The sequence below is a fragment of the Urocampus carinirostris genome, chromosome 14, assembly GCF_059441175.1.
Source record: "Urocampus carinirostris isolate Australia breed hairy pipefish chromosome 14, RoL_Ucar_1.0, whole genome shotgun sequence".
Lineage (NCBI taxonomy): Eukaryota > Metazoa > Chordata > Actinopteri > Syngnathiformes > Syngnathidae > Urocampus > Urocampus carinirostris.
The window spans coordinates 24,989,101-25,050,540 of NC_142362.1; the positions used below are offsets into that span (position 1 = coordinate 24,989,101).

Here is a 61,440-nt window from a genome sequence, read left to right on the forward strand (position 1 = left end):
GCCCATACTGAGTCACCGATAATGCATTAGGGGGAATAAAATATTTCCTATTTTTCTCATGCATATATAAATTTCGTTGTCACAGCATATTCCATGTTGTAACAATGACAATAAAGGCATATTCTATTCTATTCTATTCTATGTAAATAGAAGGAGACCAAGGGGGAGGCCAGAATTGACGTGGATGGATGGTGTTATGAGTGCACTGCAGGAAAGAGGTCTAAATATAGTGGAAGCTAGATCTATTGATGATATGAATGAGTGAAAAGGTGTTGTGAAAGAGTAGTGGGATGTTTGGACGTGTTCTAAGGGATGGGCAGGACACCTGTATGATACAGCAGGGGTAAACCAGTGAAAGTTGTCAGGCCCTGCCGTTGAACAGAAGGGTGTGTTGTGTTACCCTGACCCGAGTGACATGGCCGCTTTCTTGTGTCCAGTTTCATCTGGGGGGACGAAAGCATGACCAACTTGGTTGCCGAGGTGTTAAACTTGTTTGGGCATTTGGGTTGGCCATGGTCAAATTATTATTATTATTTTCCTTTTTTCTTTTCTTTTTTTGTGACTGTGTTTGTCTTGCTGTCGGTCACCCCTCTTGAGGAATATGACCAGGATAAATAGGTAGTTATAGAAAGATGCATTGCAGACATTAATGAGTGTGGAGTATTTATTGTGTTAATTTATACATACAAATTAATTGACAATTTCATAAAATAGATTATCAAACTAACACAATTTGAAGTTGTGTGTTACAGTTTATCCCCTTGTAAGAACTGAGTTGATAATGTAAGGAAGGCATGTGAAACTTGTACTTTGTTTTCAGGTGGGCCGGATCATTAAAGAAAAAAAAATACTTAGCTTCGTTTTTCAGTACTGTGCGTTATCATCCAGCCTACATTTGTAGCCTGTACTACATATTATTATCCAAACACAACACATCAATTCACAAACAATGGGGAAAAAATGATTGTACAGTAATATTTTGCATTAATTGTGTTAACAATTTGTTTATTTTAAACAGTTGGGTAAATGCAGTTTTATGTCTGAACCAACTCACCACATAAATCACAAACATAAACAAACTCAAGTGTGAGCCATGAATAAAATATACTTGTCTCAATTGTCACACTGCTTTTAAATAGATATCTAAATATAAGAGTTTTAGCAGTGAACAGGCAATAACATCAGATCAGACTACTCGTCTGGGCCAACTGAACCTGAGAAAATACTGCATTATATTGTCCATCCATCCATCAGGTGCACCGCTTATCCTCAGTAGGGTCGCGGGGGTGCTGGAACCCATCCCAGCCATATCCGGGCAGGGGACACCCTGAACTGGTTGCCAGCCAGTCAGTGGGCACACAAGGACGGACAATTCGCTCGCTCATTCACACCTAGGGACAATTTTGACCGGCCAATTAACCTGACATGCATGTTTTTGGAATGTGGGAGGAAACCGGAGTGCCCGGAGGAAACCCACGCAAGCACAGAGACAACATGCAAACTCCACACAGGAAGGTTGGTAGCTGGATTTGAACCCATGACCTCAGAACTGTGTCGCACACGTGCTAACCACCGCTCCGCCGTGCTGCCAGCATTATATTGTCTTTGACATGAAATCAGAAGACGTCAGTTCTTTTGCACCTTTACTGCCCTCTAGTGGCGGGAACAAGCATTTGGTTTGTCTTTAATGAATAAATAAAAAAATCATAACTACAGTGGAACCTCGGTTTTCGAACGCCTCTCAGTCCGAGCAAATCGGTTCTCGACCAAAAATTTCGAGAAATTCTTGCTTCGGTGTTCGGTCAAATAATCGGAGTTCGAACGCCGGTACGCCAGGGTGCGATGCTGAGCTGCGTACGGGTGTAGATCGTGTAGATTGCCCCCACCTCTCGTGAAGAACTGTTATCACATGCGGACGTGTTTCGTTTTGCTTTCGCTTTTAATATAGGTGTACGAAGTGTTTAAGGAAACCTAATTATGCCTCAGAAGAAGGTCGGTGCAAGCAGCAAAGTTGCTACTGGTGAAAAAAGAAGAGTAGTGCGTACAACTATTGCATTTAAGAAAGAAATAATAGCAAAATTTGAAGGTGTGCGAGTTTCCGATCTTGCTATACATACAGCATGGCTTCTGCTGAGGACCACAAAGGTAAGAAATCCAATTAATAATTCTTTTCTTTACCCCTTGTTTATTTTTACACGTTCATGTTAGCGTAATCTTTCGTACGGAAGATTACGATAACGCGAACGTACGATTAGCCTGGGTTAGCTTTGTTTACGTAAAACATTCAGGGTGATGTAACGGAGCCCCATTTCCAATAAAGCGCTAGCCACTTGTTGTGGAGACCCGGGTGCTAAATGACTTGTAAACGACCAGATTTTTTTATTTTTACACGTTCATGTTAGCGTAATCTTTCGTACGGAAGATTATGCTAACGCAAACGTACGATTAGCCTGGGTTAGCTTCATGTTTACGTTCATGGTAAACATTCGGGGTGTTGGAACGGATTAAAAATGATTTACATTACTTTTAATGGGAAAAACTATTTCGGTGATTGAACAAATCGGTTTTCCAACAGGGTTCTGGAACGGATTATGGTCGAGAACCGTGGTTCCACTGTACTGTACTGATAGAAATTTGATTTTTTTGACATATTCAGAAATTTAAGGCGGGCAGGATAAAATGGTCCAACTAAAGGGATCCGGCTTGTGGGCCATATTTTTTTTTAAGTCCTATTTAAGGAAAATTGCAATCGGCTGAGGTATGACAGACACTTAAATTTAATCACTGATATTGTCTCATCTCATCTCATCAGCTGCACCGCTTATCCTCAGTAGGGTTGCGGGGGTGCTGGAGCCCATCCCAGCAATCATCGGGCAGTGGGCAGGGGACACCCTGAACTGGTTGCCAGCCAATCGCAGGGCACACGGGGACGGACAACTCACTCGCTCATTCACACCTAGGGACAATTTGGACCGGCCAATTCACCTGAAATGCATGTTTTTGGAATGTGGGAGGAAACCGGAGTGCCCGGAGGAAACCCACGCAAGCACGGGGAGAACATACAAACTCCGCACAGTAAAGCCTGGAGCTGGATTTGAACCCACTTAGGAGGTTCCCACGACCTCAGAACTGTGCCGCACACGCGCTAACCACTGCTGTGCTGATATTGTCGTTTTTGTTAAATATTTATGAAGTATAAATTGCTAGACTACCAGTGAACTTTAATTCCATGTTCATACTAAAAAAATGACAAAATACACAATACGATTAAAAGTCTTTGCTTATTTTTTACAAAACTTAACAAACACTAACAATTCTTGTCCTTGGTCGAATGTTTCGCGGGCGGCCATTTTGCTTCCTACCCATAATGCGCCGCGGCATCGAAAACAACATTTCGCCATTTCAGGCTCAGGGGGGCTGAGCTTCACTCCGGCGAGTGCATTAGTAGGTCAAGTGAAGCACTTGTTTGGTCTTAAACGCCGTTTTGCTCTTTAGATTACTCGTGGGGAAAGTATACGAAGGATGTTTGAGGTTTTCCTGGCCCGAGTGATCTTTTCCCGTGTCTGCCCAGGCTGAGGTGTAATCTCGGTTGTCGGATTTTCCCGCTAGGAAGCTAGCTGATCATAAACAAGGTGGGTACGCGATTCGGAAACCTGGCTTCAAAACATTAATTAGAAATTTAGATAAAAATAGTATTAGAAATACGTTAAATCTTAACAGTGAACTACACCAAATTATTTAAACTCGTATCCTTTATTACATAACTAGGATATCTTACATACGTTTGCTATAGTGTTGCTATTACGCTAGCAAACTCGTTAGCCCATGTAATTGTCGGGTTAACTCAACTTCTGATCCTTGAACGCATGATCTATTCAAACTCTGCATAAAGTTTTTACTATGACATATTCATAGATTTTGAACAGTACTGTGTTCATGAAGTTGGAGTATTTTATTATCCGTAAGGTTTATTTTTTACCTTTTCTGGTAACACGCCACCTAGCGTCATTTACCGTAAATTACGCCAGTTAAAATGTCTACGTTGGTAAATTTAGTGTAGCACTTGTGTAATTTCAAATTTTTAAATTCTAATTACTCGTTTCAGTCATTTTTAATGCTGCCACAAACGGTTTGAAATTTATGTATCTGTTGATTGTGTTTGTTGATTAACCAAATAAACATCAATGTTTTTGTTATAATTTATGTTAAAGATTGGCTATTTTCTCAGTAACATAAAATGCCAAGTTAGCACGGCAGCACAGTGGTTAGCGCTTGTGCAGCACAGTTCGTGGTCATGGGATCAAACCTTCCTGTGTGAATTGGCTGGTCCAAATTGTCCCTAGGTATGAATGAGCTAGTGTGATGTCTGTCTTCGTGTGCACTGCGACTAGCTGGCAACCAGTTCAGGGTGTCCCCTGCCCACTGCCCAAAGATTGCTGAGATGGGCTCCAGCACCCCCGCAACCCTACCGAGTTAAGCGGTATAGCTAATGGGTGGATGGATAGGTAAAATGCCTAGTATGCTAGAATATAACAACTGATATATATAACAAAATAAAACCATTATGGGAAACATACATTACTGGTTATATCGGAACAAACTTTGATCTATATTTTCCTAAGTAAATGGAAATCACTGAAACCAAGCCTAAACACATTTCCTAAAAAGAGATAGAAGTTAGGGCTGCACGATTTTGGGGAAAAAACCTTATTGCGAATTTTCAGACTGGTTTGCAATTTCAATACGATTTTTGAGTTTCAAAGAAAGATATATTGTGTGCTTGTTTTTTGTTGTCCTCGGGTCAAAATGACCCGCCACTGTTTTTAAAAATCTCATTTAATCATATTATATTTAACTTTAAATGGTGAGAGAACGAAAACATTGTTTTTATTCAAATTTTGATGTTAACTATATAAAAAGTACATAAATTGTCCTTAAAATGAAGACAACACTAGTGTTAATCATATTAAAATCTCTTAAACTTAAGAAAACAGTGCCTTCTTCTGGGGAGCCTTGTTATGGTTGCCGTATGCTCACGAGGCTCAAACAGCAGAGTTTCGTAAATACACAATCACACCACGTCTTATCTCGATATTGTTTAGATTTCGGTTAATCAAGCAGCCCTAAAAGGAATTGTGGAAAAAAAACATTTCTTAAATCTATGGTTTTACTGTTATACAGAAATAGGTATTTTTCTTTAATTAAATACATTTAGATTCTGCAAATCCTCAGTATAGCAAGCTAAAATATTGAGGGTTTAGGGGGGGGTTCAATTTTATTGGTTGTATGAACACCAGCTCGGTGTTTGGGTAGGCCGCCCGCCTCACAACTGGATGGTAGCTTGTTCTTGCCTTAGCTGGGTCATACCTAAGACTTACAACATTGATACCCATTACCTCCCTGCTTGGTGCTTGGCATTAGAGGTTCGATTTGGGGTTTTGCTCGCCTAACGACTCACAAGTGTTGCCACGCATTGGTTGCATAGAACCATCGTTGCATCATTTACCATTCACAGTTGCATGTGTGTGTATGGGATCCGACCTCTGATTAATCAGGGTTAAGGCTAGGCGAAATAGGAAGAATTGGTATTGAACAATTAATTCATTTCAAGAAATATACAGTAAGACCTCGGTTACCGCAGTTAATGGGGACCAAAACCACCTGCGATAAGTGAAAATCCGCAAAGTAGTGTTGCGCCTTCAAAAAATATATATATTATTATTATTATTTTTTTTAATTATTATTTTTAGACCTGGGTAATGGGGGACCAAAACCACCCGCAAAAAAGTGAAAATCTGCGAAGTAGCGACGCCCCTTCAAAAAAAGCAAACCAAAAAAAAATTAAACCATTACAGACCGCGAAGCTCTCAAACCGCGAAGTAGCGAGGTCCCACTGTATATGTATATATATATATATATATATATATATATATCTCATCTCATCAGCTGCACCGCTTATCCTCAGTAGGGTCGCGGGGATGCTGGAGCCCATCCCAGCAATCATCAGGCAGTGGGCAGGGGACACCCTGGACTGGTTGCCAGCCAATCGCAGGGCACACGGGGACAGACAACTCATTCGCTCATTCACACCTAGGGACAATTTGGACCGGCCAATTCACCTGAAATGCATGTTTTTGGAATGTGGGAGGAAACCGGAGTGCCCGGAGGAAACCCACGCAAGCACGGGGAGAACATACAAACTCCGCACAGGAAGTCTGGAGATGGATTTGAACCCACGACAGGTTCCCATGACATGATCTGTGCCGCACAAGCGCTAACCACTTCGCCGCCGTGCTGCCCGCATATATATATGTATATGTATGTATATATATGTTTAGTTAAATGTTATTGTAATTATTTTCCATTGATAATCAAATACAAGGCTGCAGTGAGTTCAAAATCAACAACGTTGATAAACAATTGACAATAGTATAATTAACTACTTCTCGATTAGTTGTTGCAACTTTACTCTGTGTACAAATGTATACAGCAAGGGGTTGAAAACCAGCCATTTGGCTGTTTTTAAGAATTGAACCGTTGTGTTTGGACTGGTTATGCTGCTAGTTTTGTATGGCAAGAAAAGAAGAAAAAAATTAAATACAACAAAGAAATGCGGCAGGCATGAATGATTGCAAGATTCCTGGCAAAATCACTTGAGTCTCTGCACATCACATTAATGAAGCTATTTACTTGCCAACCTCCTGTAAACGGGGACAAATTACTGTTCACCACCGGCAATGTTATTGTGGCTAGTGAAAAAAACCCAACAGTTTAACAAAAATAATTCTGGCAAAAAGAAATAACCAGTACACCCGAGTTGCCACAAAATATCCACACAGGCTTATTTATACAAGGAACGCTTTAAGTGTACATCTGTCTTTTTGCCTTCAATGATGAAATTTTCAGCGGACATCACGCAGCAAAATAATTTACGATGAACCATAACAGGCTGTTTAATTCCTATTTGGCAAACAATTGTGAAGAGAAACATGGTGTTAAAACTACTAAATGCCAATGACACGTTTTTTTAAGAAATCATTTGGTTTGAATTTCACTCCAAAAATACAACTGTACCCACAATACAAACTGCCACATGCATCACTGCAGACACGTCACACCTGCAGACATTGTGTAGAACTTTCCTACCGACAGAAAATCTGGAAAATATTACCTGAGCGTTTTAAAACTTTTGAGGTTCTGGATCCTGCCATATCACATTCAGTTGGCTGTGCTTTACTACAATGACACTCTTTTTCTGATCCAACTCTATCTGCTTTAGGATGACATTAGATACATTTCCAAATAGAGTTGAATATGTTTTTACTGACTTGCCAACCGTTTTTATTTTAGGAGAATTTATACCAATAAATAAACACTGTTGTCAATTTTAATAAAACGATTTCTGCAACAGAACAAGATGTTTATGTTTTTTAAAAAAAAGAACAAGTTAAGCCTGTTTCACAACCTTATGGAGCTGCAGTTCTATACTCCTTCATACATTTTTGTATATGTCATGCTGCCATTTTTTGTATTGTCTGCCTGTCCGCTGCTGTTTATTCTGGATGCCCTCTGTGATTAGTTGAATGAAAAGTAGTACATCCATGTTCTCTTCCATTTGTTATTGTAAACTTTTAACATGACTCAGTTCATTTGAATGATAATGCGGTTTTGTTAATATATTTGCTGTTGTGTTAAATGTGCTTGCTACTTCTCAGGATGAAGCGGATAAAAGGCACCAAGGGTGAGGGCAATGGCTCTCCCAGTAACAGTCCCCCTGAAGCTCGCAAGAAAGCTCGAAAACAGCCATGTTGGACATCTGAGGCGGCCTGCTCGCTGGACACCGACTGGGCTCGTCTGCCCCAGGAGCTTTTGCTGCACATTTTTCAGTATCTCCCGCTGCTTGACCGGGCCTTTGCCTCACAAGTGTGTCGCGAGTGGAACCAAGCATTCCACATGCCTGAGCTGTGGCGCTGCTTTGAGTTTGAGCTCAACCAGCCAGCCAGTTCTTACCTGAAAGCAACTCACCCGGACCTCATCAAGCAGATTATCAAGAGGCACTCCAACCACTTGCAGTATGTCAGCTTCAAGGTGTGAGCAGCACAGGGCATAGGTTGAAATGTATAAAAGGCCTTTTAAAAGGCAGATCCGGATTGTAACACCCTTTTTATGTGGCGTTTGCCAGGTGGACAGCAGCACCGAGTCTGCTGAGGCGGCCTGTGACATTCTTTCACAGTTAGTAAATTGCTCACTCAAGACTTTGGGGCTCATCTCAACAGCCAGGCCCAGTTTCATGGAAGTCCCAAAGGTAATTACCACCGTCTGTTGTTTAAAGGGACATTATAGTTAGCTTTGCAGAAGCCAGACTGCCGTATAGCTGGCTTGAAAAATGAATCCCAATTTAACAATGCTAATTGGAAAGGGGGACAAAAAACAGAGTAAAATATATTCACACTTTTTTCAAAGATTAGTGCCTTCCAAAATCTGACTGTAATTTGCATCAACTATTAAGAAAAATGGAGAAAATAACATTTGCATAACAATTTGGAGTGCAGCGTTTCTTTCAGATGGCTGTGATTAATATAATTTGCTTTTCCTTGCACCGCTGTACTTGGCTCTCACATTTCTCTTTTGCTTTAAAACTCATTTCAAATCAAATGTTATCTGGAAACATTAAACTAATGAAGATTCAGGAAGAAATGAATTTGTGAGGTTTTTAAAAATAACAACTCAGATCTTTTTTTTTTTTTACAAGACGTGGCGCCTCTCTTTTTTCTCTTGTTTAGTCTCACTTCATCTCAGCACTGACTGTGGTGTTCGTGAACTCCAAGTCACTCTCATCACTAAAGATCGACGACACGCCAGTAGACGACCCATCACTAAAGGTGCTGGTGGCCAACAACAGTGACACACTCAAGCTACTCAAGATGAGCAGCTGCCCTCATGTCTCGCCGGCAGGTAGGACATCCATTAAAAAGAGTCGGAAATCCCATCTGTAAAACGGACCGTTCCGAGTTATTTAATTTAATAAACTCCCCTTACATTGTTTACTGCTGATTGTTATTTTCTTTTTGCTTTTTTACTTCAAGTGTAGGATAAATCTGTTGCTGGAGAGGTGCATTAAATATTACAAGGTCCTATAACACAACTAGCTGTCCTTCTTTATTCACCTGACTCTTTAGAAAACTTAAACGTTGTCAACAAAATACTTATTTTTAAAGTAACGGAAATTGTTGCTTTCCCTGGTAACTAGTTACTTTTACTATAGAGTAACTGTTTCTAACTCAGTTACTTTTTGGAAGAAGTAGTGAGTAACTATAACTAATTACTTTTTTATAGTGACTTGCCCAACACTGGTAGTAACATAATAATATTATGACGTTATCATTTTAGAAATGGATACCAAACTGGGTACACTTTCCGCTGATCAATGACAAAAAGGAGCTCTCACCTTGAAAAGGGTTGCAGAGCCCGGTTTTATTAAAAAAAGTACCGTTAAACCTCCCGTATTGCTCCTGTTATGTGTTATATGAATAATGTTGGTAAAAATATCGACACATTTTTCATCTAAAGAGGCATACATGTATCTAGACGTAACCGCAGTGTTTTAAAACACATCTGCTATCGAATAAATGTGGATTTTTAAAATAAAGCTTTTTCGGAATATATTACTTTAGTGGTGCGTTATTACAAACTGTCACTTTATAAATATTTTTTGACTCCCTAACAGTTGATATGTTGCAGTTTATACACTAGTGCCGATGTTGCTCAAGTGTTGCTTTACAAAATGCAAGTTGGGAAAACTAGAGCAATATTAAATGCCACTCTTTCGGTTGGCTCAAGATTTAGTGCAGTAGTATCGTTGAAAGTTGTGATTTCAAATGTTATTCTTGAATCATTTCCTATTTTGAGTGATTGAAACATTGTTGCTTTTCAGGGATCCTGTGCGTGGCGGATCAGTGCCATGGTCTGCGGGAGCTGGCATTGAATTACCACCTTCTGAGCGACGAGCTCTTGCTGGCCTTGTCCTCTGAGAAGCACGTGCACCTCGAGCACCTGCGCATCGACGTGGTAAGCGAGAACCCGGGCCAGCACTTCCACAGCATCAAGAAGAGCAGCTGGGACGCCATGGTGCGACACTCGCCCAAGTTCAACCTGGTCATGTACTTCTTCTTGGACGAGGACGAGTTCGGGCCCTTCTTTAACGACGAGATCCCCGTCACGCACCTTTACTTTGGCCGCTCCGTCAGCAAGGAGGTGCTTGGACGTGTTGGACTGCACTGCCCGCGCTTAGTGGAACTGGTGGTGTGCGCCAACGGCCTGCGCCCGCTGGACGAGGAACTGATCCGCATCGCCAAGCACTGCACGCAACTGTCAGCCATCGGCTTGGGAGAGTGCGAGGTGACCTGCAGCGCCTTCGTGGAGTTTGTCAAGATGTGCGGACGCCGTCTATCGCAGCTCTCCATCATGGAGGAGGTGCTCATCCCCGACCACAAATACTCCCTGGATGAAATCCATTGGGAGGTTTCTCAGCACCTGGGCCGGGTTTGGTTCCCGGACATGATGCCCACCTGGTAGAAAGGATGGCTATTACAATGGAATACCACGTCACTTAAGTCAATAATCCCCAAACTTTTCTGTACCACGGACTGGTTTAATGCCTGACAACATACTCACGGCCTGGCCCAATTAATAACATTAGCGATAATATTGATAATAAAAAGATGCCTAAATCCACTGTGTAATCGCTAAACCACTAGGGGTATAGCTGTAGACGTAAAATTGGGCTTGAAAAAATCCAGCTCATCCCGACCTCGACCATTTAAATTTATTTGCAGGACCAAGCCCAAAGCAAACCCAAATTTACATAATTTATTTGCGAGGATTCCAGAGGAGGAGAGGTGATTAATGAAAACTAATTAATGCCTGTCTTTTGTAATCAACGTTAAACAAGATTGCATTCACATTTACATTTTTTATATATCTCTGTCTGCCGAGGTCACATTAACAGACAATTTTCCATCATTGACGGATTTTTTAAAAGTTGGCGGGAAAATTCAAAAGCCGGACATCATTTTGACAGGTGGGCCATAAACCACAGCTGCAGTAAATCTTTAAGAGTCTAGGACAGTACTTTAAGAGGCAGAGACAGAGAAGAACAATGATCATAGACAGAGACAGGAAGGAGTACTTTGAATAGATATTGCATGAGTATAGTACATGATGTGATTTTTTTTTTTTTCTGCCCACCCCGGTCTCTTGGCAAAAACTACTCACGGCCTCAGAACGCCTCAACGCACTGTGATGTCAGCGTAGTGTGACAAGACACTAACTTTATCACTGGAGTTCTTGCACGTATGGCCCACACTACTAATTCTAAAAATATGTGAAAAAATAATTGACTAGATTCCAACCTGAATGTAATGATTGACATTTTCGGTCCTACCTGGCGCAAAATTCAAGTCTGTCTTAAGACTTTACCTCTGTCTACATGAAATAGGAAAATACATTTAGTTTTATCTCCTAATCACACTGTTATTGGTCACGTTAAAAAAAGGCCAATGCAAAAAGCACGACAAGTGAAAAAAAACATGGTCTATCTGTGGATAAATCAGACTTGGGGACATCAAATAATTACATTGTAAATTTTATTTTGGTATTGTGTTCATAGTTTACCCCCACATATTCAACAACGTGGTACAGTGAGTAAAAGCGTTATGAAGACTTTTCACATGTTCTCTACATCCCTAGTGGACTAGTGATTAATACAACATTCTCATCGCTGCAATTTGGGTTCGATTGCCGTTTCATCCAATGTTATGCAAATGTCAGCGATAGTTCTTTACTGATTAGTCATTGCTCAAATATAGTAAGATAGTACCGTAAAACTTAGAGTTTAACATGTACCCAAACTTTGATTTAATAATGGCATTACAAAAGCACATTATGCATGGAAGACATGGGGAATAAACAAGAATGAAAGCAATATTTTAAATAAATTTGGTAACGTTCCATGGCCACAGTGGTTCTAGACCTCTGACCGAAGTCAGGACCCAATGTTGGCCATGACCAGGATAAACCTGCTATGCTTCGGCCAACCGCAAAGCTGTTTTTCTTTTTGTTTTTTTGCGCCACATGTCCTAAGGGTGGCTGACAAGGCGGCTATCAGCGCACAATTGCACTAAAATGGCATCAAGGTAAAAGGGGCTTTAAAACTGATGAGCAGAAAATACCCGGAACAAATGCAATCAAAATAGCCTGGTTGGAGAGGGAAGAATGTCTTTGTATATATTCTTGTGTATTTGTCAAGTGAAGGTGTACAGCGTCCATCCACAGTAGAGTTGGTTTTCTTTCTCGTCCCCATCGTTTTTGTTAATAATTTGTGCGGGTGAATTATCCCCAGAGCACTTCATGTCGATGGCAGACGATTTTAGATGGTGGAGCGGCGGTATATGAATGTATAGAAATATATGAAAAAGTAAATATGGTTTCCTATCTTGCCAAAAGTCGACCGGTCGGCTTTATTTGGCGGTTCAAACTGGCCGCGATTTTTCGTGGTTGCTCAGGTGTATTTCTCAAAAACATCTATTTGGTTTCAAGTGTACATTATGCTTTTCCCCTTTCATGCCCCACGTCCCACATAAGGGCGTGATGGAGTTAAGAGGTTGCATGGTCAGATAGATACCCTGCTGGCAAGTTCAGATGAGTGAAACTTTTTTTTTTTCCTTTTGAGGAAGTCAAAAGTATATGTATATAAAAAATGCTGTGTGTTTGATTGCAATGACATAGAAATGTTTGTATTTTATTCCAACCTGTCGGTTTTCGACAATCCTACTTTCTTACTGCACAGCAATCGCTTTTGTTTAGTGTTCCCCTTAAAAGCAGGGCCTTGCAGCAGAGTTGAAGTAGGGATATGCTGATGTGTATCAGATTTGAATATTGTGGAACTTTGATTTCTGTTGTATTTTTCACAATGTGAAATTCAATTATTAATAATGAATAATATAAAAAGAAGTACAACCCTATAAAACTGACCTCCCCTGCCACTTTTTAAACCTGTGTGTCCCAGCAGTTGATCATCTTCATTAATGGAAATTATCAAGTTAAAGGCGCATTCAACCTGACATAATGCACTGGCATAGCTGCAAAAGATTATTTTTCATTATAATTTGGTGAAATAACTGGGATGTTCAATTTGAAATAGTTGTTTTCCAGACCAAAACCAGCACAAGACACATTTTTCTTTAGTCACAGATAACAACGCCACCCGTACTCAAGTTTATCATACAAAAAGATTTTGCTCATTTTAAATATCCGTTTAAAATACATAAATTAACTTACTGTACCTTCCAGCAGCACTTCAATGAAAGACACGTTTATACTATTTTTGGATTTTGCAATTGTTCTCTTCTTCGAATTGAAGGAAATAAAACTAACAAAATCAAAATAAAATGAGTTCTGGTCCCTCTTAAACGCACTAATTACCTGCACAGCAAGATGATGAGCAAGGCATTATGGCCTCATGTTAAGGAGTGTAATTGACCCTCAATTTTTTTCATTTTAGGATAAGTTTACCATGACAGAGGCCTGGCCGACCAGTTGAGAAACACTGACCTAAACAGTATGTGGTTGGCCCGCTATCTGCCATCCATTGGAAAAGTAGACACTTTTGGGTGATGTGATTTAAATACTTTCATTTTACATTTTTTAATGGGTTGCACGTCACCGGCACAGTTCTGAGGTCATGGATTCTAATGCAGCTACTAGCCTTCCCCTGTGTGGAGTTTGTATGTTCTCCCTGTGCCTGCGTGGGTTTACTCTGGGTACTCCCAGATTCCTCCCACATTTCTCCCACATTCCAAAAACATGCATGTCAGGTTAATTGGCTGGTTCAAATTGTCCCTCGGTGTAAATGAGCGACTGAATTGTCTGTCTCTGTGTGGCCTGCGACTGGATGGCAACCAGTTTGTGTCCACTGCTTGATAGCTGGGATGGGCTCCAGTAATATGCTACTGATGTAGTTCACCGGTAATTAGTCATGGCATGTTTCTCTTGTTTACCAGCTCGGTGGCCTTGGGGTAGGGCGCCCGCCCCGAGACTGGGAGGTTGCAGGTTCAAGCCTCGGCCTGGTCATGCCTAAGACTTACAACATTGGTATTCATTGCCTCTCTGCTTGGCGCTCGGCATTAGGAGTTGGAATGGCGGGGTTTGATCACCTAATGACTCCCAACACATCAGTTGGGTTGAGTGAGGGGGCTGGGAATCCCCTCCTCTGTATCAATCTCCCAGAAAGCGTCAGGGTTCCCTCACCTTTTTCATGATCAAATTAAAGCACTAAACGACTTTCAGATCCAAATTTTCAGGGACTATTAAAAGAAGAAAACCAGTGTCAATCTTGCAGATTCATAAATATATCTGCGATTTATATTTGCAATTTTTGATCTTGCGTGTGCATTGATCAAGACTTGGGTTTTCAGATCTTGAGTTTATTGCAATTCACTTGTTAATTATTGGTGAATTCTTTTACATTGCTTTGGTCCACTGCTGGGACAGTTTCAAACTAAGGACCCCATTTCATTATTCCTTGACAGAAATCTGATTCACAATTTGCAATAATGTCCAAGTAGACATAAAAGGTAATTGGGTGGGAAAAACATTTTAATATTTTTAAAACTGCGGGACAATCTAAAATGCTAAGTATGGTCAATGAAAGCCATTCTCTGCTGTCGAGTAACTTTGATGTAGCAGTTATGCACAGACTGATGTGTAATGATTGGACTACAATAGTTCATTTTTAAATTGTGTTTTAATCTATTAAATTGCAAACGTGCATGTCTTTACGTTGATCCACTAAAATTATTTTCTGAGTCTACTGAGTGACCCATAAACTTTGCTTTCCTGCTCACCTGACTTGAACATGAATTTGAGACATGCTCTTCTGCTAATAAACAATTGTGAATGGCCGCTTTGTTTCCCATATTTCATTTGTCAGCACAACTGGTAGGATTGTAATCTAATATTGTTTGCAATGAGTAACCTACATTTTTGACCAAGAATATTGGGACAACCGTAGTTTTAATGTTTTACTTACATTTTGGGAACTGTTGTTTTTAAATTTCACTTGTAGCATGGCACTAACAAGGCATCAAAACCTACGTTGTTAAAAATGCCAGTTTGTAGTTCAAGTGGTGTTTCCCAATCTTTTTTTCAAAGGTCTGCACAGACCACTGCAAACCACAGACTATTATGACACCATCCCCTGATCTAAAACCTACATTAGGACAAATAATACACAGATATTGTCAACATAAAATATAGGTTATTCATATGCTACAAAATAGAAGTGTGTTTTAAGCTTAGATTTAAACATTTCCACTGAGGTTGCAGATCGAATCTCAGGGTGAAGAGCATTCCACAGCACCGGGGCCCGAATGGAGAACGCTCTCGAACCTGCGGATCTCTTCTTGGCTCTTGGGATCATTTGAAGACTAGCGTTTTCCGAGCGAAGGCTCCGGACCGGAACATAGGGGGAAATTGTTAAATCGGCAAAATGATGTTCAAGATTTTTTTTTACTTTAATGCATTTTATTATTTTTACAGTGCAAACTTAACCACTTCGTAAAACAAAATAATAAATATACTGTTCTAATGAGCAGATAATTAGTATCAAGGGCGGAGGTTTGGTCTTGGAAATGGTGGGGACAAAGCACATTTTTTAAAGCAATGTTTCCATGCCAAAACTACGCCTTTAATTAGTATATCACAAGAAGAAAGTGCTTTCCTGCGGTACACTTAACAAGGACTCACTGGGTAAAAAACAGTTAGAGCACCCTCAGATGGCTAACACTTAGCTTCATCATTGCATAAGCCGCATCTTATTGTCCGGAAAATACAAGTGACAAACTTTACATTTCTCAGGGGGAATTGCATTTTTTGCATAAACCAAGGGTGTCAAACTCATTTTAACTCAGGGGAACAAACATTCTCTCGGGGGCCAGACTAGTAGATAAAAGATAGAGAGAAATAAGAGAAAGAGAGAGGGAGGGACAAAGAAAGATAAAAGGAGAGAGAGAGAGAGAACGTGAGAAACAAAAGAGAGAAAAAGTGAAATAGTGACGGGGAAATGAAATACAAAGAGAAATACAAAGAGGGAAGGGGATATCAAAGGGAGAGAGAAAAGGAAAAGAGAGCAAAGGAAGGTAAAAAGACTGAGAAAAAGAGACCAAAAGGAACAAAAAAAGAGAGTAAAAGAGAGATAGTGAGAGAAAGAGAGGACGAGAGAGAAAGAGAAAGAAAAACAAGTACAGCCTTTTTGAGAGGCACCTGGCAAGTGGACATATTTCAACCTGCAGCTCATTTTTCTCATGCGCTTCTCTCAGTGTTGTCTCGCGGGCCGGACTCAATCCCTTAGCGCGCCTGATCCGACCCGCGGGCCGGCTTTTTGACACCCTTGGTCTAAACTATAAAGCTTTATATATATTTCACACATTCATAAAGGTATACTTTGAATATGAGGTGAAGATTTCTTAAAACATACCGGCCGACCTCAGTCAATTCCCCTTACTAAGTAGGAAGTAAACCTTACAAACACAACACAGCGCCAATTGACTCATAGCATAAGACTATGTAGAATGCAATGGTAGAGCCATTTTTAGGCAGACTTTTTGAGAAACATGGCAACAATTTTAAGCATTTACAAGCACTTCACCCGAAATTCAAGCACATTCTAATCTTTGAAAACACAACATCAAAATTTAAGCGAATTTCATCACCTGTACGAACCCTGTTAAAATTAACATCCTGGTTTTTAGTTTGTAGGCAGAGGAACCTCTTCATACTGGACATGCACATAAGGTGGTTTCATGGGGAGGATCCAGTATTCAAAATTGTAATAAAAATAAAAGATTTTGTCCACCACCACCTTCTTGTAAACCTCCAACATGCTGAGCGCAAACTCGGGCATGGACTGATGAGGTCGGAAATCGTTATAAAAGTGTCGGATGTCCTTGGCAAGGTTCTTGAGCGCCGGCTGCCCGAAGATGGCGCTGTCGTTGCCCAAGCGGACGGGCTCCCCGCTGAACAGGTAGATTTTGGTGTAATTGGTCTGGGAGCGGCTGACCAGTTTGGCCCCCAACTCGCTCAGCTTGCGGTAGGCTCGATGCACAAACTGCGAACAGTCGTACGACTCGAACCACAAGGTGGCCCCGGGGCCCGGCTGAGAGAGCACCGCCCAGGTTTCGTAATAGATGCCCGTCCTGTTGTCCTCCACAGCCCACTTGGCGAGGTCGTTGAACTGTTTACCTGAAAACAAATGAGCGCTAATAAAAAATAAAGCATGTTTGTTATACAGGGTTCGTACACTGTTGTTCATGGCCGAAATCAAGCATTTTTAAGGATTTTTACAGCCAATTTTTAAAGGAGAAATAATACATAATTATATTATTAATAATAATGACGATTGATTAATTGTCACTGTCATTATTAATATTGACCCACGTATTTTTACTTTACTTTATTTTCATTTACTACGTAGGCTATGCAGTCAGACTGACAAGAAATATAGCAACAATTTCAAGCATTAACAAGCACTTTACCCAAAATTCAAGTAGTTTTCAAAACATCAATAAAAATATCAAACATTAAAATGTAAGGATTTTTACAGCCAATTTTTAAAGGAGAAATAATACATAATTATATTATTAATAATAATAACGATTGATTAATTGTCACTTCCATTATTATCATTATTGACCCACTAATGACGTATTCAAAATGGGTGCAAACCAAAGAAAGTCAATTCTCCTAGTTTCATTTAATACGCTTTGTGATTAAGGCCTATACAAATAAACATGACTTGACTTGACTTTGTTTCGGATTGGTTTCATTTTATGAGCAATGGAAAAACAGTACATATCCTTAAAGTATAAGGACATTTCTAAGCGACCCAAAACTTTTGAATGGTGGTGTATGTGTTTAGAAAGCTATTGTGACCCCTACCGGTCAGTTTGGCTAATGCAATCGCTTTGAAACGCTATACAGTGTAACTCGGTTCAAAAAGGGTTGAAAAACAATGACCTAAAGCATATCGTTTAGCTCCTCAGTGGCTTTGCTTTGCCATTGCATTTTTGCTTGCATTAGTTTGGTCTAGATCAGGGGATGGTGTCATAAGAGACGGCTCAGCTAAAAAGTCTCTGTAGTGCGAAGTGGAAGGAGAAGAGGACGACGAGGTGAGCGGAGAAGATGAGGTAAAATTTTGGACTATTTGATAAAGTTTCAGGAGCGAGCAGAGAGAGTGGGAAAGGTGAGATGGCACAACATTCATTTGGACAGGTAACTTAAAATTAGTTTTACCTGGTTATATCAGTATCAGAAATTATTTTCCCCCCATTTTATTAACACTCCACTTATTGAAACATAAATATTTTGTTTGTTTGTTGTACATGATTCAATTGTTTGTTTGTACATGATTCAGATTGAATCGTTTCTTGTACATGATTCAATTGTTTGTTTGTTTGTACATGATTCAAATTGAATCGTTTCTCCGGCGCCGTCACGAATGGCAGCCACTCCAGCAGCTCCCGTGCTATTTTCGATTGTTCTCAGTTATTTTCGATTGTTCTCAGCTTAGGGATGCTGCTGGAAAAGTGAATTTCCCTTCGGGGATGAATAAAGTATCTATCTATCTATCTATCTATCTATCTATCTAATACGTAGTCCATGCAGTCAGACCGACGAGAAATGTAGCAACAATTTCAAGCATTAACAAGCACTTCACCCAAAATTCAAGTAGTTTTCAAAACATAGAAAATATCAAACATTAAAAGGAGTTTTACAGCCAATTTTTAAAAGAGAAATAAATCCATTATTATCCTCAGTAGGGTCGCGGGGGTGCTGGAGCCCATCCCAGCCATCTTCGGGCAGTGGGCAGGGGACACCCTGAACTGGTTGCCAGCCAGTTGACAATTTGGACCGGCCAATTAACCTGACATGCATGTTTTTGGAATGTGGGAGGAAACCGGAGTGCACGGAAGAAACCCACACAAGCACGGGAGAACATGCAAACTCCCCACAGGAAGGTTGGTAGCTGGATTTGAACCCATGACCTCAGAACTGTGCTGCACACGCGCTAACCACTGTGCCGCCGTGCTGGCCAAGGAGAAATAATACATTATTATATTGTGAATAATAATAACGATTGATTGTCACTTTCATTATTATTATTATTGACACACTAATGACGTATTCAAAATGGGTGCAAGCCAAAGAAAGTCCATTCTTCTGGTTTAATTTTCATTTACTTCGTAGTCTATGCAGTCAGACTGACGAGAAATATAACAACAATTTCAAGCATTAACAAGCACTTCATGCAAAATTCAAGTAATTTTCAAAACAATAAAAATATTAAACATTAAAATTCAAGCGTTTTGAAGGATTTTAAGCACCGGTACGAAACCTGATTATAGCTACTCTTAAAGCGCAAATGTCAAACTCGTGGTTCGCGGGCCGAATGTGTTCGCCACATCATTTGATGTACTCTCTGGTCTCCCGAAGTCTAGAATCAAGTCTCTTCCGCTGGTACAAAATGCCGCAGCGAGGCTTTTAACTAGGACAAAAAAGTACGATCACATAACACCGATTTTGGCTAACCTGAATTGGCTCCCAGTTAGCCTTAGATGTGATTTCAAGGTTCTCTTAGTATTGTACAAAATCATACATGGACTTGCTCCCTCTTATCTTTCAGATCTGATCTGCCCCTATGTCCGGGTCCGAAGCCTACGATCTGAGAGTGCCAGTCCTCTGGTGATCCCAAGAGCAAAGAAGTGTTCTGCTGGTTCGAGAGCGTTCTTCATCCGGGCACCGGTGCTGTGGAATGCTCTTCTCCCTGAGATCCGATTTGCAACCTCAGTGGAAATGTTTTCTACTCCCTAGCATATGGATAACCTACTCTTCTCGTCGGCTGAAAAATAGTCTGTGTAATATAGTGTAATAATCTGTGAAGCCCTTTGAGACTCTTCGTGATTTAGGGCTATACAAATAAAAATGACTTGACTTGACATGTGGCCTGCAAGAGCTAAAAAGAAAAAAAAGAGTCTAAAATTAGCATTTTCCATAGTGCCTGATTACTATGATATCCAGGGTTCATACACCTTCTTAATGGCCAAAATTCAAGCACTTTTTAAGGACTTTCCAAGGCAATTTTCCAATTTCTCCAGTACCATTAAAAGAAAAAAATCCGTTGTGAATCGTGTTTTTTGCAGATCCACAAATATATCTGTGATTTATATATTTGATTTTTAATCTTTCGTGTGCGTTTATCAATATATGTGATTTTTGAGTCTTGAGTAAATTGTGAATAGATATTTTTTAAGATATTTCTCTCCCATATAGGTAGAAATGAGACTAATGTGTAGCTTAGACATTCAGTTACAGAAAGTTCTTCCCATTACAATTTACCACAGGGGAAATGCTACCTTCTCTTTTTTTGCATGTCCCATGATAAATGTAAATAATTGATACGTAATCCTTGGACTTACAACAAACTAATGCCAGCTGCAGTTAGCAGGAGGGAAGAAGACATGCAATGGCAGAGCGAAGCTACCAGAGAGCAGCGTCTGCATCATTTTTAAGCAGACTTGTTGAGGATTCAAGCACTTTTCAATCCTTGAAAAAGCAATTTGTAGGCATAGGACACAATCTCAGCTCTTATCACCATCCGACATAGCGAAGGGGGCTCAAAATATAGACTTGGACACTATTGAGGGTCTATATTGTGGAAGAACATGACATTTTATCTCTATATATTGTAATATAATGAGAGTAAAGTTAACATTTCCAAGCAGTATCATTTCCAGGATATTTAAAAAGAATGGTAAAGAATGTGTTTTATCCATCCATCCATCCATGATCTGCATCGCTTATCCTCAGTAGGGTCGCGAGGGGGCTGGAGCCCATCCCAGCCATCTTCGGGCAGCGGGCAACTCACTTGCTAATTTACACCTACGGACAATATAATTGGCCAATTAACCTGACATGCATGTTTTTGGGAATGTGTGAGGAAACCGGAGTACCCGGAGGAATCCCACGCAGGCACAGGGAGAACATACAAACTCCACACGGGGAAGCTGCAGTAGCTGGACATGAACCGCCGTACCGTGGGGCTGCGCACTAAACACCCATCCACCGTGCCGTGTGTTTTAATATACCTAGATTCAAGCATTTTCATGTCTTTCAAGCACCCGTAAGAACCCTGAAACAGAATTCTTACCGCTGATTTCTGATATTTTCTCCAGGGTGCCGTTCTGCGCCCAGTGGTGATCGTCAATGCCGTCAAAGAAGCACGCAGCTCCCTGGTTGCACCAGAAGGGGGCGAACATACCCGGTCTTAGGTGGGGGAAGGTGCAGTTCCCAAGCTGGAAAATCTCATACCACTCCATGGTGTAGTTGGCCCCAGTCTTAGCACTGCGGAAGCCGATGGCGTCGTGCATGATGTGCTAAGAAGCAAACCAGGAACGTATTTGTTGAATTTGCTCGTCGTTACCAGTCTTGGGACTAACATGTTAGACCGCTATTACTATTCTCCTTAACGAGTAGTGTAACGCATTATTAATAACATTTAGTAACTCTGTTGTCACTACATGGTACGTTACTCTGCTGAACAGTTCGGCATCCCTTACGTTGTCACATTCAGCCCGCGATACGTTAGCGATAACATTTGAAGGGGGTGGGCATGTTTGTATTCAATTACAAAATACAACTAAATACAATTAGGACGCTGTCTCAAGAATGGAGTACGGGGGTGCTGATGTTCTCGACATGGAGATATTCTCCCTACCGATTATACTCACTTCAAGGACAATTTCTCAACTAGATAATAAAATACTGAAATCCGCGGGTAAGTTCATAAGTGCATATCTGGTTGGGTCTCACCAGTAGTGAATAGTAGCCAGTGTGTGGGGAAAGGGGTGTGGCTAAACAAACCAACCAGTAATAAATGTGGCAAACATATGCAAAGAATTTACAGTAGAAGTGTAATCAATTTTTGACTTTTTTTTGTAAAAATGTTTTTGCAAAACACCATGCCTGGAGTTTTTTTATTTTGTCTTGGATAGTACCCACAAATGAAAGAGAAATGTGAGTGGTTTGTAGCCCGGAGACAAAATGGATATGGGGTGCTCCTATGCAAGCTCTTAAAATTGCACAAGTCAAGAAATATAAAGGCTACACTGCTTCCACAAGTTAGTGTACAAGTTTTCTCACATATCAACACAATAGTTTAGCTTCTAGGGAATTAGATAACAAAGACTTGTGTTACAATGAAAATGGTGTGAATGACTTACATCCATAGCACGCAGCGTCTCTAATATAGTCCTTAATCTCAAGCGAAAAATGAAGCTCGAGAAGACAATTTTTTTTGCAAACAATACATTGTGTCTTGTTCACATTACCCGACACAGTTTTTAGCCACGACGAAAAAATGTTCATAGGACCGCCACTCCTCATTAAATGTACACTTCTCCGTGTTCTAAAATAAACTTGTCTGTCCGAAGTTGCTATGCGTATTGTAGGTCGACCTAAAACATGCATCTTCTCTGAAAGGCCCGACTGAAACCACAAAATTTCCATTGTTGTGGTCACGCGATGTTGCCACAAAAGTAAATCAGTCAATTATTAAAAAAGGCAATTGATAAATGTTACTAAATCTTTTTAGTTAAAAAAGAAAATACACATCTTAATGTGTTCACATTTTTAAGACTTTCAGAAATTGGAATTAAGACATTTAAATGCTAAATAAGGCCTTATTTTGAGAATAATGAATTCAATGCATTTTACGACTTTTCAAAGATCTACGTGAGTACATATGGTTATTTGTAACTAGATAGTCACTTTCAGAGTACTGTGCTACTTTTTGGTGTCAGTAATCCAGGGGGTAACATAATTACTTTTTAGCTGAAGTAACTAATAACTATTACCAGTGTCTGGGGAGTGCATCTTTTACGTCGGGCGTACAACTTACACAAGGTTTTTTTCAGATCAAACATTTGCTTTATTCCGATTTCGAAATCTTTGTTCGGTTTGGAAATTTCGGATTTTCGGTTCGTTTGGCAATTTGCATACTCGGCAGCCAATCAGAAACCTGCATCGAATAACTTCGTGCTTCCGGACTTTCCCAAGCATTATAAGGTCACACATTTGCATATCATTTTCCAAAGTAGACGCACAGAGAACACAAGAAAAATGGATATGTGGTTTGGAATCAAGCCAAAACCTCAGCCCCTTAAGAAAGATCCAAAAGAAGCTAACAAAATGTATGATGCTACAAAACGTAAACATACATTAAAAGCATCTTGGAAGAGGGGTTCACGTGGCTTGTAGCAGACGATGCAATGCAAACATTGCATGAATGAAGATGAGTTAATAGAGGTACATAATGATGGCAGATGAAAAACAGCGATGTCATATCCATGCAATGAATGTTATAAGTAGATTTATAATAAACTTAATTTTAAAGTGTTGTTCTGTTATATATTCTGATTATCAATCCCTAATACTTTGCAACAACGTTTTTTTTTGCGGTCAGTCGTCTTATTGTGTTTCAAGTTGTAAAAAATGGGGCAGGCAACTTTATGGCTGGGCAGGCAACTTTTCGGAATTGTCTGCCCTGGTGTCCGGTAACTTTTTGTCATGAGTTTCAGACACTGCTATCACTAATTACTGTCTTTGAGTATGTGCCCGACTCTGGTCATTACACAAGTAGACTCACAAGTTTCCCCAGGACGTCTCCAAACTTGAATTCCCACACAGGAGTCTGTAGACGGTAGACTGAAATGATGTCGGTGTCTTTCATTTGGGGAATGCGGCCCTCGGGATCGCCGGTGGGACAAAATGGGTAAAGGGCTTGACAGTAAGGGTCCGCTTGGGGACGTTGGTCGAAACGTCTGTTAAGCACATAAGCAGCACAAGCCAACTGTTTATGTTCTGTGTCAGAAGTTAGATTTTTTGGGCTCACGATTAAGACTGGAACCTTTGCAGTGCACCTTTAAAAAAACTCCACCTACCTTCAGATAATCAAACAGATTCATTCTTCTAAGGTCTTAACATGTGACGGTGTGGATTATTCGGACCACTACATGCAGTGCTTCTCAAATAGCAGGGTGCGTTTGACCTCACTTCACACGTTTTTTTTTTTCCATGTCTGTCCTGGAATGAAGCACAATTGCACTTCCACTACATTAGTGGGCAGTAGCACTCTCATTAGCAGTCCCTGCTCGGTGGTGTAGGGGTTTTGTTTGCACTGGGCATCCTCGTTTTGCACATAGGGCTTCAACAATTCATCGACAGAAATCGAGGATAGAAAATATCGATAACAAATTTTATTGTCGCCTGTTGTCGGCAGACACGCCATGATTAAAATCTCTGCCGGGAGTCGCCCATGTGTAATAGCGTCTCCGTCTCTAACTGTAACATACAGGAATGACGGCGTCAACATCAAGTATGTCGAGCAAAACTTCGAAACTTTGAAAAATAACTCAACTTTGAACTAATAGGCCTGTGTTTTTGCAACCTTTATGACACTATTTCTCAAAATACAACTTGCTGTAGAAATTTCGATGAGAGCTCTTTAGAAACTCTTAATCTAACCCAAACCTACAGATTGCGCTGTGACAAGAAAGTTGTTTGTTGCACCCAGCTTGAATTAAGTTATCCCATTAAAATTCCATTTAGGGTTACAATGGCAGAAATTCTCAGAATGAATGCTTGACTCAAAAAAAAACAGTGATAGCCATTAAGCCAACACAGACTTTTTGTTTTGGACCAATTACCAATATATAGGTCCAGCTACAGTGACTGTATTGTTGTATCGTACCATTACCATAGTGTTGAATATATACTGTGATAGACATTTGTATTTCCCTCTGTTCATTAAAGACAAAAGCTATGTCAGACATATGGCCCACGGGCCATATCCTGAATTTTTGAATGATTTCATCCAGCCCGCCATAACTGCCTGGGTATGTCAAAAAAAGAAGCGAGTCTCTAGGTCAGGGGTCTCCAACCTTTTTCAAGCAGAGATCTACTTTTTTTTACTAAATGGCACAAAGGGCACCATGTTTGAGATCCATTTATAAAATAACAACATACTATGCTATTACTATGTTGTTGCTATGGTATTACTATGTTACTACCAGGTTCATTTTTGGAAGAAGGGTTGAACGGACTCAGCTAACCACAAAATTAACCATTTTACTAGATAAGCACAATGACCCAAAACTTTAGAATAGGTTCGCGGGCATCACAGCTTTCCTCAGCGCCGCGTTGGAGACCCCTGCTCTAGGTCATTTCTATCAAAAGATATGCATCTTTTTTTTAATAAATGCAAACCAAATGCTCTCTCTGGCCGCTAGAGAGCAGTAAATGTGTAAAAGAGCTCACACTTGAGTGTGTATAGCATGGTGAGGAGGTTCAGGTTCTGACTGAGTTCACTCTACTGTTAAAAGAAACCAGTTAACACATTCAATGCCAAACATTAAACCCCTTTTTCTGCCATTGTTTGTGAATATATGTGTTATTCTTAAAAAAAATCCCTTGTCATTTGGGATTATAAAGTGCAGGGTAGGTTACCATAAGAGTGTGAAAGACAAAGCATACTACTGAAAAACTAAGCTAAAAACTTTGAATTTAAATGAATTTACTGATCCCACCCGCCTGATAAAAGAAAGTCTGCATCTGGCCCCAGAGCCAAACTGAGTGTGAGATCCCTGAAATACAAGGAGTTAATCAATTGAAAATCAAAAACTATGAAAAAAAAACAGAAGGAAAAAAAGCCAAATATTATCTTGGTCCCATCCTCTTGACAGTCCAAACACTTTTCACATTAATCATAACATGTAACCAGTTATTATAATGGGGTATGTAAAGTGAATGACATATTTTCATAATTCGAAGAGAAAAATATGAATAATGAACATTTGAGTTAATATGAAGAGAGATAATAATCCTAGCACCATCTTTTCCCATCACACCTTCAGATTCTACGTAATCACACACAAAATTGAATTTCATTTCCTTGTATCCAAGTTTTCTTTTGTGGGGTAAAGACCTGGTTGCTTGTTTTGATTTAAATCTAGGCTTAAAACACACACACTTCTATTCTATAGCATATGAATAACCTATATTTGGACAATATCAGTGTATTATTTGTTATTGCAACATCCATTGCAGCCTGGTCATCCTGGAAGGGGGATTACCTCATGTGCGGTCCCTTCTCAAGGTTTATTCATTTTCCTCATGTTGAGATTTTTGAGTTTTTCCTTGCCCTCATGTAGGTTTTAGATCAGGGGACGGTGTCATAATAGTCTGTAGTTTGCAACAATCTGTGGTCTGTGCAGCCCTTTGAGACTTCTTGTGATTAAGGGCTATACAAATAAACATTGCTTGACTTGATTTTTATTATGTCTTCTCTGCAAGGAAACGCATATAACAGGGGTGGTCACTTAAAAGCTTTGGCTTCAGCCAATTCTCTTTGGGCATATATTTACATTTTGTGGTATTGTATTGTACAGCTGTTTGAGTGCAAATTGTCATTTTCTTTTCCTTTTTTTAAATAATATTGATGCAGTTTTTGTGCTGTACCTAGACTTGAAGCCCATTTCAATAAATGGATATATATATATATATATATATATATATATATATATATATATATATATATAAGTTGAAATATGTGGATTATCAGAGAATAATTTGTTTTGAATGCAAAGTTCTTACCTTTTTCATACTTTCCCCTTACAATCTTAGTCAATTGCCAAATTTATAACTAGTATACAAAAATCTGTTTTTTATCCTTCACCAACAAAACGTTTTTCTAGGCGGTCACATGACCTTATCGAAACGCACCATCCACTTTTCCTACCTGTAAGGCACCGGCCACGTTTGTTTCTTGAACGCGTTGACAAATTGAAGAAAAAACAAAGATGCAAATAAAGAAACTAAAATCTCCCAAAATCGAGCCATGCTTCAAAACTTAAAACTTGCACGTAAAACTCAAACTTCGCTCTTTTGGGCACATGCTCTGCTTCCGCACTCACGGTCACGTGGTTTTGTTGTTTGCTAAAGCACGTGATCAGAAGAAAACCAATGGCAGATTCGACACAACTTTAAAGAGACACGGTATTATTTAACGCCAAAAACACTTTATTTGATGAAAAACAACATTGATTTGAATAATATGCTAAAACACATCAACAATCATTTTTAAAAAATTACTTGTTGGTCAAGAAGGTTTTTATTTATTTGAAATAACATGAGCCTCAAATGGTCTGGCTTGAGGGCCCACCATTCTCGTCTGTTTACAAGCCCTGACGCAAATCAAGAAAAAAAAACACTTTTGAAATTGATTTTATTAAATTATTTAGTCAAGGGATTGTATAGTTTTAACCAGAGATAGTCAAATATATTCATATAAAATGACTAGGTAAATTAAATCCACTTAAAGTCATAACATTCACTTTAATGCTCATTCACCTACATTTTTAATCAAAATCCAAATGTATATACATACCAATTTTCAGACGTTCATTTCTATGGTGTGTACCCTGGTTCGAATCCCGGCTCCTCCGTGTTGTATATGGAAGGGTCCTTGGGCAAGACACTGAATCCCAAATGCCCCCAATAAGCAGGTCAGCGCCTTGCAATGGCTGCATGGCTGCTATTAGTGTGTGAGTGTGTCTGTGAATGGGTAAGTGTGAAGCACACTGTAAAGCGCTTTGGGAGGTCTTCTTTGACCTGAAAAGGGCTATATAAATGCAGACCATTTACCATTTACCAGCCAAAGAGAGTGGTGCAGAATTCCATCTTTGTAGGTCTGACTCAACTGCAGATTTTAAAGTCAGAAAACAAAATTCACGAAGGGTGCATATGTAACGACCCTCAATCATGCGCGACACAAGGGTTCACAGTCACTTGGTTTATTGCCTGCATTCAATAAACAATAGAAATAAGTCAGGGCGTCTGTGCACGACTGTATACATCTAAAACATTAACAAAAATACAAAAACGGAACATTACTCAACATGCTGCACATCGTGGCGTGGTTGCATTGAAACATGTTGCATCACAGTAATCATCGTTTCACGCTGCATTACTTTACATTTAATTGGTGTTTTTTTATGCATCATTTAGCACAACTTATATACATTTATACACAAAAATAGTTTGTGAAAGCAGCTCCTATATTTAGCAAAATATGAACTTTTACCCAAACTGATATTGGGCACAGGTTAGCTTCAGCACGAGGTGATAAAGCTGAAGGTACGGCAAGCGCAGAACCCCATAAGTGCCAAACGAAATACACAGTCGCACACGCCCATGGCTTAAATGAATGCGGTACCAGTATTTTAACAGTAACACAGATTTTGTGAGAATTCAAAAAAACTCAAAACAATCAAATTTCAATTCTGTAATACATACCTGGGTCTAATGACTACACCAAGGTATCTCATACTATCTAGAGCAATCTTGAAAGGGATTAGATTATGCGACATCTCCCTGGCCACCTGATTAACTGGGAAAAATATCACTTTTAGAAGTGTTTAGCTTGTATCCAGAAGAATCACCAAATGATACCAGTAAATGGAGAATATTTTGGATGCCTATGAGGGGCTCTCAAATACAAAGGACGAGATAATCGGCATACCACAAGAGGCAATGTTCTAACCCCGCCCTCCTTATGCCTTTAAAACCAGTCATTGACTTTAAAGCCACAGAGAGGGGTTAGGGTCAATAGCGGGCGCGAACAGCAACGGGGACAATGGACAACCCTGCCTAGTACCATGCGAGAGACTTTGTACAAACAGAGGCACATGGGAGAGAATAATGTAGTTTGACCCAAGAGATAGTACCAGTACTAAAACCAAAGCGTTGCAAAGAATAAAATAAATATGTCCACTTTACCCTGTCAAAGGCCTTTTCTACGTTAAGAGACAACAACCTCTGGCTCAGACGAGACTGAGGGAGTGTAAATGATCTTATGCAGCCGTCTACAACTAGCAAAATAATGCATTCCCTTTATAAAGCCTGTTTTGTCCTCTGATACCACCTTTGACATAATGGCTTCCAAACGACGCGCCAGCACCATGACAATAATTTTATGTAAACAGAAAGAAAATAAATTGGACGATATGAAGCACAATCCTTTGGGTCCTTGCCTTTCTTATGGATAAACAATATAGAAGCTTGTTTGAGTGTGATCAGAAGGGGTCCTTTGGTAAACGATTGCTTGTACATATCTAGTAGAAGAGTGGAAAGCATATCTGATAATTGTTTAAAAAAAACCAACAGAGTAACAGTCAATACCAGGTAAGGTACTTCTGTGCATCAGATAAATGGCTTCCTTAATTTCCCAAAGGGTCAGTGGTACCTCCAGTGTCTTGTTGTCGAATGGTGAAACACTAAGTACAATCAGCTTATCAAAGAAATCAAGTCATTGTTCTTTATTGTTAGTGGGCTCAGGTGTGTATGAAATAACATAAAACGACACAAATGTTTTGTTTATCTCTCCTGGACAAGAAGGTAAAGAACCTGCTTTCAGCTAGTGTGCCAAGAGACGACCAGCTTTATTACCATGTTCGTGTAATGTTCCACAAGAGCGGAGAAGAAGACGTTCTGCCTCTGTGGTCAAAAGGAGATCAAGTTCTGTCTTAAGTTTCAGTCTACAGTGGCTTGCGAAACTATTTGCCCACCTTGAACTTTGTGGCATTTTGCAGCATTGCAGACTTCAAACATCAAGACATAAAGCTGTAATTTCTTGTGAAGAATCAACAATAAGTGGGACACAATCATGAAGTGGAACACTCTAAACTGGATATTTTAAACGAAAAAGGGGGTGTGCAAAATTATTCAGCCCCATTGAGTTAATACTTTGTAGCGCCACCTTTTGCTGCGATTACAGCTGCAAGTCGCTTGGCGTATGTCTCTATCAGTTTTGCACGTCAACAAACTGATATTTTTGCCCATTCCTCCTTGCAAACCAGCTCGAGCTCAGTGAGGTTGGATGGAAAGCTTTTGTGAACAGCAGTTTTCAGTTCTTTCTACTGATTCTCAATTGGATTGAGGTCTGGACTTTGACTTGGCCATTCTAACACCGTGATATGTTTTTTAATGAACTATTAAAATTCCATTGTAGCTTTTGCTTTATGTTTTGGATCATTGTCTTGTCGGAACACGAATCTCCGTCCCAGTCTCAGGTCTTTTGCGGACTCCATCAGGTATTCTTCCAGAATGGTCCTGTATTTGGATCCATCCCTTTTCCCATCAATTTTAACTATCTTCCCCGTCCCTGCTGAAGAAAAGCAGGCCCAAACCATGATGCTGCTACCACCATGTTTGACTGCGTGGATGGTGTGTTGAGGGTGAAAAGCTGTGCTGCTTTTACGCCAAACATAACGTCTTGCATTGTTCCCAAAAAGTTTGATTTTGGTCTCATCTGACCAGAGCACCTTCTTCCACATGTTTGGTGTGTCTCACAGGTGGCTTGTGGCAGACTTTAAATGACACTTTTTATGGATATCTTTAAGAAATGGCTTCCTTCTTGCCACTCTTCCATAAAGGTCAGATTTGTGCAGTATATGACTGATTGTTGTCCTATGGACAGATTCTCCCACCTCAGCTGTAGACCTCTGCAGTTCATCCAGAGTTATCATGGGCCTCTTGGCTGCATCTCTGACCAGTTTTCTTCTTGTATAAGCTGAAAGTTCAGGGGGACGGCCCGATCTTGGTAGATTTGCAGTGGTCTGATACTCCTTCCATTTCAATATTATTGCTTGCACAGTGCTCCTTGGGATGTTTAAAGGACACAAAGTTCAAGGGGGCCAAATAGTTTCGCAAGCCACTGTATCTTTATATAAAGCAGATGAATTTGTGGTAGACAGTACAACATCTAGTTTACCTGTAGCTTCCTCAATTTCCTTCTGACAGATCATGCACTGCTTGTTTAAATGTGATGAATATGAAATCATTTTTTCTCCAGCATACGTCTTTCCAAAGTAACAAGGGGAAAAATCTGGTCACTTTTATCGGTCTCACAGAAAAACATAATTGATTCCGAGTAAACATTTCAAAAATTGAAAAGTTGACCTCAAACTGGAACACACGTCGCTCTCAAACGACAGCAACAATCGCTAACGCATGAGTAGTCTTTAATACAACACTAGATAAACAATTATACCACCAGTATATTAAATTATCTTACCCGACCCCCTGTGGAAATGTCCATTTGAAGTTACTTTCCCATAAGTATAGCAACCTTGAAGAAATGACACGTGTGTTACATTTACAAATTCATAATGCACTCATAGATGAATTGGGTCTATCACAATTTCAATTACTGACACTTAAGAGACAGAGCGAGATAGTAAAAAGTCCAAAAGTGTGTTGGAAATTTAGAAGTTAAACACTGTGTTTAAAACATTATGTGATCTTGATGTAATCTTGATGTGAAGTTAAACAAATCATATTTCCTCCGCCATGTGAAAAAGAAAGATTTATTTTTGCTCTTTACTCTATACTATGTGGCTAAAACGTAAGCAATTTTTGTTGGACTTCAACCAACTACCTGATCTTGTCAGAACCAGAAAAGATGGTATACCCAAACGCGTAACGTTTCACAACAGACTTTATTGCGGAAGATGACAAGTCAGGTATGGGAAAGCAAGCGCCAGCAATCAGGCGATCGCTGGACAGGAGGAACAGGGAGCTCACAGGAGAGGAGCGTGGTCGGAAGGCAGGAACGAGTCGAGTATGTGGGACATCAGAGCGTGGTTGGTAGGCAAACACGGGTCGAGTAGCCAAGGCGGAAGATCGGCGCATGGTCGAAGGAAGGAAAAAGTCAGGGAGTCTGAGACGATCGGGAAGCGAGAGGTAGACAAGCAGGATACAGGTAAGGACAGGACAGACGGGAGCCAGAGTCATATAGTGCTTGCTTTGCATGTGCGGAGGTTCGATGACGGACTGACAAAGAGCGAATGGAAGTGGTTAGTTTAAATAGGAGGGGAACCAATCAGGCAACGGGCAGCAGCTGGCGCCAAACGAGCGGGCAGAGGTGAGGGCAACGGGTAATCGTGACAGATCTTGGTTTCCTATATTTCATTTGTAAGGTTGCATTGTTTGTTTTTCTTGGATTTTCTTTCAGTAATTGTATTTATATTTAGTTTATCTTGTCTTTCATCAGCACATTTGATATTGAAGTAATCCAAAAGTAATCAAGTCACACTGCAATATTACAGTATTCGGATTACATTACCAATGACAATTTTCAACAGGTAATTAGTAACAGTATAGGATTATATCTTGAAAGTAACCCTCCCAACCCAGAAAATATTGTGCTTTGTACTTTTTAGGGACACATATAAACAACAAACCGCACTTTTACAAAAGCCCAAGTTATTAAGTGGTACCTCTACTTACGTATTAAATTAGTTTTGAGAGTAGCTTTGTAACCTGGAACGTTTGTAAGTAGAGACGCCTTTTGAATGTAAATAGGCTAATCTGTTCCAAGCCCCGTTTTCAATAAAACCTAAAAGAGCGTCAGAACATATTACAAACACATATTAAAATTCAATTATCGCTCAATAAACATAAAACGAGAGGCATATAATGTAAATAAAATGCAAAGATAAAGGAAATGATTAAAATATTTGTTTCTTTTTAACTGGCTTGTTTGTTTACTGGTCCTCGGCAGTGTTTTTTGCCTAGTGTTTCTTGAAAAACTGATCCAATGACATCTGTTTTTGCCGGCTTTTGCCAGTTCATTGGAAATGAGCGGTAGCCTGACCCGTAAACACTTTTTCTGGGTGATTCCTTTCCACAAATTCCGAGACTTCATCGAAATTGTCTTTAAATTACCCACCGGCTTGCCAGGTAGAACTCTGTGAGCGGCGAATGGCAGCGCATACTGTACTGTATTTTTGACTTCGTATCTTGAAATCCCTTTGTAACTAGAGACAATATTTCCCCGTTCAAGTACTTTTTAACCTAACACTTTTGTATAAAGGGACGTTTGAAAGTAGAGGTACTACTGTGCAGTACAACCACTTGTAATACCAACTCTATACTCGTAGGGTCAGTGTTTGTTAACCGTGGTTGAAGAATGGCTGAAGAAGAATATTGAAACTGTCTTGTTTGGTCCAGTACCTCAGCGGCCATGATTGGTTTGCTTCAAGTGTGCGGACGAAACTTCCTCACGCGCAGCTCAGTCCAAGTCGCTTTAAACAATTTCTATTGTGCACAAATGGGCAAACGCGTTGCTGTTGTTTTGGCAGGATGCGGCGTATTCGACGGCAGCGAGATCCACGAAGCTTCCGCCATTTTGGTGCATTTGAGCCGAGGGGGCGCGAGTGTAGGTGAAAAGTGAAAGTGACCTGAGAATTGCGACTTGACGTCATGTCTTTTTTTTTATATATTTTGCAGGTTAGCATGTTTGCTCCTAACGTGGAACAAATGCACGTAGTGGACCACGCGAAAGGCGAGCCCACGCAGGAGAAGAGGAACGTGTTAGTGGAGAGTGCCCGACTTGCCCGTGGTAACATTCAGGAACTTTCCAAACTCAGCATCAAAGACCACGATGCCATCATTTTTCCAGGTGACGTCAACAAAATAAAATACAATTTCAACTTTATTATTTTCTTTTAAAAGTATGACTAGAATCCCTACTCTTCATAAAATTATATTCTTGCAATCAATAGAGGGCTCCGCGCTTTGTGCTAAAAATAGTAACACGGCTTCGTGCCGCCATCTTGGAAGTCTGTCGATTACAAGCGGTGATAGCGAGAGGAGCAAATATTTACTCAGTTTGTCTATTTATTTACTCAACTAGCTTCGTTTGTGTACGGATTTTGTCCATCAACACTATGGAAAACTACGTGGAGAGTTTAGACAAGCAAGCACGGTGAAAAATTGGATCCCTACAAAATTAAAAACAAGGACTGGAAGTCTGATCCCGATTTGTTGCCGTGTGTGACTTGCATCGAACTTGTTAACTATCTTATTTTCCACCCAAGTCCCTTTTGTGAACTGAAGGATTTTCAAAATTACAAAAGTATGGAAGCCTACGACAGATTTGTGTCTGGTTGGGTTCGGGATGTGTCTGTGTACACAAGCGAAGGTGATGAAAACAAGACTGTGAAAGGGAAAGTTCTACATTCTCAGAGTTTGTCTCAGCCAAGTTTACAACCATGGATCATTGTTGACAAGTCATCATCGATTCTGTGTGCCCATTGCAACTGTGTTGCAGGTTTAGGGGAATGTTGTTCTCATGTTGCTTCCCTTTTGTTCTATGTTGAACAACCCGGGAAAGGCAACGCTTCTCCGAACGGCGCACCGGTGGCTAAGTTAGCTTAGCTTTCGGGGGCTTTAAATCCTCTATTGACACGAGTTGACTGAGGAAAGTAGACTCTCTTTCCCTGAAACCGCGTTGAATTTCTTCACCAAAATAGTGTACGAATGAGAAACGGAGTTTTGTTCGGTTTTTAAATGTCGTTTTCGGCGAAATACCTCACATATATGTTATAAAAGTAGTTTGGGGTCGTCGAGCTGTTGTCATGAAGTACACATGTCCCATAACCTTTTTAAAATTTATTTCTACATCATAAATAATTCAATGTACCTGTCAGAAAGTGGTCAGAACAAACACAAACACAGTCAAGCTTTGGCAAATTCGACCGGTTGATAGCTGCCAGCCACATTCGTCTTCGCCGTTCACTTTTCTCCTGAGCTTCAATCCCCTGAACGTAAACACACTTCGGAAGTCTAAAGATGCCCTTCCCACCCTTTTCCCCTCGGCTACAACAGCCAACAATAACGCACGTATTCGGCATTACAATGTAGAATCTAACTGGTTCGCTGAACAATAACAATGAAGTGAAAAGCTTTGTGGACTTCCAAAATGGGCGCCAGCAATGCATTGTGGGTAATCTTAGGACCTCGAAGCACTCTATATCAAGTTCCACGCATGCCAACCTTTGACATTTAAAAGCGGTAAATCAGGCATGATAATATTTCACTTTTCCGCAGAATTTACCACTTTGAAGTAATGGAAAAAGTAACGCACGTGAATTGTGTACTTCCAAGGAGAAAATATTTTTTGGGGGAGAGAGGCATATTGTGAGATTTTGCAGAGCGTGAATCAGGCTTTTGAGACGCGACGTGTGAATAAAAATCGGTACCTCGCGTAGACTGGAGTACCCTCTTTATTCTTGTTTGAATTGCATGTTTTACCTAAGTATTAAGTCCAAGTTATAACTTGTTATACAAGAGGCTTCACTGTAAAATATTACCTTATTTGTGCAATGGTTGATAAGTCGAAAATCATCTCTGAGCACAACGCCAAAAAATGATCTGCAATGGTAATCAAACCAAGGTTGTGGTGAGAGTGTCTGACCACCTGACTAAAAAGCACAAGATTTTATCCCATTAACACACTATTTTTATTCACTATACCTGACACACGAAAGGTCCCTGATTCGAGGCCCGGTGGAAGCATATGTTGACCTGGAGAGAGAAGGGCGCCACCTGGCTGTACTTGCCCAAGACACACCACTGTAATTCAGATTCAAATATACTTTATTGTCATTCTTGTACACGTGTATACAGAACGACATGTCGATACATCTGACCCGCACGGTTTCCTTGAATGTACAGATATAAATAAAATGTTGTATTGAGTTGGAGTATTGAAGTACTAATAATATACTAAATAATTATAGCTATGTATAGTATTATACAGTAGTGCAAAGAGTGCAAGAGGAGCAGCTAACCAGATGTGCAAAATGGGCAGTCAGGTAAACAAGTCACTATACAATAACAATAACACGGGAGTACGATATTGGTGCCACCACGACCCTGTTGGTTAAGGGATCCAATCAATCAACCATATCTCAATGTTAGAGAATGAATAAAACAAAGTCGTCCTGAAAGGTATAAATGAAGGCAAAAAGCAACAATGAAACTGCTCTTTGCTTTATCTGATGATCAGTCGAAGTTTAAAGGACATTAAATGAATAGATTGTACAATTTGTGTTGGTATTGTGTTCATAGTTTACATTGTCAATAAATTAATTTGATCATGGATGCACATACTTAACATTTGACTTTTAAAATGCTTAGTTTGAGCTTATAAAATGTAGAGCAAAATTAAAAGAAAAAAAAAATCAAATATTAGAGGTGCACGTTATACTTGAGTGTGTGTTACACACGGATATGGTATCTCCTCCACACCCTTCTCTTTTAAGCCCTAACCCATCTTAATGCATGTAGATGTTATTGCGCCCTTCATTTTTACACATAGTAAACAACCTGTCTCCAGAAAATAAAAAACAAACTACATGTGCTTGCTTCTCTAAAACAGAAGAGGCAAACTTTTACCGAAAGGGAAATCTAATGCAATCATTGGAGTGTTTTGTTCGTGCACAAAGACTTGATCTTGTTTCAAGATCAAGCCTCCGTAGATAAAAATACTAAATGGCGACGGTTTCCGTTGCCATTTAAAATGAAAAAGGCTTTAGCAGGGGTAGGATATCTAGGGCTCTTTTCATGAGTACATATGGCTCTCAGATAAAATAGGACTTGAGCAGATTTTATTATATTGCTTCATGCTGAGTTTAATGCCATTCGTGTGAAGCCGAGGCAACACTGACTTTCAAGTGGTTTGTTCCAGTATATATACAAGTCTCTCTAGCGTCAGTCATTGAAATCAATTCATCTTTGACTGCATCATGTATTTTTTAATGTGTAAGTATATTTAAGGGCACACTTCGGCGCCGATACACAGCTTCAGGTTTACTTCAGGCCCAGTCCCTCAAATGGAAATTATGTTTTTTTTTTTTTTTTACTTTCTCTAAGTTTGGAGACATTTGAACGAAGGCAATTAGGGAATTTTTAGAACTTTTGCCGTCATGTTTGTGCAGGTGGTTTCGGGGCGGCGAAAAACCTGTGCTCGTGGGCGGTGCAAGGCAAAGACTGCTCAGTTAACGGCGAGGTAAAGGCGGTTCTGGAAGCCTTTCGCGGCGAAGGCAAACCCATTGGCCTCTGCTGCATCTCACCTGTGATTGCTGCTAAAGTGTTTCCTGGATGTGAGGTCACTGTAGGACTGGAAAATGACAACAAGTACGTACAAGCTTCCCAGAAAACGTGCAAAAACTGTCAATACAAACCCAGTCACCATTTCCCTTTTAGGTACCCCAACACGACGGACACAGCGGCCGCCATCAAGCAGTTGGGTTGCAAGCACGTGAGCACGGACGTGAGCAAAAGCCACGTGGACCAAAAGAACAAGCTAGTGACTACCTGCGCCTTCATGTGTGACGCGCCCATTCACGAGGTCTTTGATGGAATCGGCTCCATGGTTCAGGGTGTTCTCAAGCTTGCATGAATCAGTGAAGCTCCAACTTCCTGCCAATCCTAAAATCAGTCCATAGTGAGATGTGAGGGTGGGGGAAAAGCACTTCCACATATGCAGAACCTAGTATGAATATTTCTTTTGTTGAAGAGAATATTCTAATAATGCCCAGAGGCTGCAATCATTTTTTGTGTGTATGATGTGAAATCAGGGGCTGTATTTATTTTGACGTAACTTTAGTATATCAAGTGCAGATTTTCTTGATGAGAAAATTTTGAGAAAAATGCAAGAAAGTCAATCTTGTGGGCAAAATAAAAGTTTTGAAGTTTACTGTGTCCCTTAATTTGTGATGCATTAGCGTTAACACCACAGAATTTTTTTCTGCACTGTCCAAATGGCATCATTCCAAATAATGAATTGTATGTTTATTCCAAAATGGCAAAAAAATAAATAACTACCCGCAGTCTGGCATAAATTGGAATGTAATTTTCCTACCGGCACATTGTTATTTAACTTTGATTAAATTAGAAACAAACAATGCATTTCTGTTGGCACTAATAATTATGCCCTGACTTGCCCATGACATGAGAAAAAACGATTTTGTGGGGAATAGAGTAAGTAGAAATATACAAACATTTCACTCATCTATTCCCTAGAGTACAATTACAATTTTTGGCAGCATATACCTGGCCGTCATGCTGCACCCATTCAAATAAGTTGCCACTGGAATGAATAAATTGCTTAAATGCAGTGGTCCCCAAGCTTTTCTGTACCATCAACCAGAAAAAAATCTGACAAAAATGTAATGGCCTGGCCCATGAATAATAACAGCAACAACAATAATAAATCCATTGTGTACTCATGTATATTGTTTGTGTGTTCTTGTAACACCCAAATATGGATAACAGTGGATACCATTGGAATGGTCTGGCAGGTAAGTCAGTTATTGTTTGCAGATGACACCGCGCTTGTGGCTGATTCTGAGGAATCATTGAGAAGGTTGGTAATGGGGTTTGGAAGAGTGATAGGCGTAAGTTATGTGTGAATGTTGGGAAGAGTAAGGTGATGAAGTGTTCACGTGGAGTGGGCATTGCGTTAGAAATACGGTTGCATGGACAGGTGCTGGTAGAAGTTGAAAGCTTTAGGTACTTGGGTTGTTAGGTGGCTGCAGTTAGTGGAATGGAGTGCTAGGTATTGCACAGAGTGAATCAAGGAAGCTAGGTTTTGGGTGCTCTGAGGAGAGTTATGAGCAACAAGAGTCTGAGTATGGATGTTAAGAGGGGACTGTATGAGAGTGTGATTGTGCCGACTGTGTTGTGTGGTTCAGAGACTTGAAGCCTGAACACAGTTTAGAGAAGGAAATCATATGTTTTTGAGATGAAGTATTTGAGGAGTATATTAGGAGTGACAAGATTGGATAGATTGAGAAATGAAATTGTGAGAGACAGAACTGGAGTAGTAGTGGAACTGAGCAAGCACGTGGATAAGAGAGTACTAGGTTGGTTAGGACATGGATGAGGAGCGAATGTTGAAGAGGATCTACAGAGCAGAAGTAAATGGAAGGAGACCAAGAGGAAGGCCACGATTCACGTGGATGGATGGTGTTATGAGTGCACTGCAGGAAAGAGGTCTAAATCTAGTGCAAGCTAGAGCTCTTGTCGGGGATAGGAATCAGTGGAGAGGTGTTGTAAGAGGATAGTGGGATGTTTAGACCTGTTCTAAGGGGGGGGGCAGGGCACCCGTATGATGCGGCAGGGGTAAACCAGTGAAAGCTGTCGGGCCCTGCTGTTAAACAGAATATGTTGACACCCTTATCCGAGTGACATGGGTGCTTTCTTGTGTCCAGTTTCATCTGGATGAACTAAAGCATGACTAACTTGGTTGCCGAGGTGCTTAACCTGTTTGGGTGTTTAGGCATTTGGGTTGGCCCTGGTCCAAATATTTTTTTTGTGTGTGTTTTTAGCTACTTTTTCCCTTTTTTATTTTCGTTGTTTTTGTATGTGGTTTTTTTTGCTGTCGGTCACCCATTTCGAGGGATATGACCAAGGTAGATAGTTAGATAGATTTTGTAACACCAGCAACGCATGGTTTGTTCGAGGTGGACTCTGATCGGTGCAGAGTCAATAAAACATAGGTGGTTGGGGGGCCCCTGCCTTAAATTATTACTCTATATAGTGTCAGTTAGCTTAACTTTGAACCTGTTATTTTCATTATAATATACTTTCAAGTATGTGAAGTACATTGACTTGTACTATTAAGAAATATGCCACATCAATAAAATGAACTTTTCACAATTTTATTCAGTAAAATTCATATTCAGAAGAGGTGCACATTTTATTTGTAAAACGTAATAAATAATCTATCCGGACAATAAGAGTACAAAATTCCAGGTATTGCCACCAAAAAAAGAAATTTTGAGATAACCCCACCCTGCAGCATCTCTCCAAATAAGTGTTTACATCAAAATTAGATAGCAAACGATTGTTATTGTGTAATAAATGATAAATCAATTTCAAATTTTAGAATATCTTAAAGTTAAAAAAAAAGTCTTTACCAAAATATCCGTAACACAGTCATCTGGAAGTAGTGGAGTATTTATTGTCGATTTAAATGCAAAAAAGCCCTTGTATCACACGAGTGGTCAGTGGTCATTTTCAAGTATGAATGCAATCTTGTGCATTGCGGCTCTATCTCCATGTTGCTGACGGTGTCCAGCAGCCCTTCTGCTCCCTCTAAACTCAACACAGAGGACGCGTTGGCCAAGAACTTGTCCACCAGGTCCTCTTGCCTGAGCGGCTTCCTCCAGTGTCCGTAGAAGGTATCACACCTCCCTGAAAATCTCTCCCCTGTGTTGGTTTCGATGATTACCTCACTGTACATCTTGTCAAAGCTGGCCTGGTTATCCTTTGGGACATGGACTTCCACTTTACCCAAGAGCTCCTTCAGTTCCAGTCGCTCTCTTTGAGCTCTGGTGAATGAGCTCACCGACACACCGGCATCCAGGATGGCAGCGCAGGCGTTGAATTGGAAGGAATGCCTTGCTTGATGCTCTGTGGTGGGGAATGGGCAGTCGATGTATTTGGAAAGGGGCACTTTTAGGGAAATGCTTTTGATTCGATCCACGTCCAAATGTGAGATCTTCGCACGAGCTGTCAGAGCGGCGTCCACCACCCAGTGCATCCCCAGATGAGCGGGCAGACGCTTGAAGGCCACATCTTGCTCCTCGAGGACCCAAGATGAGCCGCTGACGCTGGGCAGAGGCATCACAGATGGGATGTAGTCTTTGTAGAACACCCCAAAGCCGCAATCTACGTCCAGGATGGCCTGGTTGCCCTCCAGGCCCGCCTGGGCCAGCCGGGCGGCCTCAAGGCCTCTCTGGGCGGCAAAGCCCATGTGCAAGGGTTTAGCCTGGGTGGCGGCGTTGGCCAGCGGCGACCCGGCTGAGCACGCCGCGATTGCAAGAGCGTTGGTGCATTGCTGGGGGGACAAACCTAAAAGTTTGGAGGATGCCGCTGCGCTGCCCATCACGCCAACCACACTGGGAGGGTGGAATCTGAGGAGACACATTAGGGTAAAAGTAAGATCTAGCCAACAAAATGCAGCCCGACCCAAACCAGTGGGTATTAAAGCCTGAACCAGCCAGAGCCTGAACAATTGATTTGATTTGAGGGACTAAGCTTGAAGCTAACCCCAATTTGCATATTTCATTTGTAAGGAATCGGGAGGAGGATGGCCGACCCAAATTTTGGGCTGGGCTCTGGCGTAAGATCTTTGCTCTACATTGAAGACAATGGCATCTACTAAAGTTCTTATAAAACTGAGCATATGAGCCTAATTTTAAAAGCTGAGGTTTTTGCAGTTGTTGGCTGTCAGGGCTCTCAAGCCCTTCTCTGTTGGGTTAAAACGTATATGAATCGTGATGTTAATCAGATTTTGTCCATGAATACTTTTAAAATAATTCCAGGGACAGAAATCTACCCAGAGGCCTTCACAATCAGCTCTGCAGGCCTTGTAGCATAAAATAAGTGTGAAATGCACTTTAATTCTGATAAATGCAAACCAAAAGCCTGCTAGGAGACAGCAAAGGACGTACTCTCAGCTTTAGCAGGTCCAGACTAGTAGTTTTCTCTGATGTAGTCGAATCTTATTGCCGAAGCACTGCCAAAACCTTTACGTTGTATTTCATTTTTCTTATTTTTCATTTCAAACCAGTATGACAATTGAGGCAAACCTTTTTTTAATAGATTTGATTTGAGGTCTTGTGGTGTGGTGATTTAGTCCAGGTATAAACTCCATTCACTCAACTGTTAAAATAAACCAGTTAACACATTCAATTCTAATAATGAAAATCATGTTTTCTCATGGGCAGCACGGCGGCGGGTTCAAATCCAGCTCCAGACTTCCTGTGTGGAGTTTGTATGTTCTCCCCGTGCTTGCGTGGGTTTCCTCCGGGCACTCCGGTTTCCTCCCACTTTCCAAAAACATGCATGTCAGGTCAATTGGCCGGTCCAAATTGTCCCTAGGTGTGAATGAGCGAGTGAGTTGTCTGTCCCCGTGTGCCCTGCGATTGGCTGGCAACCAGTTCAGGGTGTCCCCTGCCCACTGCCCGATGATTGCTGGGATGGGCTCCAGCACCCCCGCGACCCTACTGAGGATAAGCGGTGCAGTTAATGAGATGAGATGTTTTCTCATTTTTTGTGGATAAATGTGTTTAGAAAAGATTCAATGCCTTCCATTATTATAATACGTAGAGGCGGCTGAATGATTAAGCATAAATCTGAGGGTAAGCTAATCACATGAAGTTAACATTTTACTTATCTAGCCTGCCTGCAAAAGAAAGTCTGGATTCTACCCCAGAGCCAAACTGAGTTTTTCATCCCTGGTCTAGATTTATACTACTGAAGGACATATTTGGTTGATTACGTTTTGTGTAGTTTCTTATTTAAACCGCTAGGGAGACGTATTGTTCTTCACCACAACATCTGACGTTTGACCTCAAGACCATTATACACGCAGATAGTACAAACTTCTTCTGTGTCTGTTGGGGGGTTGTGGGTGCTGTTTCTGAACCTTTTAGGGATGTCAAAAGCCTCTTTGGAGAATCTCAAGAGTCTTCCCTGCACCTCAATGCCAACATTAAAGGCCAGCAGCAGGTCCAAGCCAGAGGGCCACCCCGGCGTGACCTCCGCCAAGGCCAGTAATGCAGCCAGCACGGCTCCTGAGGGATGAGTGGCCGGATACCACGTGTCGTCAAAGTCCATGGAGTGAACCTGCAACCAGAATTCCAACTTTTTAAACGTCACCTGACTGGCAAGCGTGGCATACGACCTAACTCAGTGTTTCACAACCTTTTCTGTACCACGGACGGGTTTTATGTCTTACAGTATTCCCGCAGCCCGGCCCAAAAATAACATTAGCAATAACAACAACAATAATAATATTATTAGGCCTGATTTCACTAAGTAGCTAACTAGCTAACTAACTTGACCACTTTGGATCGAGATGACTTGGGAAAAGGCATTGGGTTGTATCTGTTATTATTATTTACGGTAACACTAACGCTACAGATCCCCGGTTCAGGACTGGATGCAGACATACTGTATGTTGTCCTGGAGAGGGATGGGCGCCACCTGGCTGCACTTGCCCAAGACACACCAGAGGAAATGGTGCCCCTACAACCCTAGTGGTTAAGGTATCCAACCAACCAACCAACCAACCAACCAACAAGCTGTACAATATCTTTCTCATAATGCTCCATTACAACATTGTACAACGTGCCACAGAGAGAAAAGATACAATCGAGTGCCATCTTATTTGTTATCCACCATCCTAGTTGTCGAGTGCACTGCTTCTAAACTGGTCAGAGTCCGGGAACCAGCATTCCATCCTAATGATAAGCTGCCACCCAAATCAAGAAAAAAAAACACTTTGTCAAATAAAAAATTTGAACCATTTAGAGCAGAGATAATAATATATATATTTAAGTTTTTTTTTTTTTTTTTTTTTTTTTAAACAAAACGACCAGCAAGACCAAAAGGGTTTCAAGTACCCTATATAATCATGACCGCTCTAAAACTAAAATAAAAAAGCCACATACCAAAATAAATTCAAAATGTGAATAATGCATGTACCTAAACATCCATTATTACTTTAAGTAGTGAATAAAGTTTAAAAGGCTGATAAAAGGCTAAAAATACAACATTTTCAAACCATTTGCTGTAGCTTTCAGCAGTGCTACACCATTTCCTTATTTCGCAATTGTTTCCTCCTTTAACTCAATCATTGTCGTCACGATTGTCCACTTTTCCTTCTCCTTATCCCTAACTTTCTTGGGACCCATTATAATTGACAGAAAAGGGAAATAAAACCAACCATACAACAATAAAATCAGATGTGGTCCCTCTCAAAAGCACAGATTGACTGAACTGGAAAAGAACATGGAGCAGTGCACTACCGCCCTCTACTGTTAGGGAAGGTAATTGACCCTCCATTTTTGTTCTTCTTCGCATTATTTTGCCATGGCAAAGGCCCATTGAAAACGAGTCCACGACCTACTTTTAGCTCCCAATGTTCCAGAAAAACACTGGTCTGGGATTTGGCACTCTCACCGCCGCGATCCAGATTCCATTCTTGTTGTATCCAATGGTGAGCGAATGTGTTCGGCAGTAATCGTTGCTCAAATATGAAACAAGATAACCTAGTGTATAACGCGTACCCAAACCTTCGAGTAATTTTAGGGTAAAAGGAATAAGTGAAGACATGAATAAATACGGTAAAAGCAAATAATAGGACAACTTTTTTCTTTCTGTGCGGTCCGGTGGTTGCTGACCACTGACCCAACTTACCGCCACGCCGTTGACAAATGCGGCAAAATGCGGAGGCGCAGTCACGTCAAAATTTCCCCAAATGCTGCTTCTCTCCTCAGAATGGAACAACTGACGCCATCCATGTTGAAATAAAGGTCAGAATGTTACTCGGTTTGCCTGCTATGTCAATGCATTCATCAAGGCTTCAATAATATGCATCATATACTGTATGTAACGCCTACAATTGATTGACAAAGAAAGAAATTTAACCAAATTAACAATAGTTGATTTGTGTCTTCAAAAAATATGAGCTCCTGTTCTGAATGAAAAGACACGACTAATCAGAAAACAAATGTTTTCATGAAATTCTGATAGTATATAAGTGTTTTTTTTTCCTTTTATTCATTATTTCCCTATTTTTTTCTCGCTTTTTTTCCGTCTTCCTTATTTCTTTATTCTTTACATTTTTAGCTGTTTATCTTTTCATTTTTTGTTTTTGTTTTGTCCCTTGTTTCTCTCCAATTACCCTCTTTTTTTCATTTTCTTTTCATTCTTTGCGAAAGACTTGAAAATGAGAACAAATACGGTGGTCACTTTGGGACTCATTAATTTTTATTTTTCCTTGTGCTTGTAGTAGTCGTTTTATGTTGCAATACACGAGTAGTTGGCAACTCAAAATGTTGAACGAGAGCCATATTGGACCAGGAAAATGAAACCTTTTTAGAGCTAATAAAAATCCAAAGCTTTGTATAAGCCTTTCCACAAGTATCACACAAATAAATTGTTAAAAAAATCATGCATTGTGATTTCTGGATTTTTTGTTTTAGTTTATCTCTCTCACAGTGGACCTGCACCTACGATGAAAAAGTGGGAGAAATAGCTAAATAGGACGGTGTTCAAATATTTATTTTCTTCACTATATATATATATATATATATATAAATATATGAACTATATGTATTAAATTGAATTGTCTTTAGTGTCATTGATATCAATGTTGTGAAACTTTGTATGGAACTAGATTAGACATGGCACTCCAGAGTAAACATGTAATAAATCCGTAATATCTATATTTATTGGAAAACGTGAATAATATTCCTGTCATTTCTGTCCTTCTACAAAAAACATACATTTTCCATCATCAAACACTTTGAAAAAGCGCTAGGGAGTTATTTGTTGTCGACCCCTGCATCTCACAGTTGTTCAGTTAGTCATTTGTTGTATGTGTCAATTAAAATGGATTGTTTAATTTCTTTTGTTGTGTGGTAATGTGAAAAGGGGGGAAATCCTAAATTCATTGTTTATTCTGTCTTTAATGTCGGACACCTCCTAAGAAGTTGCCCAAGGTTGCCATGGCTGTGGGTTTTTTTTGTGTCTATTTTTAATGCGCACAGTTGTTTGTTATTTTGGCTCTTTATTAAACCATTATTATGCACTGTAGTTTGCTGTTTTGACTGTTATATGCAATTTTCATCATTGTCAATTTTGGTTAACGTTCTTTGATTCCCACACCCCTTCTGGCTTATTTGCTTCTTGTAATCTTGAAGATTTGACATTTTGTTATTCTCTCCCATCATCAAATAAATTTCATTTTTCATCATTTTGGGTGTTTGGGATGGCATTTTGACTGTATTTGAAACAGGCCTTTTCTTACTTTTACCATTTTCAGGCGACACTAACAAAAAAAAACCCTGGGAACAAGCATGAAATCACTCTCCACCCCTCCACCCCATGCCCCTTTTCTGCTTTCTAATGTGTTGCGAGTCCTAAGAACAGCGGTGCTAAATGTGAGAAGCATTTAGGCGGGGTTTGAAAAAATATAAAGGCTCTTTAAACTTGGGCATTGTTAACACGTACCTAAAAGAGAACATATTCTACTATTACATTTCAAAGACACCTCAAACGACGTTGGCCATCTTTGATGACAAAATGTCGACATTTGGTGGTCAAATATTGCACACTGTCCCTTTAAAAAAAGTGTTGAGTTGTGTGCGGCTTATAGTCGAGTTCGGCTTATAGTCCGATAATTACGGTACCTACATTTTTAGATAATCAACAAGTGCTTCTGAAATAAAGCATACCTGGCTGTACTTGAAAGCTTTTTGGACGACATCTGTCCTGGATCCGAGCAGACCCACGCCAAGGGTGTCCAGAATCATCCGTTTGCTGCGCTGAATAACGCCATCTGTCAGCTGTTTGGCACCCACCGCGTGGATGGCAGCCCCGAAGCTTTCGGTGACACCCTGCGTCAAACGGTAAAAGCATTGAAAAACAAAACGGCATTTACATCCATATTGTCCGACACAAGGCACTCAAATACCTTACGCAGCATTACTTGCACCTAGATGTTCGTGTCGAATAAGGGTCTCAAGGGAAGTGCCTTCTTATAAGGGACGGTCATCTCGCCAGAGTGGCCAGAATTTCCAAAGTATCTGATGATGGTCAAAGGGTGAGTTTCACAACAATGGAATGTTTTGTCTGAATTAGGTTTCACTTTACATTAGCAACCTCATGACATTAGTACAGAGACACCTCGCTACTTTGTGATTCAGTTATTGCTGGTTCAACGCTTCGTTAGTCAATAAATACCTACCCAAAATGTAAAAGTAGTCAAAATTATTGTAAATACAAAAAAATATTTTAAAAATCCAACGCATACTTCCTGCACGACCGAGGGACGTTTCAGACAGTCAAGATTTAAGCCAGCACCCCTGGAGATCGTGGATGCCGATGGACCAATTCAAATCAACCGAGCATCTTTCACTCTCCCGCTCTGCGTTCCTCTCTTAGGGCCCCGCAACCACTAGGGGCCCCCAAGAGTGGGTACCTTTTTTGGTACCCATTGCCACTTTGTATGTCTACTCAAAAATACTTCACAATAATTACAAAACTAAATATCAAATACAGTGCTTAAAAAAGAGGACTTCATATATACTTTTGCTTTCATTCTGAAAAAAAAAGTATAGAATTACTACGAATATACTTCAACAGTAATACTATATTACAAAATACGACTACAGGATCATTTACTCGAAAAATACAACAAAAAAACAACTTACAAAAACACTAAAGAAATATGACAAAAATACTCCTATGGAAATACTACAAAAATTCTACAAAGACACTACTAAAATACTGCTTTGGAAATACATCAATTATACTTCTACTGAAATACTAAAAAATACCAATACATAATGCTGTAATATAAAAAAACTACTAAAGAAATATGAATACAAAAATACTACTACAAGAGGTTTACAACAAAAATACAGAAAATGACACACATAACAATACTACAAAAATTCTCCTATGGAAATATCACAAAAATACTACAAAAATAAAACTACAGTAACAAATACTACAGAAATACTACACATTTACAAGAAGCATTCTAATATGGAAATACTAAAAAATACAACATAGATAGTACAAACATACTAAAAAATAATAATACTGGTCAAGTCAAGTCATTTTTAATTGTATAGCCCTTAATCACAAAGAGTCTCAAAGGGCTTCACAGGTTATTACACAGACTATTTTTTCAGACTATTATTACACCATCCCCTGATCTGGAACCAACATGAGGGCAAGGAAAAACTCAAAAAACCTCAACATGAGGAAAAGGAAGAAACCTTGAGAATGGACCACACATGTGGTATCCCTTCCAGGATTACCAGACAGCAAAGGATGTTGCAATCACAAATAATACAGAGATATGGTCCACGAAAAGTATAGGTTATTCATATGCTATAGCGTAGAAGTGAGTCTTAAGCTTAGATTTAAACATTTAAACTACAGTAAATATAATACTATAATCAAAAAATACTGTAATACTACAAAAATACTCCAGATATACAACAAAAAACTACATAAATGCTAAAAAAAAATACTACTATGGAAATACTACATACAAATACTTCAGAAATACTACAAAAATAGTACGAAAATAAAACAATAATAACAGTAAAATGACACTACAGTAATACTTACTAAATATAAACTTCATGAATCTACTCTTCGCTATATTACAGATCCCTTAACCACCTGGGTCGTCGGGGCACCACTTTCTGCGGTGTGTCTTGGGCAAGTACAACCTAGCAACTCCCATTCCTTTTCAGGTAGTTTTTTGGGTTTAGGGTTTGCTCCCCCACAAAAAAACAGATAAGAGTGGTTTTCAGTAGCAGGAGAAACCTCCTGATCTGACTCAGATACAGCACCTCCATCATCTGGTCGCTGTTGCTTTTTGGTATAAAGCATCATCCCGCTCTCCAGAGATGCGCCTGATCTTGCCTTTGACGGGCAGTGGCGTGTGTGTGTGTGACAATACTTTGATTACAAAATACAAAAAAATATAACCATGATGTGTACATAATTTAAATTTTAGTTTTGAGCACAGGACATTTTAGGTGCTTTATTAAGAATATATGATTTTATGTTTGGGGGAGTTTACATAGGGACTCCGCTGACAAGAGTGACATCAAGGTGGTTGATAGGCTCGTACTTGCTAAAATGTTACTTCTTTCATCAGCAAATAAACACAACATATTCACGAGCTTGTTAAATTCCACCAATAGAAACCAGTCTTGCATGTCAACAAATATTTATCAATAGTTTGAAACTTATTTGAAGCTACGTGCATTGCGGCTGCTAATAACCCCGATGATCGTTCTGTCCCCTCTTGATGGTGCATTGTCCAATTTTTATTCATTACGTCCGCTCATTTTTCATGAAGCGCTTACATGTCAATTTGAGACAGATTGAAAACAAAGTTAAAAAAATTAGAAGCTTTCCCCCTTTTTCCACTGTTTCATTCTCTAGCCAATCACATGATCAACATGGCTGCTGGCTATGGCTCGCTGTTGTTGTTAGCTGCTTCAGCTTTCTTTCAGTGCAACTCACGGTCCATTGCTGAATGTCACCAAGGTCTGTGATTTAGTCATCTTACGTTTGTTTGCCCCTGTTTTCCTCTCTAGCCACTCTTTTTAGCCACTTGACTGCAGACTCTGGGTAGCAGTTATTGTTATTGCTAGCTGCTTTGTCTTTATCCTTAAGTGTCACTCACCTTCCACAGGTAGTGCTGCTAATGTCACGGAGCCCAATTCTTTTCATTGTTACAGGTCAGTTTCCTTCTCTAGCCAATTGTGTTAGCACCTTAGTTTCAGGCTATGGCTATGGAGTATAACTGACAAAAATTATGAGGAAAGCTCCTCCCAAAAAAAACTACTACTCAATTATCCTGGAAGGGGGATTACCTGATGTGCGGTCCCTTCCTTTATTTTTATTTATTTTGAGTTTTTCCTTGCCCTCATGTAGGTTTTAGATCAGGGAATGGTATAATAATAGTCGGTTGTTTGCAATAATCTGCGGTCTGTGCAGCCCTTCGAGACTCTTTGTGATTAGGGTTATACAAATAAACATGACTTGACTTACTTTTCTGGTGCTATCCGTTCCATGTGTGAAAGCCTTACTGTAGAACAGATCCACTCACCAATATTGCAGCTGGAAACAGATGGCGTCATTTCTAAAACATTAAATTAAGTTTGAGTGTGCCATTTTGTGGGGAACAGAATTTTTCAAATACTTTTTCAACTTTATCGTTTTACTATTTCTGATCGGTGGGATTAATTCAAAAACCCATAATCTATGTGCATGTGGCCCGCAGGCAGTAGTTTGCCCGTCCCTGCCCTAGAGTTAAAAATGTAAAGCAGACATGAAAAAATAAAGACCACCTTTGTTGTTTAAATATGTATTAAAAACTACAAACCACATAATATTCCATACCCTACAGTGCGGTGAATGGAAAAGTAAAAAAAACACACCAACACTAAGTAATTACTCAACTTTATCATGTGTTTCACAATTGAGTTTTCTTTGGAGTTTTCAGGAGGAAATGACACAAACCAAAACAGTCACGCCAGGAGGGCATGTCACGTGAACCCCTGGGAAAGTCTGGAGATAAGGATCATTGAGAAGACGCGGGAAGCAAAATACAAAACTAAACTAAACACAAAGTCCACAATGACCTCAAAATGCCAACACCATGTTTTTACGAGCAATACAAAGACTTGCTGTGGGGGTTAAAAGTTGAATTGTTTATCTATTGAATGCAGTTTGGAGGATATGTTTATACCTATGTGTTGACTAGTGAAAGGTCTCTGGCTGACATTTTAAAGATGATTATTTTATGTAAAAAAGAAAATTGGTTCTTGATGAACCAGAACCTTGACATTTTGCTGTTGTTTTATAAGACCATCAGCAAAGACTCACTCACCCGCTCATTCACACCTAGGGACAATTCGGACCGGCCAATTAACCTGACATGCAATTTTTTGGAATGTGGGAAGACACCAGAGTGCCCGGAAAGAACCCACAGAAGCACAGGGAGAACATGCAAACTCCACACAGGAAGTTTCGAACGTTGTCAAATCCTATATTATCAAATATGGTTTTCACGGTCAAGTCAAGTCATATTTACTTGTATAGCCCTTAATCACAAAATGTCTCAAAGGACAGCACAGATTACACCATCCCCTGATCTTAAACCAACATGCGGGCAAGGAAAAACTCAAAACCTCAGCGCGAGGTAAATAAGAAACCTTGAGAAGGGGCCTGACAATTGGCAATCCCCCTTCCAAGATGACCAGGGTGTAATAGATTTAGCTTTGGGTAACAGTACACAAAAAAGTGAACATCAATGAAAGAAAACAATAGGTAATTTGGGTTCATAGAACATGAGACTTGACTTGCAGTTACAACTTGAAGTGTCTGATTTCTTGGTCAATGTTTTGCTGTTGTTCACCGGGCCCCGGTGTTATGGAACGCCCTGCCTCCGGAGATAAGATCTGCAACCTCAACGGAAGTTTTTAAATCGAGGCTTAAGACACACTTCTATTCCAAAGCTTATGATTGCTGCCCACCTCATATTCTGTATTGTCCTGTCTTTTTCCGACTGCCTGCCTGGTGGTGATACAAAGGAGAAGAACGATTTGAGTTAAGTCAGCAGACCAGCATCTGACCTGAAGCATGTCAACCCCTGCATTTACCAGCTGGCAGAGATGGGAAGCTGCGTCGTGGCCGTCATAGACTTTCTGGACTAGTTTACAGGCTGGGGGCGTTGTTGGTGTCATGCTCTTTCCGGACATTTCAACATCTTACCGTGTTTACTATTCTGTGTATAGTAATGCTAAATGTGATTCACCCTGGTCAATCCTGGATGGGGGATTACCACGTGTGAGGTCCTTTCTCAAGGTTTCTCTTTTTTCCTCACACTGAGGTTTTTGAGTTGTTCCTTGGCTGCATGCTGGTTTAAGATCGGGTAATTGTGCAATCTTGTATCCTGTGCAGTCCTTTGAGACATTTTTGTGATTAAGGGCTATATAAATAAATGTGACTTGACTTGACTTATTTTTTAGATTTAATTATCATGTGACCTAAATTGACAGTATACAGTAATTTACCTATAGTTTTTGATGACCGTGGCTCTGGAGGTAATTTTTTTTTAAAATTTTGGTCAGTGATCTTGCTGTCATTTTTGGTTTTACAATATACGTTTTACTTTACGTTTGTCTCTTTTTTTTAAACGGCAAAACTAATTCAGTACTCAAAATGTGCAAAGATTATCTACCAGTGGCCATATATATAATTTTTACTTCGTTCAAACTTCTATTTTTTTTGTAAAACAAGAAAATGATCAAAATCAGCAAAATCAGCAAAATGATCGGCAAAATGTTTAATTTATTTTAACACCCCTAAAAATGGTTTCCTTACTCATTACAAAAACATGCAGGGCTCGGTAAATTGGTGACTCCAAATTTTCCCGAGTGAGTGTATGTGTAACGAGTGTAATAATAACTTTTGTTTTATTGAAATTCCTGCTAAAATATGTGTATAGTTTTTGGTAAGTGTCCTGCAAGGATGAGTCCAACAGTGCCACCTGCTGGTATGGGGTGGAGGTTGGTTTTGGCTTCTGGGAGGCGGGGTTTGTTGGCAGTCTTACCAGAGAGAACTGCAATGGTAAGACACATCTTTTGGTGCTCCACAAAAGAAGTTAATTTTAAACATTATAACCCTAGCTGACAAATCTCTCAACATGCACAGTAATGTGATTGATATTGTCAAGCTGTTTAGGTTTATTTTCGTTTTGTTTCTGTTTTACTAAAATATGAATTCCCCTTGTAGAGATCAAAGCCAGCAGAAAAGCTAATGTTGTGACTCATCCGATTGCAGGTAACTTGTACCCGTTTTTATACTCATTATTGTTTTTATTTCTATTTTCTCATATACATTAAAAAAGGATGATGTTGGTTAAAATTCAGACGAAAGAAAAATATGTTGAATCCATTGTAAACGTTAAAAATCCACTATATGATCTCTTGTGAAAAGTATCTTGTTAAAATGTAAAGATGTAAAAATGTATTGTGAAATTCTAAAATGTATTTTATGTAAAGTGAAAAGAAAGCGCTTTGATATGCTTTGTTGGCAGTCTTACCAGAGAGAACTGCAATGAGATCAAAGAGATCAAAGCCAGCAGAAAAGCTAATGTTGTGACTCATCCATTTGCAGAAACTGTAATAATAAAAACCTCATCATCCAGTCCAGCGTGAATGTGGATCTTTGGTGGGACACGTACACCGCGGTTACATGAATGGTTGTTTCTATGTGGTAAATGGTAAATGGTCTCCATTTATATAGCGCTTTTCAAGTCAATGAAGACTTCCCAAAGCGCTTTACAATGTGCTTCACACTTACCCATTCACACACACTCACACACCAATAGCGGCCGTGCAGCCATGTGAGGCGCCAACCTGCTTATTGGGGGCATTAGGGATTCAGTGTCTTGCCTAAGGACAATTCGACATAGACCACAGAGGAGCCGGGAATTGAACCTGCGATCTCTTGATCCCAAGACGAGCGCTCTACCCTGCGATTGGCCAGTTTAGGTTGTCCCATGCCATCTCCCCGGGTTGGGCTCCAACATCGCCGCGACCCTGCTGAGGATGAGCAGTGCAAAAAAAACGGATGGATGGACATCACCTTTGAGTGTCTATCTAAAGCTGCGTTGACGTCATCGATACGACGGGTGTCAGTCTTCCCACACTTACAACACCACTTAAACGCCCCACGACGTGCTTATTTGATTTCCACCGCAGTAAAAATTGTTTCGCGTGGACATGTTTGTTTTTCCTTTCTTTTATTCCCTCTCTGTTCACTGACACGTGGTTAAAACTCGCATAGTGTTGTTTAATAGGTAACCACGAAAGGGCTCCCCGCCCCCCTTTTTTGCGTTCCTCCTGTGGGTTCCTTCTTCATAAGGCGCGCGCAGCCTCTCGCTTCTCAGTCAGTCAGCCACGATCAGATCGCGTACACGGACACGGAGACGAACACGGACACGATGGCTCTGGTTGAGGCGTCCAAACAGCGCAACGACTCCCACTTTCCAGACATCGTGGAACTCAACGTGGGGGGACAAGTGTACGTCACTCGGCTCCAAACTCTGGTGGCGGTCCCGGACTCGCTCCTGTGGCACATGTTCAGCCGCAAGACCCCCAAAGAACTGGCCAGGGACACCAAAGGCCGCTTTTTCCTCGACAGGGACGGCTTCTTGTTCCGCTACGTCCTCGACTACCTGCGCGATTTGACCTTGGTGCTGCCGGACTTCTTCCCGGAGAGGAGCCGACTGCGGAGGGAGGCGGACTTCTTCCAGCTCCGGGAGCTGGCCAAGCGACTGTGTCCGCAGGTGAGTAAGGACAACTCAGTCAGCGAAGAGATCAGCCACAGCGACACCGAGGACGGCACCCTGACGGGCGCGTCGGCGGAGCTTGTGGCAGCGTCGTCGCGCGCTGTGCGCTCCCCTTCTATGGACTCCAGGAAGTCTGGCTACATTACCGTGGGCTACCGGGGGTCTTACACCATCGGCCGGGACATCCAGACCGACGCCAAATTCCGGAGGGTGGCGCGCATCACCGTGTGCGGGAAGACGTCCCTGGCCAAAGAGGTGTTTGGAGACACCCTGAACGAGAGCCGAGACCCGGACCGCCCTCCGGAGAGGTACACATCGCGCTATTACCTCAAGTATAATTTCTTGGAGCAGGCATTTGACAGGCTGACCGAGGTCGGCTTCCAAATGGTGGCCTGCAGCTCCACGGGCACCTGCGCCTACACCAGCAACGACCCCGGCGAGGACAAAATATGGACAAGCTACACGGAATATGTCTTCTGTCGACAACAGTAGCTTGTTGTTGTGGGACACTTTTTGAATTGACTTTAAGAAACCCCTTTTAGTTGCTCAGTAAATTTGTGAGAATGGCACAGAACCAGACATCAGTCTCCCGGGGCATATCAAATGCCTGGGAGCTGGGTTTTTAACAAGTATTATTATCTACCATGAAAGGAAAACAAGGATCGTGCTTGTAGTAGGAGGGCAAAAGCCCTTAGTGGAGAAGGCCAGGCCCCCTTTGGCCTGCCCGTTGCAACGGACGTGGATTAGCACACCCCTACATAGATGTTAAACGTGCGATCCACCCACCCGGCACTGAACGTGTTTTTCAATGATGGCTGTGTTTAGTCTGGTCTTTTTTTAGACATGAATTTAAAAAAATAGATGTCTAAAATCAAGGAGAAAGAAGGCCCGCCTTACCCGAACACAATGATTGACATATTAGGCCTGAACCTGGGCAAAATTCATCTGGTTTTAGCTATTACCTGTGTTGTAGTTACTCAGATCACCCTGTCGAATTAGGAAGATACAACACCCCTAAAAAATGTCAAAGTACCATCCACCCAGCACTGGATCTCTTTTTTGAATTTGGATTTTGGGCTATGTCTTGTTTGGTCCTTTTTACCCATTAATTTGTCCAAAAATGGACCACTAACGTTAGCCCGCAGAACATGGAGAGATCTTAGTCTCCTCAAAATCTTGGGGTTGGGTTTCCATTGTCTACTAAAGTGGTCCAAATTTCATACAATACTTAGGCCCAATCCCATTCCTCTCACTTGGCCCTGAGAACCCTCCAGTGAGGTCCCTCGATAGGGAAGTACCCTCGGTGAGTGGAGTGCAAAGTGGAGATTGTCCCTTAGTCTCTCAAAGAGATATTTTTAAAACCTTCAAAAATACCCTTTTCCACACTTTCCAACTAAGTTAAGACATCTTTTGAACAATAACTTGGCATTCTTTTAATGTGTTTTTGAACAGTTTTGCCCTGTGGGTAGTTTTTCCTAATCATTGCTCAGATTTTTACTTTGGGGAAATCACCATACAGAATAAACAAAAACTATTCTGGTAGTCAACAGTGCAGAGGTAAAATCAGGCCTGAACTAACCCCGGGGCGTGGATCCTAAAAACCAGTCTGAGCCCAACCACTTAATATGGAATATGATATGCAGGGCCGAGCCTGTAGCAAATCTTAAATTTATTATTTTTGGGTGAGGACTCGGGAGGAGGAAAGGTGATTTATGATATAAAATCAAAGACTGTCTTTTGTAATAAAATATAAGTTAAACCAAACCATATAAACAATTACATATTCGATATATTTGTGTCTGCAGATTTCATACCAACCGATGATAATTTTCCATTACGTACGGATTTTTTTAAGAGTTGACGGGAATAGTTTCTGGCCATCCATCATTAAGACTGGTTGAAAATTGGGCCATAAACCACAGCAGTCGTACGTCCTTATGAATCTAGCGCAGAACTTTAAGAGAGAGGCAGAGAGACAAAGAAAAACGATGACGGGTGGATAATATGTATAAAAAAAAGGCAGTGAGAGAGAAGCCCAGCCAAAATTCACAAACTGAAATCAGCAACTTACCCCTTTAAATGTGAAAAAAAATCTTCCCCCTCCCAAAAATGCTGGGTTATGTTTACCCTGTCTAATGTTGTCCAATTTTGGGACAACATTCTCTCAAAAAGGTATTTTCAATATCTTTAAAATATGTTTTCTCAACATTCACTTTTAAACCATAACAAAATATCTTTTGGACCGCCCCTTGGCATATTTTCAAAGTATTTGTAACCAATCTCTGCTGTGTGGGTACACAGTAAAATAACTTGTGTTAATTTAACACTCATTTAAAAGGACCAAATGTTCATTGAGGTAGTGCTAAAAGTTTACTTTTCAATTGTTAATTGGCACTATTACTAAGTACACTCAGAAAAAACAGTGTTTAATTGAAACATAAAGCGTGAACTTTTAACAGTACCCCAGTGAATATTTATTCTTTAGCTACGGGTGCTAGATTAACATTGGTTATGTTAGTGTGTGGTGTTACCCAATCAGTATTGAGCATACTTATCAGGGAAAACACCACAGAAAATAAATGAATTGTGGTCTGTTCAGCCCTTTGAGACTCTTTGTGATTAAGGGCTATACAAATAAACATGACTTGACTTGACTATTCTACAATGACACCCTCTTGCATTTATTTTTTGAGCCCGTCCCAAAAAAAAGAAAGACAAAACATACATGATTCTGCTGTTTTTTGCTTGCGCTAGTCCCAATTGTCAGTTAAATTAAGATTTTGACGTCCATGGACGTCAATGGTAGTCAATGAGTGAAGGCGTTTCATTTGGACTAAAGTAGTAAATTGTTGTTTTGTTGGGGTCCTTTTCAGGGGCGGCTTCGGAATTTTCACTTCATCATCCGATAGCTGCTGTAAATTAAAAAAAAAGCCAAAAAACAAAGTAATTTGTTATGTCTTTGAACCTTTCGAGTGACATGATTATGTGCTGAATTGTTTTTTATGACACTGTGTATTTACATGTTACATAAAGGTCTGTGAAACAACTTTTTTAATCCCATACTATAGATTAATAAACACATTCGCATATAAACCGACCTTCTGAAAAGCTCTTAGATGCGAGTAAACATGAGTCCAGGTTAAAGTCCACAGTCTGATTACTGAACTGTTATAATTCTGTGCTTTTGCAACCAGAAGTACAAGATGATAAATTCCTTGTCCCCCTCGAAAGACCACCTCGGTCCAAAGGATGAATCTGCCCGGTTTGCCTTTCTCTGTCTAAATGTTCTCTAACATATTATTGTCCAATAAAAAGCATGTATTCCTTAAATTATGGAAAATTGTATCATTTTGTTTTAGTAATCAGGCAATTTTTGTTAGTGGGCAGGAAATGGCTGCTTCAGCAAATAGTGTAGCTTCATAGCAGCACAATGTGGTTTAACTCACCAACAAATTGGCCATTTCATGTACAAATAAAATCGCTACTTACCAAGTTTTGGAGTACTTTATTTCTGTGTGTATCTTCCAATTTTTTTGTTTATTCTTATTTGCTGGGCAGCACGACAGCTCAGTATCTAGCACGTCCGTGGCACAGCTTAAATTCAGCTACAAGCCTTCCTGTGCGTAGTTTGCATGTTCTCCCCATCCTTGTGTGGGTTTCCCCTCGGGCACTCCGGTTTCCTCCACCATTCCAAAAACATGCATGTCAGGTTGATTTGCCAGTCCAAATTGTCCCTAGGTGTGAATAAGCGAGTGAGTTTTCTGTCTCTGTGTGCCCTGCGACTTGCTGGCAAGCAGTTCAGGGTGTTCCTGGCCACTGCCCGAAGATAGCTGGAATGGGCTCCAGCACCCCACGACCCTAATGAGGATAAACGGTGCAGATAATGGATAGATGGATATTCTTAATCGCTGTGTGTTTAACAAGTGATTAAAATGTCGTTCTTGAAAATGTAAGTATTCTGCCTCAAAGTCCAGCTGAGCTGACAGATGCACATAAAATAATCAAATTATCTCTTTGTGCAGGCTGACAATCAGGACAAATGGGAACAAAGTGAGCAATTTCTAGCAATTACTAGCAAAAAAAGAAAAGGCGCCCAATCATTATCGGATGACGGATATGCCTCTATGACTTTTCTTTTTTAAAAATAATTTTTCCATGCCGTTTGAACTGTTTTTAGGGGTGTCTCTGCAATCTCAAGTAAACCCTACAAAAGAAAGCAGTGTTATGTGTTGTCTCCTAAAGGAATTCTCTTTCAGAATTTTGTTTTCAATTACGCACAGAACATGTAGTGTTCCCACAGTTTTGCAAATATGATGCTAAATATTTCACGTGCCAGGGCAAATTTTGTCTCAAAGTTGACCATTTTGGCTTGTTTCCGCTATAGCTTTGATGTCATAGAAGGAACACAACACTTTGAAAATGGTAAATCCCCTGAACACAACATGTGAGGCCAGCTCCGAAATAGAAATATTATAGAAAACGATTATAAACCGCTCATTTATGCTTTGAGGTTAGAGAGCTTAACTTTGTATTTGTGTTTTTTGCTGTGTGTTGGTATAATTTTGTCTGGCTAGCTTCCCGTTAGCGTCACGGCTGCTGAGGGCTTCCCTGTTTGGTTTACTTTATATATAAAGGGCAGCACGGCATCCGAGTGGTTAGTGTGTCCGCAGCACAGTTCCGAAGTCATGAGATCAAATTCAGTTCTCAGCCTTTCTATGCGGGGTTTGCATGTTCTCCCATGCTTGCGTGGGTTTCCTCTAGGCACTTCGGTTTCTTACCACACTCAAAAAATATGCATGTCAGGTTAATTGGCCGGTTCAATTTGTTACTAGGTGCAAATGTGCAAGCAAGTTGTCTGTCTCTGTGTGCCCTGTGGCTGGCTGGCAACCAGTTCAGGGTGTCCCCTGTCCACTGCCCAGAGACAGCTGGGATGGGCTCCAGCACCGCCGCGACCCTACTGATGATAAGCGTTGCAGATGATGGGTGGGTGGATGTATATATATATATATATATATATATATATATATATATATATATATATATATATATATATATATACATTGGGACCTCGCTACTTCGCAGTTCCACATTCGCGGGTTCAGAGCTTCGAGGGTCTAAAAAATAATAATAATAAAATAAAATAATTTTCAAAAAAAAACTTTTTTTTTTTTAAAAGCATTTTTGAAGGGGCGTCGCTACTTCGCGGATTTTCACTTTTCGTGGGTGGTTTTGGTCCCCATTAACCGCGATAACCGTGGGATTACTGTATATATATATATATATATATATATATATATATATATATATATATATATATATATATATATAAAATCCACAGTGCAGGGACAAAGGATGGCAGACCTGGCTATTCCCAGTGGAGGTCGGGTGCAGGGGCTTCCCAGCACAGTCTTTATGGATTTTGGTCAAATAATAGTTCACCGTACATAACGACATCTCCACTATAACCTGTTTTTCAGCAACGCCATGCCAGCAACGGCCCTGCCTCCTTAATGTCGGCTGACCTTTCTAAACAGCAGGCAATCAAAGGGGAGACCTCAAAGAGAAACCGCTCTGGACCTCATCAGAGTCCAGACACATCACGTCGCTATTGAACGGCTTTGGTGGTGATAAATACTGTATTGGGAAAATTGAGGGTGAGGGGCGGTATTTTTCACATAAATTAAGCTGAGCAACATGCTAATCACGCAGCTGTGCACACACGCTGTCATTGTCCAGTATGAGGGTCCAGCTGCACGATAATATATGAAACATGAATATTTGGATCACTGTCATTGAAAGGATTTGGAAAATAATTGAGGTATTATTAATTAGGCGCTTAAAGCAACCCTTGCAGATTTGAGATGAATCCTTAAAAGGACAGTGTGTGATATTTGACCATTAGATGTTGCCGTACAGACAACGCATCCAGCCTACGTCATTACCGGATCGCGCATTGTTGACCCAGAACAGCGAGAGTAGCAGTATGAGTTTAAACAGAGCGCCAGAAGATTTGTATGTTGAGTCGAATTTTTAGAGATGCAAAGCACAGCTGTTGTGTATACGGTTCCACAAATGGCAATTTTAAGGAACACATTTTTCTGCAATTCCATATATTATATACGAAATAATAATAATAAATTATTATATTGTTTAACATAATAATCATTGATACGTTGGTGTATCATTGTTATTAGATTGTCCTGTGGTGAGGGGCCCTCTCCCCCTTGGAGGTGTGAGAAATCTCCCACCGTGGTCCACTGAGTGTCGTGGGACGCGACGAAATTGGAGGGAGCGAGGGGACTGGGGATCCTCTCCTCTCTATCTCTACTCCCTAAGAGACAGCAAGGCAAGGAAAGGTGGGCGGGAGACCGAAAGGTCTCTCAAAACCCTAGTTATAGGGTCACTAAATGTGAGAGGATGTGGAAGTAAAGCGACTGAGTGGAGGAAAGAGGAGATCGAAAGGATGATGACTAAAAGGAAGGTTGATGTGTTAGCTTTGAGTGAAACAAGATGAAAGGAAAAGGTGAATTACAGCTTGGAGGTATGTATGGTAGAAACTCTGGAGTTACGGGTGGACATGCTAGAGAAGGATTGGCTGTGCTTGTGAGTGAGATGGCGAAGGAAAAACTGGTGGAGTGGAAAAATATATCTTCCAGATTGATGTGGGTGAGGTCAAAGTTGGGTGTAGATGTATGGATGTTTACAAGTGCATATGGACCTGGTTCAGAAAGAAGTACTGAGGAGAGAGAGGAGTTCTGGAAGGATTTGTCCAAATGTGTGGCAAGTGCGAAAGAAAGGTGGAAAGTGGTAATATTAGGTGACCTGAATGCTTGAGTGGGTGATGGAACGGTTGAAATTGTGGTTGGTAGATATTGAGAACCAGGAATAAATGAGAGTGGAAAGAAATTGATTGAGTTATGTGTGGAAAATGAGTTGGTGATTGCAAATACATTGTTTAAAACGAGGGATGTGAATAAGTATACCTTTGTCAGAGTGGATGGTTGTGAGATGGTGGACAGAGCACTGATGGATTATGTAGTGGTTAGGAAAGGGATGTTAAGTAGATTGTTGGATGTGTATGTTTAGAGAGGTGAAATGAGTGGTATGTCTGGACATTTTTATGTGGAAGGAAAACTGAGAATAGATGGATCATGGAGGGGTAGTTATAAGAAGAGTGTGAGGGAAGAGGTGAAAATGTCAGAATTGAATAAAGCAGAAAAGGAAAAAGAGTTTAAAGGGAGGATAGGGGAAGAGTATGAACGGATTAGTAGAAAAGAAGTGGAGAGTTTGGAAATGGAATGGAAGTGGTTTAAAGAGGCAGTGTTGAGGAGTGTGTGGAATGAGAAAAGTTGGTCGAGGTATTAGGAAAGAAAAGTTCAACTTAGGTTTGAACTAAGCTTCTGTAAATATGAAATGGTTCCCTTCTAAAGGTGTCTTCATTTTCCTTATGCTGAGGTTTTTGAGATTTTCCTTGCCCTCACGTAGGTTTTAGATCAAGGAATGGTGTAATA

The 61,440-nt window shown here is 40.4% G+C and overlaps 5 protein-coding genes across 5 annotated transcripts; 3 read left to right on the top strand and 2 right to left on the bottom strand.

Annotated features, from left to right (window-relative positions):
* Positions 1–3,418: 3,418 nt before the first annotated feature.
* fbxl3a (F-box and leucine-rich repeat protein 3a) lies at positions 3,419–14,961 on the top strand. Its single transcript, XM_088352762.1, has 5 exons — positions 3,419–3,632; positions 7,716–8,088; positions 8,183–8,305; positions 8,784–8,955; positions 9,935–14,961. Exons 2-5 carry the CDS (start codon positions 7,717–7,719, stop codon positions 10,573–10,575), a joined length of 1,308 nt encoding a protein of 435 aa, XP_088208888.1. The 5' UTR covers positions 3,419–3,632; position 7,716; the 3' UTR covers positions 10,576–14,961.
* Positions 14,962–15,723: 762 nt separating this feature from the next.
* On the bottom strand, positions 15,724–27,083 carry cln5 (CLN5 lysosomal BMP synthase). The gene is made up of 4 exons (XM_088352721.1): positions 26,909–27,083; positions 23,759–23,933; positions 21,263–21,488; positions 15,724–17,298 (listed from the first exon to the last, which is right to left on the bottom strand). The coding sequence occupies exons 1-4, from the start codon at positions 27,007–27,009 to the stop codon at positions 16,805–16,807; spliced, it is 996 nt and encodes a 331-aa protein (XP_088208847.1). The 5' UTR covers positions 27,010–27,083; the 3' UTR covers positions 15,724–16,804.
* A 6,060-nt stretch (positions 27,084–33,143) lies between these two features.
* On the top strand, positions 33,144–37,714 carry LOC148353041 (glutamine amidotransferase-like class 1 domain-containing protein 3, mitochondrial). The gene is made up of 4 exons (XM_088353373.1): positions 33,144–33,388; positions 33,460–33,631; positions 36,954–37,152; positions 37,222–37,714. The coding sequence occupies exons 1-4, from the start codon at positions 33,194–33,196 to the stop codon at positions 37,415–37,417; spliced, it is 762 nt and encodes a 253-aa protein (XP_088209499.1). The 5' UTR covers positions 33,144–33,193; the 3' UTR covers positions 37,418–37,714.
* Positions 37,715–39,979: 2,265 nt separating this feature from the next.
* Positions 39,980–46,530, bottom strand: acod1 (aconitate decarboxylase 1). The gene is made up of 5 exons (XM_088353517.1): positions 46,511–46,530; positions 46,272–46,433; positions 44,230–44,319; positions 42,455–42,654; positions 39,980–40,937 (listed from the first exon to the last, which is right to left on the bottom strand). Exons 1-5 carry the CDS (start codon positions 46,520–46,522, stop codon positions 39,980–39,982), a joined length of 1,422 nt encoding a protein of 473 aa, XP_088209643.1. The 5' UTR covers positions 46,523–46,530.
* A 6,818-nt stretch (positions 46,531–53,348) lies between these two features.
* kctd12.1 (potassium channel tetramerisation domain containing 12.1) lies at positions 53,349–56,615 on the top strand. Its single transcript, XM_088353135.1, has one exon. The coding sequence runs from the start codon at positions 53,582–53,584 to the stop codon at positions 54,419–54,421; it is 840 nt and encodes a 279-aa protein (XP_088209261.1). The 5' UTR covers positions 53,349–53,581; the 3' UTR covers positions 54,422–56,615.
* The last annotated feature ends 4,825 nt before the right edge of the window (positions 56,616–61,440 follow it).

Excerpts from the sequence above, each read along its gene's own strand:
- LOC148353041 (XM_088353373.1), top strand. The coding sequence starts at position 33,194 with ATGATTGGTTTGCTTCAAGTGTGCGGACGAAACTTCCTCACGCGCAGC. Across the intron at positions 33,389-33,459 it reads TGAGCCGAGGGGGCGCGAGT|GTTAGCATGTTTGCTCCTAA; the intron begins GTAGGTGAAAAG and ends TATATTTTGCAG. Across the intron at positions 37,153-37,221 it reads GGACTGGAAAATGACAACAA|GTACCCCAACACGACGGACA; the intron begins GTACGTACAAGC and ends TTTCCCTTTTAG.
- acod1 (XM_088353517.1), bottom strand. Across the intron at positions 42,655-44,229 it reads CATTTGTCAACGGCGTGGCG|GTTCACTCCATGGACTTTGA; the intron begins GTAAGTTGGGTC and ends TTCTGGTTGCAG. Across the intron at positions 40,938-42,454 it reads GCTTTTGACATCCCTAAAAG|ATTCCACCCTCCCAGTGTGG; the intron begins GTTCAGAAACAG and ends GTGTCTCCTCAG.
- fbxl3a (XM_088352762.1), top strand. The coding sequence starts at position 7,717 with ATGAAGCGGATAAAAGGCACCAAGGGTGAGGGCAATGGCTCTCCCAGT. Across the intron at positions 8,089-8,182 it reads TGCAGTATGTCAGCTTCAAG|GTGGACAGCAGCACCGAGTC; the intron begins GTGTGAGCAGCA and ends GGCGTTTGCCAG. Across the intron at positions 8,306-8,783 it reads GTTTCATGGAAGTCCCAAAG|TCTCACTTCATCTCAGCACT; the intron begins GTAATTACCACC and ends TCTCTTGTTTAG.
- kctd12.1 (XM_088353135.1), top strand. The coding sequence starts at position 53,582 with ATGGCTCTGGTTGAGGCGTCCAAACAGCGCAACGACTCCCACTTTCCA.
- cln5 (XM_088352721.1), bottom strand. The coding sequence starts at position 27,009 with ATGGCTCGATTTTGGGAGATTTTAGTTTCTTTATTTGCATCTTTGTTT. Across the intron at positions 23,934-26,908 it reads ACGTGGCCGGTGCCTTACAG|ACGTTTCGACCAACGTCCCC; the intron begins GTAGGAAAAGTG and ends TGTGCTTAACAG. Across the intron at positions 17,299-21,262 it reads GAAAATATCAGAAATCAGCG|GTAAACAGTTCAACGACCTC; the intron begins GTAAGAATTCTG and ends ATTTGTTTTCAG.